General features: G+C 36.0%; 4 protein-coding genes, 1 non-coding gene and 2 pseudogenes across 5 annotated transcripts; 3 read left to right on the forward strand and 4 right to left on the reverse strand.

The window, feature by feature from the left end:
• The first annotated feature begins 4,501 nt into the window (after nucleotides 1–4,501).
• On the forward strand, nucleotides 4,502–5,504 carry LOC150032205 (uncharacterized; annotated as a pseudogene).
• Nucleotides 5,090–5,193, reverse strand: LOC150032206 (small nucleolar RNA R71). Its single transcript, XR_016525638.1, has one exon. It is a non-coding gene; the product is annotated as a small nucleolar RNA R71 (small nucleolar RNA).
• Nucleotides 5,505–27,333: 21,829 nt separating the features above from the next.
• On the forward strand, nucleotides 27,334–27,911 carry LOC120092608 (uncharacterized). The gene is made up of 2 exons (XM_039050749.2): nucleotides 27,334–27,617; nucleotides 27,829–27,911. Exons 1-2 carry the CDS (start codon nucleotides 27,395–27,397, stop codon nucleotides 27,852–27,854), a joined length of 249 nt encoding a protein of 82 aa, XP_038906677.1. The 5' UTR covers nucleotides 27,334–27,394; the 3' UTR covers nucleotides 27,855–27,911.
• Nucleotides 27,912–34,697: 6,786 nt separating this feature from the next.
• LOC150032207 (uncharacterized) lies at nucleotides 34,698–35,153 on the reverse strand. Its single transcript, XM_090308443.1, has one exon. The coding sequence runs from the start codon at nucleotides 35,151–35,153 to the stop codon at nucleotides 34,698–34,700; it is 456 nt and encodes a 151-aa protein (XP_090164569.1).
• Nucleotides 35,154–35,912: 759 nt separating this feature from the next.
• LOC150032208 (uncharacterized) lies at nucleotides 35,913–36,353 on the reverse strand. The gene has a single exon (XM_090308444.1). It carries the CDS (start codon nucleotides 36,351–36,353, stop codon nucleotides 35,913–35,915), a length of 441 nt encoding a protein of 146 aa, XP_090164570.1.
• Nucleotides 36,354–36,407: 54 nt separating this feature from the next.
• LOC150032209 (uncharacterized) lies at nucleotides 36,408–38,979 on the reverse strand (annotated as a pseudogene).
• A 19,084-nt stretch (nucleotides 38,980–58,063) lies between these two features.
• Nucleotides 58,064–58,720, forward strand: LOC120092488 (uncharacterized). Its single transcript, XM_039050584.2, has 2 exons — nucleotides 58,064–58,345; nucleotides 58,543–58,720. Exons 1-2 carry the CDS (start codon nucleotides 58,123–58,125, stop codon nucleotides 58,566–58,568), a joined length of 249 nt encoding a protein of 82 aa, XP_038906512.1. The 5' UTR covers nucleotides 58,064–58,122; the 3' UTR covers nucleotides 58,569–58,720.
• The last annotated feature ends 2,228 nt before the right edge of the window (nucleotides 58,721–60,948 follow it).

Here is a 60,948-nt window from a genome sequence, read left to right on the forward strand (position 1 = left end):
ACTTAAAATAAAAATAATAAAATAATATTGAAATCACTTGTCATAAAAATAAGAAAAATAATATTAACACTAATAATGATTATCGCAAAGACATGTTGTTGCATTATATGTCTTGTGTAGGTCGAATTCAATCAAGATCAATCCTCAGTTGGTGAAGAAAAGGCTAAGGAAAGCTCTACTTCTTCACTGAAGTTCTCTCTGTTTTTCTCTCTTATTCGATAAGCACTATTATTTCCTCGATGAGTATGTACTCGTTATTCAATGAGTTGCTACTAGTTACTCGATGGTTTTTTTCTTCTTTCCTCGATGAGTTTCTGTTCTTTCCTCGATGGAACTAAATGAGTATTAATCTTTACTCGTTGCAACTCGATACTCTGAAAACATTGTGATTTGATTATAAAATCGTGTTTTCGTTGATTTGCAAAGAAATAGATGAAGATCGAAGAAGAAGATAAAGAGAAGAAGAAGGAACACATAGAGTTACGTGGTTCGACCAATAAGCCTACGTCCACGGGAAGATTCTTTTTCTTTCTCACTTGAAGATTGCTTATAGCAGTTGTAGTTTATAGAAAAATAGAAAGTACGATGAATTCTATATTGTTTTGTTCTGATCAGTGGTATTTATAACACATACCATCTGATCGTTATAAGATATAAAGTTTGTTGTGTAAACTAAACTAACTAAAAAGTATTTGAGTCATTGTTTTTACAATTTTTCTACCTTGACTCTAATGCCTGCAATCTTCTGATCTTCCTGATTCTGACCATTCTATTTACCCTATGTCTGGAATTTCGAAACCAATTTGTTCTAGACATTTGATCAATTTAAGTTTTGATACTGGTTTTGTCAACATGTCTGTTGCGTTCTCTAATGTGTGAACTTTTAAGATTTATATTTCCTCAATCTTAACTTTGTCTCTAATGAAATGATACTTTATATCAATATGCTTTGTTCTAGTGTGGTATTGTGGATTTCAGGATAAATGTATAGCACTTTGGTTGTCACAGTAGAGTCTTACCACTGTTTAACTTAATCCAAATTCTTTCAACAATCCCTTAAGCCACAATGCCTCTTTACTTGCTTTAGTTAATTCCATATACTCAGCTTCTATTGTAGATAAAGCCACTATAGGTTGCAATGTGGCTTTCCAGCTGATTAGATTAGGACCATAAATGATAGATAGCCTGTAAGGGACCTCCTTTTATTTAAATCACCAGCATAGTCAGCATCCACATATCCATATAGCTCTAAGTTTGGTTCAGCTGATTTTTGGTAGACTAATCTTGAGTTTTTAGACCAAACTAAGTATCTTAGGATCCATTTAGTGGCCTCCCAGTGTCTCTTACCTGGGTTAGACATATACCTACTAATAAGACTAGCTGAGTATGAGAGATCAGGTATAGTAGAAATCATTAAATACATTAGGCTTCCAACTGTCTAACTATAGGGTATAATAGACATCTGTTTTTTATGTTCTAAGTCAGAATCTATAGGAGAGTTGGCTAAGGATAACTTGAAGTGCTGAGCAATAGGCAAGCTTACAAGTTTAGCATCACTTAGTTTGAACCTTTTTAGGATCTTCTCACAATAGTTAAATTGGTTTATGCTTATGATAGACTTTTCCCTGTTCCTTAGGATCTCAATCCCTAAAACTTTGCTTGCGTCTCCCAAGTGTTTCATGTCAAACTCTCTTTTTAGGAGGTTTTTAACATGAGTTAAGTCTTCCTTGGACCTACCTGTCAGTAACATGTCATCGGCATATATGAATAAGTAAACCTTGTCATTGTAGAAAGTTATATTTACATAAACACATATGTCATAGGAACTTCTTTTGAATCCAATGCTAGATATATAGTCATTGAACCTTCTATACTAGCATCTAGGTGATTGTTTCAGCCTATAGATTGACTTTTGAGTAATCAATAGAGATTCTCTTTCCTTTTAACTTCAAATCCCTTAGGCTGCATCTATTGGGGGATGATGCCCTAAACTCTCATATCCTATAGTTTGTAAACGCAGTTTTGAACAAACACTTGTGATATATAATATCTGATATTTTCTTCATTTATTGTCTATGAGCATTAGATGTTTTATTTGCTTTACCACAAACCAATAAACTAAAATCCCTGTTTTTTGTTTGTAACTTAAGCATGTATGTGGAGACATACAAGTAGATCATGTCTTAAGTGATAACCAAAATGTTCTGTAGTATATGGATATAGGAGGGAAACTTTATCATGGTAATGTTATGGATGCAACCCACTTTGTAGAATAGTTACAAATGTTGTGACTTACTACAGATGGTCTAATCCTGATAATTCATGTGAGGACATGCGAGCGGGGGCATTCTATACAAAGAGTTTGTATAAGACTTGACCACAAAGTGTTAACGTCTCGTTATATAACACCGTTCATAACAGAGACTTCACTACACTAGGATGACCATAGGTAACATGACCTCAATACTGAGTGAGTTGAGAACTTCTGCCTTTGAGGGTGGTCCTTTGATTTGTATGGGTGTGAGTGGCCAGATCGCCGACTCAAACCTACCACTTCGGAGATTCGTTTGATTTGGGAGTTAGGAACTCAGCTACACAAGATGGAATTCAATTCTTCCCCAAAGCAGAAGTAAGTAGATAGATTTCCCCCTTAAAGGCTGATCTCAGGGCTTGAACGATGTGGTGCCACACACCTTCTCACTGCCCGAGAGGTGTCCATACATAGTAGGACTATGTTGTATTGTTTATTAGAGGGATCAGTGGTACTTAAGAAGTTAGATGTAACTACAGGGGAAAATGGTAAATTAGCCTAATGGTACTTACGAGTGATAACTTGTAGAAATATAAGTTATTGTGGCTCTTAAGTTGGAATAATTAAGGTTTTTAATGATAAAATCTCTTCATTTTTAGAAGGAACACATGGAATTACTCAAACATTAGCAAACTCATGCAAAAGAATGTTTATTACTAAAATACTGCGACACTAATGCATTATATTGCAGGATTTCAACAAAAGGACACATGATTAAGAAGTGTCGCAGGCAAAGTTCTAATGCATGGGCCATGCATCGGAGGGATTCAAGGCAAGGAAGATTCATTGATTCAAACTGTTTGTGTTAAATCACCACTTGCAAGCATGGGCACCTACAGCAAGCAGCATCTGAAAAGTTTCTGAGTGTCAAGCGGCTGACCAGGGCATGGACTTTAATGCTGCCCATCATCAAGCTGGAGATGACCAATGCCTATAGATAGAAGAAATCCCTCCAGAGTTTGAAGTTCAGAAAATTTCAAGTTCCCACTCTCAGTATTAGCTTAGTCGTAGTTTTAGATCTTTAGAGCTATGTTGTGGTACCAAGAATAGCAGAAGGGAAGAGAACCATCATCACTGCCGATCAAGGAGCAGAGGAAGCTGAGCTTGAGAGAGACACTTCGTCCAATTCTTATACAAGTGATTGTACACAACTAGAATTGAGCCAAAGAGATATAAGAGATTGTACTCTGCGGCTTGACTTAGTTCTTTTCATCTCATTTATTGCTTTCATTATTTCATCTGATTAAGTATTCCTTTTGTAAAGACAATTTGCTTCTTTATAAATTCATATATTTGATCTATCACACTTTGCCATTGTTTATTTCTTGTTTATGTTGGATGCATCTATACTTCATGCAAAATTTCATTTCAAACGCTTAAGCCAACTTGATCAATTGGTAAAAGCATCTTTAGCTTAGACTATTCGAGAGAATAAATAAGCCACCATCAAGTAGAACACCTAGTACATCTAGAGATAGACTTACTGGTGTTATATTGCATTATGTGTTTGATGCATACATCCTAGAGATAGGTTTTGTATGTTATTCACATTGAGAAGTGTCGAATAGAGTCTAACGCATAAAGAAGATAAAAAAAATCATCACATTCATCACATTCTAGTCCGTGTACATTCATCTTAGATCGACGCATACCACTTGCACTAAAATCCATTTCCATACGACCCATCATTCTCTACTCAACTCTTTTGTATCTTCTTGCACACACACATCACCTTAGTGTAAATAACACATTTCTTCATACTTTTAGGAAATCCCTACAACATCTACAATGCAAGGTCTGCGTTAGCTTAATCTGAATCCCCGAGTTCGACCCTGGACTTACCTGGAACCTAAATTGAATTTATACTTGGGTCTGATTTAGGAAAACTTGAACGTCAAATAGAGGAGTGTCATGCGTTCTATTGCACATCTCTAACGCATCAAAGTGTTACGAATACATCAACGCATCAAGACATCAATGCATCAATGCATCATTCATACTTAGAACTTATTTTTCCAAATTATTTTATACAATACACTCTCAGCTCAAATCACGATAGCAACGAACAAGTTTTTGGCACCGTTGCCGGGGATTCAGCAACAAAACTAACAAGAAATTTTGCTTGTATCTTTTGTAGGAACACTTCGTTCGAAGGAGTATTACAAGCTAAGCCTAAACTTGTGAACGTTTATGAGCAGGGAGAGCACTTCTGAACTTATATACGACCCCAAAGTTGAAAGGACCTTTCGACGAAGAAATCGATCTAATCGTCATCGAAGGTTAAGCCAACAACTTCTCAGACAACAAAACAGGCAACAAGAAATGGCGGATGAACAGGCAAATCAGAACTTAGCTCAACAACTGGCTCACGCTGCGCAAAATCCGATCTTAATGGCGAACAGTAGTACGCGTCCCATGAGGGAGTATGCGTCTTCTGTATTGTATGATTTCTCCTCAGGAATCATATACCCTACGCCAGATGAGACAAGATTCGAAATGAAATCTGTGATGCTTCAAATGCTCCAAACTGCTGGAAAATTTGGGGGTGATCGTGGAGAAGATCCTCACGCCCACATGAAACATTTCCTGGAAACATGTAACTCATTTATGATTCCTGGAATCACCCCAGAAGGGATCAGGCTATCTTTGTTCCCCTATTCTTTGCATGATGACGCAAAGCAATGGGTAAATTCACTAGAGCCTGGTAAGATCACAACTTGGGAGAAGTTGGTGGAGAAATTCATGCAAAAATAATTCCCACCTACCACCAACGCAAGGAGGCATCGAGAGATCATGAACTTTGAGCAAGAAGAAACTAAAACCTTAAGTGCCGCGTGGGAGCGTTTTAAGGGATTGGTCAAAAATTGCCCGAACCATGGATTACCACTAACCATTCAGATGGAGACTTTTTTATGGTCGATTGAATAGAGCATTGCAGATGGCAGCCGACGCAGCTGCAGCTGGTGGAAGTATGGATAAATCTTATACTGAAGTTAAGGAGATATTAGACCGCATTGCTAAGCACAACATGGAATGGGTGGACGATACGTATGACGCAAAAGCTGACAGGAAGAGGAGATCTCAGAATGTTAATTCTATCGATTCCAATGCAATAGCCACACTCTCTGCACAAGTGGCTACTATGACCAACCTTTTACAGAATATATCGCTAGGGAACGCATCAAATCAGTAGAAGGTGAATCAAGTAGAAACGTTCATGCAGCCCATGGTTAGCTGTGTGGGCTGTGGAGATCCCCATTCCTACGCTTATTGCCCACAAAATCCACAATCAGTATGCTTCATTAAAAACAACCCATTTTCAAATATATATAATCCCGGATGGAGGAACTATCCAAATTTTTCTTGGACAGGAAATCAACAAGAGCACCACCCAGGGGCGAACCAGCAGCAAAGACAAGGACCGTTGCCTGCATTCCAACCAACGCATCAGCCACACCAACAGTCCTTAGTAGAGGAGATCGGGCGTTGAGCTCAGCATCTTCGCTTGAAAACGTATTAAAGGAGTATATCGCCCAGAATGGCGCGTTGCTAAAAAGCCAGGTGTCGTCTATCAGAAACCTAGAGATACAGGTGGGGCAGATAGCGAGTGAGTTGAAGAATAGGCAGCTTGCAGTTTTGCCTAGCAACACTGAAACTCCTAGGAATAACAATGGAAAGGAGCAATGTCACACGGTGACGTTGGGAAGTGGCAAAGCTTTTGAAGAAAGAACCAGGAATCCAAGAAACAACAATCCTTCAAAAGAACGCAACACACGTTCAATGTCATTGAAGATCAAGAAGAAAAAACGCCTGAAACCACAAGCCATTCAGAGCCAAGCACGTCTAACGCGGGAAAACCTGCGGTGCCGCTAAACACACCATTCCCTAGACGCTTAATGAAGAAGAATGATGAACAACAATTTAAGCGTTTTCTTGAACTCTTGAGGCAATTGCACATCAATATTCCACTTGTAGAGGCCTTGGAGCAAATGCCAAAATATGTCAAATTTTTTAAGGACATTTTGACAAAGAAAAGAAGAGTCAGCGAGACGGAGGTAATTGCGCTAACGCATGAGTGCAATGCCTTAGTAAGCAGCAGTCTACCCAAGAAACAGAAGGACCTTTAGAGCTTCACAGTCCCGTGCTCGATAGAAGGGTTGGATGTGGGACATGCATTATGCGATTTGGGAGCAAGCATTAATCTCATGCCACTCTCAATCTTCAAGAAATTGGGAATTGGTGAAGCATAACCCACTTCTGTTACTCTTCAACTTGCTGACAGAACGATCAAGTATCCTGAAGGAAAGATTGAAGATGTTCTATAAAAGTTAACAACTTCATATTCCCAGCAAATTTTATCATCTTAGACTATGAAGCAGACATGGATGTACCAATTATTCTTGGACGACCCTTTCTAGCCACTGGGAAAGTTTTAATAGACGTGCATAAAGGAGAATTGACTATATGCATAGACAATCAAGAAGTGAAGTTTAATGTGTTAAACGCATTAAAGTTCCCGGGCAGTGAAGAATGTCAACTGAACAGAATAGAGTTGCCTGAAGAAGAAGTGACCCAAGTGTGTGAGGTCCTCGCGTTGGAGGAAAACATGAAAGAACCTGAGCCACCAAGTCTTAGTGAGCGGCGGACGAAACCAACGCGTCCATGAGGATCCGCCAGAACTTGAGTTGAAGCCATTACCTAGTCACCTTAAATATGCCTTCCTTGGAATAAATAAAACTTTACCTGTAATTATTTCTGTGAATCTTACCGATCCTAACGAACATTCTCTTTTGCAGATGCTGCAAAAGCACATGCGTGCAATAGGTTGGACGCTAGCGGACATCCGTGGCATCAGCCCATCTTATTGCATGCATAAAATCAGGCTGGAACAAGGGAAATCGGGATCAATCGAGCCTCAACGAAGGCTGAACCCCATAATGAAGGAAGTGGTCAAGAAAGAAATCTTAAAATGGTTGGACGTAGAAGTGATCTATCCTATATTTGATAGCAGCTGGGTAAGCCCAGTCCAATGCGTTCCTAAGAAAGGGGGAACAACAGTGATAGTCAATAGCAATAATGAGCTCATACCTTTGAGGACTGTCATGGGCTGGCGCATCTGCATGGACTATAGGAAGCTCAATACAGCAACTAAGAAAGACCACTTCCCCTTTCCCTTCATTGACCAAATGCTTGACAGACTGGTTGGAAAAGAATTTTATTGTTTCCTTAATGGATACTCTGGTTATAACCAGATTTTGATTGACCCAAAAGATCAGGAAAAGACAACATTCACCTGTTCCTTTGGAACGTTCACGTTCAGACACATGCCCTTTAGGCTATGCAATGCATCTGGAACATTACAATGGTGTATGATGACAATTTTCTCTGACTTCTTGGAAAAGACCATTGAAGTTTTCATAGGCGATCTCTCAGTCTTTGGAGACTCATTCCAATCATGTTTAAATAACTTGGAGACCGTCCTCGCTCGATGTGAGGAAACAAACCTTGTGCTGAATTGGGAAAATGTCACTTTAGGGTGACTGAAGGAATTGTCTTAGGCCACAAATTATCTAAAGCTAGGTTGGAAGTTGATGAAGCCAAGATAGATGTCATAGTTAAACTTCCACCACCATCAAATGTAAAAGCTCTATGAAGTTTTTTAGGACATGTTGGTTTCTATCGAAGGTTCGTTAGAAGATTCTCTCCAATGGCGAGATCTCTAAGCGCATTATTAGAAGCAAATCGTCCCTACGATTTCAATGACGACTGCTGCGATGTGTTTGAAACATTGAAATATGCGTTGACTACAGCTCCGGTACTAATAGCATCGGATTGGATGCAACGTTTTATTCTCATGTGTGATGCGAGTGATGTTGCAGTAGGTACCATGTTGGGGCAGAAGAAAGGAAATTTGATAGACCCCATCTCTTATGCGTCCAAGACACTGAACGACTCTCAGGAACACTACACCACCACAGAAAAAGAAATGTTGGTCGTAGTGTTTGTCATTGAGAAGTTTAGATCTTATTTAGTTGGTGCATCAGCGACTATCGACACAGATCACTCAGCCATAAAGTTCCTGATGAGTAAAAAGGACGTGAAACCAAAATTAATAAGATGGGTGCTGCTATTACAGGAATTTGACATTGATATTCAGGACAGAAAGGGAACTGAGAATCAAGTGGCTGACAATTTGTCCAGATTAGAAAATCAGGAAATACAAGGCCAAGAAAATGAAAACAAAGATTCATTTCCTGATGAAAGCTTGTTCAGAGTTGAAGGCAGAGAACCTTGGTACGCAGACATAGTTAATTACTTAACTACCAAGCAATTCCTTGAGAACTTCAACTTTCAACAAAAGAAATTGTTAGTACATGATAGCAAATTTTATTTTTGGGATGAACCGTTTCTCTATAAACAAGGCCCCGACTTCATCATGCATCAATTTGTTCTAGAGGAAGAGACACAACGCATCCTGGTTAAGTGTCATGACTTTCCTTACGGAGGGAATTTTGAAGGGCAAAGAACCACTGCGAAGATTCTTCAAAGCGGATACTTCTAGCCCACCCTCTTCAAAGACGCAAGGGAGTATGTTCGTAAGTGTGACCCTTGCCAATGCACTGGGAATATCTCATCAAGGGACGCAATGCCCTTGAACAATATTCTTGAAGTTGAATTATTTGATGTATGGGTCATTGATTTTATGGGACCTTTTCCTCTATCCTGTGGACAACAATATATCCTGCTTGCAGTAGATTACATATCAAAGTGGCTAGAAGCAATAGCTTGTGCTATAAATGATACGTTAACTGTTTCTAAGTTTCTTATCAAGAACATTTTCACATGCTTTAGAACGCCAAAAGCCCTGATAAGTGACGAAGGTACGCTTTTCATTAATCGCATCATTTCTAAATTACTTGCCAAATATAATGTTACGCACAAGATCGCTACCGCATACCACCCATAAATGAACTGTCAAGCTGAGGTATCAAATCGGGAAATAAAATCTATACTGGAGAAAGTTGTCAACGCATCGTGGAAAGATTGGGCACAGAGGCTGGATGAAGCACTCTGGCCTATAGGACTGCCTACAAGACCCCCATAGGTATGTCTTCATACTCTCTAGTATTTGGAAAAGCTTGTCACTTACCTCTAGAGCTAGAGCACAAAGCTTTTTGGGAAATAAAGAAGCTAAATTTAAACTTGGACACCGCGGGCGATCAACGCAAACTTCAGCTCAATGAGCTTGAGGAGTGGAGGTTGAACCCATACGAGAACAACATGCTCTACAAGGAAAAGACCAAACGTTGGCACGACCAATGCATTAGTAAGAAAGAGTTTGTTGTTGGCCAACAATTTTTATTATTCAATTCACGATTGCGTTTGTTCCTAGGAAAGTTAAAGTCAAGGTGGTTAGGACCAGTCATTATCAAAACAATCTTTCCCCACAGAGTAGTAGAATTACCGCGGGAGGATGACACAAACGCGTTCAAAGTAAATGGCCAAAGAGTGAAGTCATACTTTGAAGATGGCATAGAACGTCAAAAGTCATCTCTCGTACTATGCGAAGCCAACTGAGGCGCGTGGAAGCATCCCTGCGTTCGCATCGACACATATTCCAGGGACGCTTCCTCTTTTCTTATTCTTTTTGCATTATGTATTTTATCAATGCGTTCGAGTTTACTTTGTTTGTTTGTCTTTGCGTTTTAAGATTGATTGTTGAATGTTATTGCCTTCGTAATTAGAGATTTATTTGTTTTAAATTAAAAAAAAAAAAAGTTGTGTATAATCGGGATGGGAATAAACGGACGCGTTAGACTTAAGTCTAACGCATGGCTCAAGTCTAAAGGATGCGTCTCGAAAATGCAAAGCACTCGAGTGCTTGGAAACCCAAGACACGTCCCTTCGACTTCGCATTAAATACGGACGTCAAGCGCTGCTTGACGTCACCTCTCTCTCTCCCCCAAACCTATATAACTCGAGAAACCCTTCATTTTTTCTTCTTCCATTGCCTTCAAGCTTTCTGCGAAAGAAAAGAAAAACCCTAGCACTCATCGTTTCCTTTACCGTCGTTCGCCCAAACATTTCTTCGGTGACTCTTCAACAACGATGTCTTTAGCGTCCGATATCCAGAATCAATCAATGAGCTTTGGAGACATGTCGTCGATAAGCTCTTTCTTTTCCTCGTCTGTTTCAACATCGCCTCCCCCAAGCCCTAAAAAACCACCATTTCTACTAAACACTTGCACGATGGGCCATCTTCCACCTCCTAGTGATCGTCTCGGTCGAAACCCACAAAAGCCACCACAAACCCCTCTTCTAAGACCACCCAATAGCCCAAAACCACCCCAAAACCAAAACCTAAAACCCCTTAAAAAATAAGGCAGCATCCTCTGTCATCCACGGCTAGCAAGAAACCGTATACCAAGGCCACCCCACCACCACTCATTCCAAATATCACCCCGATAGGTGCGACGCATGACTCTATCCCAACCTACCTCCATAACGTACCATCACCAGCCGTGCGTCCACCTCCTCCACTGTCTATACAACCCTTGGCCACCATCTACCCAGTTGAAGCAAACGTGTCCAGCCAACCACCGCGTTCACCCATCATCATCTCATCCCCTGGGTCGCCGCATACCCCATCCGGCACCCCACCATTCACTCCACCAAGACCAGCTCTGACAGTTCTACATCAGAGCGAAACCTCGAATAACTAGTAGAATTGGCTCGAAGGGACGAGCGAGAAGTGTTTGGAGCAATCTTAGCAAGTCTGAATCAAGGCCAAGAAGAAGAACAAGTGATGCGTTCTAACCCACCTAACGCATCACTTGAAATGGATGAAGCGGAGCGTTATGCAATGATGCTCGAAGCGGAGTTAGAAGAAGAAGATGAAGAAAGGGAAGTTGGCCCAGACGCATCGCAATCTGGCCAAACTAACACGAATGAAGGGCCTTTAAAAGCAAAAAGAGTGATCAGAAAGAGAAAATTAATTTTGGAGGAAGAAGAAGAAGAGCAGTCCGCATCCGGTCCTGAGGATGCAACGCATGGGAGCTACTCAAGGCACAATGCGTTAGAGAAGGAATTGGAATATTATCAGCCCAAAGGCAGGGGCGAAGAAAGTCAGCTCTCCGAAGGGAATTGTAAATCAAATTAAGGGAGCTGGCACAAGAAGCCAAGGCACATGAGGCAGGCAAGCGCAAGGTAACCGACGCATTACCTAAAAAGACCACAGGAAGGAAGCCTCAGTTCAGTAATATTCTTGCAGAGAAGGGCTTCCTTCCCAAATGCAACCCATTGCCAGCATACATAACTGAAACCATAGAAGCAATGGGTTGAGGTCAGCTATGCATTAGGCATACAAGAATATGGCCTAAACCTGTCCGCCAGTTTTACAGCAGTGAGTTCGACAGGGAGAAAAGTACAACATTTATTGATGGGGTATTGGTGCGCTTCTCAGCCGATAAGATCAATCAAATGTTCAATATCACGAGTAATCCGGAAGCAGAAGGAAATCACATCTTGGAACAACCAACTCCGAGCCAAGTTGAAGATGTGTTAAGAGTGGTAGCTAAGCCTGGAAGCAAATGGCAAATGTCAAGAAATGGAGCAAAGATGCTAGCTTCTAGGAACTTGAAGCCAGATGCGAATCTATGGTATTATCTGATTAAGAGAAGCATCATGCCTAAAACGCATGATGAGACATTGTCAAAAGAACGCGTCTTGGCTACGTACTGTATCATGCAGTACATCCCTCTAGATGTAAGGAGAATAATAAGGGATCAGATCAAAGCCATCAAAACCAAACCACGAGGCAACTTTATTTTCCATGGCTGATCTGCGCAATATGTGAATGCAGGGGCATCCCTCTAGGGGATGATTATGAGGAGATCGAGGGTCTAATGGACATCAAGTTAATTAGGAATTTTCTTCACGGTTCGTCGCATTAGCCTACCCTACCTCGTAAAGAACTAGCAGCCAGACCTCGATCATCCAAACGCACCCCCAAAAGAAGACGCGTTCGGATAATTGAACACAACGATGAAGCTTCAGAGAATGAAGAGTACGAAACAAAGCTTGCACTTACAGATGAAGAAGCGTGGGCAAACCTAAACCTCACTCTCCAAAACTCACCAATGGCTTAGCGAGAAGGGAGTCTTGATCCAACGCACCAAGAGCCTACTGATGTAGATCAAGACATCCCTTGTCCCCTTCTTTCGCCCTCACCAATTCCAATTCCTACTTTTGTGCCTCCTCCAACCATTTTTGAACCAACTGGGTTAGGGTCAAGTAACATAGGAAATTTTGAAGACCCATTTGAAAGAAGTGAAGAGCCAGCACCACCTTAACACAACACAGACATTGAAGAGTCGAAAACTTTCATCAGTGATCAACTCTGACCATTGGTTTCGTCCATTGAAGATCTTCAACAACAAAATAGGGTTCTAAGGGATTACTTAAGGCAGCAAACAAGAAGAATGCAAGACCAATTTTTTTATACAATGCAGTACATTAATCAGGTCTTGGTCGGAATGTTTGCCCTGCCTCCGCTACCTGTTCATCTTAGAAACCCTTTGCGCTTTATGGATGAAGAGTTTAACTGTCCAGCGCAATAAAGTTTTGAGGTGTTGGTTATTTTGTACTTTGATTTATTTGTTTATCTTTTGTATTTGTTTGCCTTGTTTGTTTATTCCATGTTATCTAATGAAAATGAATGAAAAATTTCTATCATTCTTTTCCTTGTGTTTGACCTTAACATACTTTTTTTTGTTCTTTAGATATTTTCTGGTCTTGTGTTTTGCCTTACCTTAATGATATCAACAATATGAAATCTATAAGTATAGAGTAGGCGTTAGGAAATTCAACAAAGCCTGAACTTCTCTAAAAAGACTACATGTTTTCTTTCTAATGCATGCAAGTTTTAATTCAAAACTCTTTTCGGAACTCTCAAAGCCTTTTCGAAATTTTGTTTCTCTTTTAGCAATGAGGATTTAGCACATCTCCAAATTTGAGAAAGAGGGAAATCCGAGTTAAGACACATTAATCGAGTACATCAAAAAGAAAGGGAACAAAATAGAAAAATGTTAAACACAACTCCTTTGTCATTACTATAAAAGAAAAACCTCAAAGTGGCATGAGTTAAAACGTTGGAAGAGGCACTTAGCCGTAGTTGGATGCTCGCATGACACCCGTGGGGGCAAGCCAAAACAAAATTAAGTCTCCTATACCAATGCGTCCCAAAAACACCTCTATCTAGTTTAAAAAAGTTGTATCTTGAAACGCATGAATATTAGATATGAGTTTAGTTGTGAAGGGCTCTCACCCGTAGTTGGATGCTCGCATGACACCCGTGGGGGCAAGCCAAAACGAAAGTGATACACCTGGAACAACACATGAGTAATTGAAAATTTATATTTTTTCTTTTTAACCGGCATCTATTTTAAAAAAGCATCTAACGCATTGTTGGTTTAGAAAAATACGGGAATGTTTTGAGAAATGAAAGGTGTTGTTGATGAAAGGCTTGTTGTACCTGAAACTAAACATTATTCCTTTCAGAAAAGAGCCAATCTGTGTTACATTTTCCTTACTCTTGTCTCAAGCTTATAATTGAATATGATGAGAGGCGAACTCTGCACACTAAAGACAAAGGAGATAACAAAGAATTATTTATGGAATGCTTGAGGACACGCATTGTTCAAATTTGGGGGTGGTGATAACTTGTAGAAATACAAGTTATTGTGGCTCTTAAGTTGGAACAATTAAGGTTTTTAATGATAAAATATCTTCATTTTTAGAAGAAATGCATGGAATTACTCAAACATTAGCAAACTCATGCAAAAGAATTTTTATTACTAAAATACTGCGGCACTAATGCATTATATTGCAGGATTTCAACAAGAGGCTAATGCATGATTAAGAAGTATCGCAGGCAAAGTTCTAACGCATGGGCCATACATCGGAGGGATTCAACGCAAGGAAGAATCATTGATTCAGGCTATTTATGTCAAATCACCACTTGCAAGCATGGGCACCTGTAGCAGGCGGCGTCTGAAAAGCTTCTAAGTGTCAAGCGATTGACCAGGGCATGGACTTTAATGCTACCCATCATCAAGTTGGAGATGACCAATGCCTATAAATAGAAGAAATCCCTTCAGAGTTTGAAGTTCAGAAAATTTCAAGTTCTCACTCTCAGTATTAGCTTAGTCGTAGGTTTAGATCTTTAGAGCTGTGCTATGGTGCCAAGAAGAGCAGAAGGGAAAAGAACCACCATCACTGCCGATCAAGGAATGGAGGAAGTCGAGCTTGAGAGAGACACTTCGTCCAATTCTTATACAAGTGATTGTACACAACTAGAATTGAGCAAGAGAGATACAAGAGATTGTACTCTACAGCTTGACTTAGTTCTTTTCATCTCATTTATCGCTTTCATCATTTCATCTGATTATGTATTGCTTTTGTAAATACAATCTGCTTCTTTATAAATTCATATATTTGATCCATCACACTTTGCCATTGTTTATTTCTTGTTTATGTTGGATGCATCTATACTTCATGCAAAATTTTATTTCAAGTGTTTAAGCCAACTTGATCAATTGGTAAAAGCATCTTTAGCTTAGACTATTCGAGAGAATAAATAAGCTAACATCAAGTAGAACGCCTAGTACATCTAGAGATAGACTTACTGGTATTATATCGCATTCTGTGTTTGACGCATACATCCTAGAGATAGGTTTTGTATGTTATTCGCATTGAGAAGTGTCATATAGAGTCTAACGCATAAACGAAAATAAACAAATCATCTCATTCATCACATTCTAGTTCGTGTACATTCATCTTAGATCGACGCATACCACTTGCGCTAAAATCAATTTCCACACGACCCATCATTCTCTACTCAACTCTTTTGTATCTTCTTGCAGACACATACAGCACCTTAGTGTAAATAACACATTTCTTCATACTTTTAGGAAATCCCTACAATAGCTACAACGCAAGGTCTGCGTTAGCTTAATCTGAATCCCTGAGTTCGACCATGGACTTACCAGGAACCTAAATTGGATTTATACTTGGGTCTGATTTAGGAAAACTTGAACGTCAAATAGAGGAGTGTCATGCGTTCTGTTGCACATCTCTAACACTCAACGTATCAAAGCATCAACGCATCATTCATACTTAGAACTTATTTTCCCAAATTATTTTATACAATATACTCCTAGCTCAAATCACGATAGAAATGAACAACGAGCATCTGTGAAAGGTTATCGTACTATTGATTGGTTATATCTGATGGACATAGAAATATATCTGTGATAAGAAGAGTTCAGCTGTCAGTCTTTAGTGGAATGTCTGGCAATTAACGAATGGTGGATCTTGTGGCTAAAGAGTTTAGTCAGTTATTCACGTATCGTTGGAGCTTTGAGCCATAGGTCCATAAGGTCCCCTTGGTAGCTCAATGTATTCAAGTTGAGAATAAGTTTTTGGGTCAGTTTGAAATGTTCAAATTGACAAGAGGAAGTTTGATTATATATGATATGATTGAACTAGTTAATTATATATGATATGATTGACTTTATATATGAGATACATTATTTGGAGGAAAATGGATATAAATATGATTTATATCTAGTGGAGGAGAAAACACTATGGTTTATATGTGATATTAAACTATAGGTTAATGAATATAATATTATTATATTTATTAATTTTTAATTGGACAATTATAGGATAATTGTGCCAGCGATTTCTCCGTAACCGTATGATAGTGGGAGGTTTCATTCAGTTTTCACAACTGAAGAATAAAATGAAAATTGTTTTCATTTTGTAAGAGATCACAGAATTCACTCACGCATAGTGTATACAGCCTATCGCATAGCAAACCGAGAGACTACACGATAGCTCAAAGTTTCTACACGATCGTATACACGTGCGCCTCTTTTCAAACGATCGCATAGGAATTGCTAAACGATCGTCTAACTCTTTCCTAAATGATCGCGCGCTCGAGCGATTACTAAACGATCGTCTATACGATCACAGCCTACGATAGTGTACCTTCTTCTAAACGATTAAGCATTGTCTATACGATATACCCGATATTCTCCCACTTGCTTGGTCGTAGTATACGATCCTCTCTTCCTCCTTCCCACTACCAAATCCAACAAAGCCCACACCTCTTGAATTCTCACACCAAGAATACCAAAGGTTCTAAGTGGTGGTGTCATCCCCATTCTTGTGTTCGTGTGGAGGCCATTCGTGGGTAGACGACTGGTGATTTGGTGAACAATTGCTTGGACGTTCCAGCAAGAACGAGAGAAGCAATCCTTGTTCGAGAGCGAGATTTCGGGGAAGAAAGGTTCTTCAACTGGTACGTATCTCTTCTCTTTGTTATTTAGTTCTAAAAGCATGCTGGTAATTTGTTATATATTGTATATCTATTCTGTTAGAATGTAAATGTGGTAATTCTGTCACAATGAGTTTGGAACGATTCGCTTCCGCTCAAAGGTACTCTTGTATAAGAGTTCCTTCAGCATCATGTAGATTGTCTCTTCTAAACGTCCATGAAAGAAGACAGTTTTCACATCTAATTGATACAATTCTAAGTTATTTTGAGCAACCAAGGATAAGAGAAGCCTTATAGAAGTTTGTTTGACAATTGAAGAGAAAATCTTTGAGTAGCCTATTCCTTCCCTTTGTGTAAACCCCTTTGGAACCAACCTTGCCTTATGCCTAGGTTTCTGGTTACAGGATGCACCTTCTTTGAGTTTGAAAACCCATTTAGAAGCTACTGGTTTATAACCCTTAGGAAAAGGAGCTAAAGACCAAGTATCATTCACATTTAGTGAATGCATGTCCTTATTCATGGCTTTTATCCATTTCCTTTCATTAGAACAACTTGTTGCTTCTTCAAAAGTTGTTGGTTCTTGGTTAGTAGGAGCCACAACAACATTTAGAACTAAATTCATATAGTTCATTTCAGTATACCTTACTAGAAGGGTAATGATTCTTCTTTGTCTATCCTTAGCTAAGGCATACTGACTCAAGTCTGGTTGCTGATTAACAGTCTCCTTTTGTTTCCCTACTTCTTCCTCAACTTCTTCTGTGTCACTAGGTAAGTTAGGTTTTTTTGGTTTCTCAGTAGTTAACATCACCTCAATTCTTGTGGTAGATGTCTCAGCTTCATCCTCAAGCCTCTTCTCCTTTTGTATAAACATCTCATTTTCTCTAAAGGTGATGTCTCTGATGATTATGAACTTCCTCTCTACTGGATGCCACATTTTAAATCCTTTTGACTCCCTTTGTAAACCTACAAATATGCACTTAGCATCTTTGACCTTCATCTTTCTCTTATTTTGATGAACAAACCCTACACACCCAAAAACCTTAAGGTTTTCTAGATTAGGAGGATAATTAGTCCACTTCTCCTCAGGAGTAAACAACTCTAGAGATGTGTGAGGGCACCTATTCAAGGTGTAAACAGTATAGGCTGTAGCTTCTACCCAAAATTTTTCACTTAAGATAGCATCGGAAAGCAAACATCTTACCCTTTCCATTATAGTTCTATTTAACCTCTTAACAACCCCATTTTGTTGAGGTGTGTACCTCACAGTCATATGCCTAGTTATATCATTCTCACTATAGTATTTGTCAAAGTCCTTATTACAAAATTCAAGCCCATTGTCAGTTCTAAAGTATTTTAACTTTTTAGATGTTTGTGTTTCTATCATAGCTTTCCATTTTTTAAACTTCCCAAAGACTTTGTCCTTAGTTTTAAGGAATTATATCCAACTTTTCCTAGAAAAATCGTGTATTTAGGTTAGAAAATACCTTGAGCCACTAAAGCTTGGTGTAGGTGATGGGATTGATGTCTTAATTCTCCCGGAATCGCGTAGTTTATAATTTATACACATTGTTATGAATAAAATAAGAGTTATTTTATCTAGCATTTACTTATATCCAATAAACAAAGCTCCATGGTTATTGTATGTAAACTTAAGCATGTATATGAGATATACAAGTGGATCATGCCTTAAGTGATAACCTAAATAGGTCTGTGGTATAAGGATTAAGGACGGATACCTAATCCTTGTGACACTACGAATATGACCCACTTTGTAGAGGTTTGCAAGTGTTGTGAACTACTATAGATGGTAGATCATGACCATTCATGTGGAGACATGCGAGCGGGGGTGTTCTATACAAAGAGTTTGTATAAGACTGGACCACGAGATGACTAGTCTCAGTATATAATGTTGTTGATACTGGAGACTTACATCTCATCAAAACGACCATAGGTGACATGACCTCGATCCTGAGTGTTTTGAGAACTCTTGCCTTTGATGGCGGTCCTTTGATTAGTATGGGTGAGAGTGGCCATATTACCAACTTAACATGCCTACCTTTTGGAGGGCTTGTCTGATTTGGGAGTTAGGAATTCAGTTACACAAGATGGAATTCACTCATTCCCCGAAGTAGGGGTAAGTAGATAGATTGCTTCTTTAAGGGCTGATTCTGGGGCTTGAAGATAGTGGCCACAACTTCTCTTTTGAAGAGAAGACTCAATAATAGTAGGACTGTGACTTATGTTCATTAGAGGGATCAGTGGTACTTAAGGAGTTAGATGTAACTACAGGGACATAACGATTATTGGCCCAACTGTACTTACGAGTGATCTGTGAAGGGTTATCGCGCTGTTGATTGGATGATATGGACACATAATATATCTGTAGTAAGGAGAGTTTAACTGTCGATCTTTAGTGCAGTGCCTGGCAGTTAACGGATGGTGGATCCCGTGACTAAAGAGCTTAGTCAGTTATTCACGTACTGTTGGAGCTTCGAGCTACAAATCCATAAGATCCCCTTAGTAGCTCAATGGATTCAAGTTGAGAATCAGTTCTAGGTGTTGATTTGAAATGTCCAAATTGACAAGAAGTAATTCAATTATATATGATATGATCAGTGTGATGTATGAGATACATCAAGTGGAGGATTAATGTAAATGAGATTTACATTAAGTACCATGAAATAGAAAAAGAGTTATGGTTTATATGTTTCATGTAGATGAAATATTAAAACTATAGGTTATAAATATACTATGGTAAGTTGGTTATCATATATATTTATAATAATATTAGTTATTGGATAATTATCTCTTTTTCTCTAATAACCAATTGAGTGGTTTCATGGTAACCATGAGATAAAAGGAAAAATGTTTTCCTAAATTTGGTAGTTGATGATTTTGAGATTTTCCCTTCTCGAAATTACTCATGGTGGCTGTCAAGTGGATTAGAGTCACTAAACGATAGTTGAAGAGAGACTAGACAATCGTGGAGTGACACTACACTATAGTCACTCAGCTAGCCGATAGCTAAATGATCGCGGAGCTTTTCTAAACGATTGGGCATCGTCTATACAATAGACCTTATCATCTCCCACTTGCTCAATCATTTACACGATTATTCTTCCGCCAGTCTCATCCTCTAACCAAGTTCACACAGAGCCCACACTTCTGGATTCTCACACCGAGAATAGCAAGGTAGCCATTGTGGTGGTGTCGTACTCAACTCAACATAGTCGAGGTTTTTGGAGGCCGTTCGTTGAGTTCGTTGTGTTTTTTATCTTGGAGATCGCCGTATTCGTGGTTGTTGTGATCATGCCGTGTTGCGGTCGTAGTGTTCGAATGTTCGTGATTACAGCCTTGGAGATCGTTCGAGCATTTGTGATCGAGGGTATTTGAAGATGAGTCTTCAAAGGTATGTAAAATTCTTCCCTTGATCTTTGTAAAGCATGTTGTAATTTCGTATGTTGCATGACCGATTAGTTTCCATTTCTTGATTGTAAATATGTATGTTCAAATATGAACATAATTTGGAACGATCATTCCACTACTCATGGAAATCTTCATGTCCAATTTCCTTCAGTAGGAGATGGTCTCTATAGGTCAGAATGAACATAGTCCAGTATTCCTTTGGTGGTATGTGGTGATAAAAATTTGGAAGCATATATGATGCATGTCTTAAGCTATGCGTATGTTCTCATGCGTCGGTGGTCATGCATTGGAGTGGAAAGTATGTGTTAATCTCATATGCAATGACCATGCGTTCCTATCACAAGTTTTCTTGCGCTCTCGCTAAGTATAACAAGATCGCAAGTTTCTCGGGTGATTTGAGGTCGAACTCAGGGACTTATAGCTAAAATGTAATGAAAGTAATGTGTTTGCAGCAAAGAATAAAAGAATTTGAAGGTTATTGGCTATGCGTTGCTCCTACTCCTAACTAACAGATTAAGCAGTGGAAGTATGACTACGAGAGATAGAGACACAACAACTGTTAATGTGTAATAAAATGCATGGAAAAAATAGATAAAATTGCGGGGATGACTTCACTACAACACTAACCTTGATCGCAAGGGTAACCCCAGCCAGCGCAAGCTATGCGATCATGCTACACACACTTGACGAAGACTTATGCGATGCGTATGCGATACTGTCGAGAGGCCTTATTTCTAAGTCCCTATTCCTGCTCACTTGCTCTCACACATAAACAAGATGACTGCATACCACCTTATCCTACTTAAAGGGTGCATACGCTGTGTAATAGCAAACAAATCTTATTCCTAAGTCCTCATTCTTGCTTATGTGATCAATCTGCTCTCCCGAGTCTAGAATTGGTTTTTAGACTACTCTCCCAAGTATGCCTAAATGATGAATGATGCGCTCATAAGACAAGGTAATCACATAAAATATGGCTGACATAAGAATATTCCTATCCCTAGGAATACTTGCTTACTTTGCTTAATGCGTTCAACTACTTACCCTCCCAGGTAATTGGTCGCTGCTGATTCTACTCATAGACAAGTATTGTGTCCACTTATAGACAAGCGTTGTACAGCTTCACACTAAGCAAATAGGATTTTCTCACAATACTCACGCAACACACACCTCTCTGTGGTTTGCTACATGCTTCATATCCCTATGTCGCATGATTAAGTATGCGATACTCTAGTAGTCTCACTTAGTCGTGCAATGAAAGTAAAGGATGATAGAGAGAAGTAAATGAAGATAAAGTTGAAGGAAAATATAGAAATGCATTGATCACAAAATGTATTAATATCTTAAGCCACAATGTAATACAATACAAAGAAAGAAGAGATATGGAGGGCCAGATGGAAGCAATGCTTTGCTTCCATCAGATGTGTGTCAAGGCTGTCGGTGGTGCCATGGATGGGAGGTGGAGTAGTCTCTCTCGAGATCTAACTCCGGTAGAGCTCCGGTCGTCACTCGGAACGGATGGAGAGATGAAGAACTCTCAAGCCTATCTTCGCACGCTTTCATCTGGATCACAAGAATCTGCCCTATGGCAGAAAACCTTGGATACCTTCAGGCAGGGAATGCCTTCAGGTAAGGTTCCTTGGATTATTTGAAGTTATGCTCTAAAGCTTCTATTTATAGAGCTCGAGCGCCAACTGCATTAATGGTCATTCTCTGAAATTCTGCAACTAACGACGTGATGGACTGCTCTGAATCTCTGCTGCTAAAGGCGTGGTAGGTGAAATGTCAACATCACTGACACTCCCGAGGTATGCGCTCATGCTTGGTTTCCGAAGTGTCAATGCATTCCACCACCCTTGCGTTCATCCCTCTATTATGGTTATTACTCTGTAGCCGCAATCTCTCTACGATGACCGCATTTGTTCAATAGCCGCAACACCCATACGACTGACGTATGCGATCACCTTATGTGATCGTCTTCGCGATAGCCTGGCTTCCGCACATGCAATTGATTCCTGCGTTAGCTACAAAAATAGACAATTGAACGCATAATAACGCATAAAAGTGGATTAGCCGAGATTCTTAATGTCGATCGACACAAGCTCATTTTCTCATGAATTCTAAGTATAATCACCGCATATTCTACTTAACAGCCCTCAAAACAAAGGCTTCATTCTCATCACCAATCTTTTTGTCAATGCTCTTGAACTCAGAAATTGTCTTTTTAAACTCATCCAGATTGTCTGATAGTGTTTTCGCAGAATCCATATTAAATGTGAAGAACTTTTCCCTTGAAAACATCTTGTTAGGTAGATACTTAGTTGCATAAAGATCTTCCAGCTTGACCCACATTTTGTAAGTCATGTCTTGATCGATCACCTATCTCAAAATGCTATCACTAAGATTAAGAACTAAAGTTCCATATCTTCCCTTTCTTGAGTTGTTAACATAGATGGTGAAGGAACTCTTTGGGGAAGACAACCTTGAACGGAAACGAATCAACCAAATTCTATTTTCATTGAATATAAAGTTTACAGTAAACAATAAACAAGATATGCATTTAATATAAATTTCAGCATGCAAAATAATTAAAGGGTTTCAAGAAACCTCACATTTGAAGACCTTTCTTCACATTTTCCCTCGAACAAATCATGAACTCCTTGAAGACTTTCTTTAAGAATAACCTCGAACAAAATTGAACACTATCATAAATGTTTCCTTAGTATTCTCAGGGTGAGTACCCAAGAGTGGTGGTATCTGACTATTTTGGTTTTGAGGGAAAACTTAATGGTTATGAGGAAAGATCGACAACTCTCTCAAAAACTCAAACACACAGAATTCTTCTGTTGTTTTCTCTTTTCTATCAAAAAATTGATTATCAGCCCCTTAATGAGAAGAAGAAACTTTTTCCTTTCTACTTGCCAAAAATAACCACCACCCACTTACGTGGGTGGAGAGAAAATAAGGGGAAGGGAGTCGTAACTCCCTTCCTTATTATTGAAATAATAATAATATAAATATAAATATGATAACTAACTTATCATATTTATATATATATATATGTTAAATTTTATGTTATATCAAATATAACATATAACCTATAGTTTTAATATTGTATCACATACAATATAAGCTATAGTTTCTTTTCTCTTTTATGTGGCATTTAATATAAATCATATTTATATTAAATTTAACAACTATAAATCCAATTCATAGAAAAGATATTTGAATCTCATTCAAATATTTATTTCCTCCCACTAAGCTATAATGTATTAAATACATTATACCAATTATATCACATATAATTGAATCAACTTAATTATATCATATATAATTAAATCTCTTTATAAATTTGAATAATTTAAATTAATCCAAAAATTGACTCTCAATTAATCCTATTGAGCTACCAAGGGGACCTCATGGACCTGTAGCTTGAAGCTCCAACGGTACATGAATAATTAATTAAATTCTTTAATTAGAATATTCACCATCCGTTAACTTTCGGGCACTCACTAAAGACGAACAGTTGCACTCTTTGCACTATAGATGTATTTCTGTGTCCATTTGATATAATCAATCAATAGTAAGATGACCCTTCACAAATTGTTCGTAAGTACAACTGGGCCAAATTACCATTTTCCCCTATAGTTACATCTAACTTCTTAAGTACCACTGATCCCTCTAATAAACAATAGATCATAGTCCAACTATGACTAAACCCCTCTCGGATCAGGAGAGGGTGTGGCACCACATTGTTCAAGACCCGGAATTAGCCCTTAAGGGAGCAACTTATCTACTTACCCCTGCCTCGGGGAATGAGTGAATTTCATCTTGTGTAGCTGAGTTCCCAACTCCCCATCAGACATATCTCCAAAATGGTAGACTTGTTGAGTTGGGTATCTGGCCACTCTCACCCATATAAATCAAAGGACTGCCCTTATAGGCAGGAGTTCACAACTCACTCAAGATTAAGGTCATGTTACCTATGGTCATCTTAGTGAAATGTAAGTCTCTATTATGAACGACATTATATAATGAGACTAAATATTTCGTGGTCCAATCTTATACAAACTCCTTTGTATAGAATATCCTCGCTCGCATGTCTATACATGAATGATCAGAATCATATCATTTGTAGTACTTTACAACAATTATAACACCTACAAAGCAGGTCATACTCGTAATGTCACTAAGATAAGGTACCCAGCCTTATCCATATACTATAGACCATTTAGGTTATCACTTAAATATGATCTACCTATATATCTCTACATACATGTTTAAGTTACAAAGATAATCTTGTATGTTAGTTTATTGGTTTGTGGTTAATGCAACTAAAATATCATATATTTTATAGACAATGAATAAAATATCATATATTTTATTAAATACAAAACGAGTTTGTTCAATAATGTTTACAAACTATAGGACCCTTTGAGACTTAGGGCGTAAACTCCAACAGGTGACAGAGTAGATGGGTCTAAAAGGGCTCTATGGGCTTTCTGTTGTCCAATAATAGCCTTGATTTTGGCCTTCCACAGACTAAAATCACCCTTTCCATCAAACTTTTCTATCTCAAATTTAGCAACAACCATCACTAACCTGAAAAGAATGCCATTAACGATTTTTTTTAGTATCTTGATGCTTGAAGAACATTGATTTTGATGATCTTCAAACACTCTGATACCAATTTTGTTGGATTATACTGTCTTGTGTAGGCCCAATTCAATCAAGATCAATTCTAAGTTGGTGAAGAAAAGGCTGAGGAAAGCTTTGTTTCTTCACTGAAGTTCTCTCTGTTTTTCTCTTTTATTCGATAAGCATTATTATTTCCTCGATGAGTATCTACTTGTTACTTGATGAATTTTTACTTGTTACTCGATGGTTTCTTTCTTCTTTCCCCGATGAGTTTTTGTTCTTTCCTCGATGGAACTAGTTGAGTATTTATCTTTACTCGACGCTACTCGATGAGTATTAATCGTTACTCGATGCTACTCGATGAGAGAAGTTCTTGACTCGATGCTACTTGATGAGAGAATTTCTTTACTCGTTGGAACTCGATACTCTGAAAATGTTGTGATTTGATTATAAAATCGTATTTTCATTGATTTGCAGAGAAACAGATGAAGATTGAAGAAGAAGATAAAGAGAAGAAGAAGGAACAAGTAGAGTTACGTGGTTTGACCAACAAGCCTACATCCACGGGAAGACTCTTTTTCTTTCTCACTTGAATATTGCTTACAGCAGTTGTAGTTTACAGAAAAATAAAAAGTACGATGAATTCTATATTGTTTTGTTCTAATTAGCTGTATTTATAACACATACCATTTGACCGTTACAAGATATGAAGTTTGTTATGTAAAATAAACTAGTTGAAAAGTATTTGAGTCACTGTTTTTACACATGCCATAATAAAAAAAATTAATAATAATAATAAATTTTTTAAACTTTTTTATTTGTCAAAAAAAAATCAACATTTCTAAAAACTCTCTTTTTCACCCTCAAACTTATGACTTTATTTCTCAACATCTTCAACCCATCTTCACTAATTTGTTTTTGGAAAAATATCTTTTTGGTCCCTAGGTTTTTTATTTTGTTTCTATTTAGTCCCTAGGTTTCAAAATGTTACCCATTTCTTGAATTTTGAGTTTGGTTTCATTTTAGTCCCTAGGTTACATAATGTTACAATTTTATTCTTGACATTTGAGTTTTGCTTCAGTTTGATCCCTATGTTTCAAGATTTACACTTTTAACCTCGATTTTTCACTAAATAATCATTTTACGTCTTTGGGTTAATTTATGTTAATAAATTAAAACTTATTAGAAGAATTAAAATTAATTAGATTTCACTATTTGTATCACTTTTCAAATTAAATTTATAATATTACTTCATAATAATTTTCAATTAATGAATAAAAATTGACGTCAATGATTGAAAGTGAGTATTTAATGAAAAATTGTGGTTAAAAATGAGGATTTTCAAAAATAGAAAAAATAAGGGAAACTATTTACACAAAATAACAAAATTTAATCTTCTTTGATAGAGGCTTATAGAAGTCTATCAGTGATAGAAACTGATAGAAGTCTATCATTATACTATATGATAGATGCTAATAAAAGTCCATCAGTGTCTATTAGTATTTTTTTTTTTTTTTTTTGCTATTTCTGTAAATAGTTTGACATTTTTTCTATCTGTGAAAAAATTCAACTAAAATGTAAAATCTTGATACGTAGGGATCGAGTTGAAACAAAATTCAAGCATAGGGTAAAATTATAACATTTTGAAACTTAGGTCTACGTTGAAACAAAACTCAAAACTTAAAAACCAAATGTATAACATTTGAGAACTTAAGGACCAAATAGAAACTAGACCCAAAACCTAGGGACCAAAAATGTATTTTTTTTTTCCTTTTTCTTTCCATTCTTTACTGATTTTCTTCTTTAAGCACAGATGAGAGCTCTCATCTTCCCCCCAATATATGCTTCTCTCCATATATATTTTTTTTACCTCATCTCTCTCTTCTTTTTTTTTTCACTACACATTTTTAGTTTCTTTTTTCTTTTTTAAAAATAAAACAATATTAAAGAAAGACCATGGAAAAGGAAGAAGAAAAACAAAAGGGGAAAAATGAAAATAAAATAATAAACAGTGGGACTTGAACAAAATCAAGCATTTTCTAAACCACAGGACTTGATTATTCAATCTTGAAACATAGAAACTAATTTGACACAGACCTCAAATCTCAATGACTAAAAGTGTAATTTACCATTTTTATATGCTAGGGAAGTTAATTGAAAAAAAGATACGTGCCATGGAAAGTATACTTAATTGAAGTAACTTAAATACTAGGAACCCTTTTTACTTCAATTTTTTCCCTCTTTTAAATTTCAACACAACAATTGAGTTAAGTTATGTTATTTAGATTAGATAGACACTACATATAAAGCATTGTGTATAGTCAATGCAAAGCATAATTTAATGAAAATATTTCATTTCCTTAAAAAATTCATTAGTAGCACTCAATAAAAGAAAATTTTGTTTTGCTCAATATGTTTTTCTATTGCTAGCTAGTTCAATGTTTGTTATGAATGTATGGCATACAATTCTTGTTCAATATTAACACAACATTTTTTAGGCCAAGAAATCCATTTTTAGGTCATCTTGCTATTGATCTAAATTTAGCTTTACTAAATCTCTAGCTATAAAAAGTGCTTCTCATATTCCCAAAACTTCATCCACTCACAAAAGCAAGACTTGAATCATCACCAAAAGAAAACACACCAAAGGAAGAACAAAACAAAACACCAAAAGGAAAATGGCCAAGAAGATTATTGCAGTGTTTTTCATGTGCATTGTTGTGATGGCTGCTTTTCAATTTGCCACTGCCAATGAAGAGGTGGAAAAATATGAGGCCAAATTTGAGGCCAAATACAAGTCTTGCTATGAAACTTGTGAGAAGGAATGCCTTGAAGGAGGCAATGGCCAAAGCTTTTGTGAAGTTAAATGTGATGAGGATTGTGATGAAAAAGAAACCGCTGGTACGACTCTTTCTTCTTTCTATCTCTCTACTAACATCCATGATATTACCTTATTTTTTCGTCAATTTTATTGACATTTTATACATTTATGAGTTCTACATCATTATAAAGATCGACAATATATAACAAAAATATTTTTATGTCTTTTTTTTGTCAATTTAAAAATTATTATTTTTATATTAATTTAAGTTGTTGTATATTTGTTTTACAGATAAGCTACACATCGAATTGCATTGAATAATGATCGAGGAACAAAAGAAAAGAAGATTGCTTGAGAAGGATATCATCAAGTAGTAATATTGTATCAAAATCAAGCTTGTAATGTAATTTAATATTAAAATTAATAAAGTTCTTGGTCTTTGGTGTTATTGATATGTGAATGGATCATTGCCATGGTGGGTGTTATTTTTATTTAAAAACAAAATATATTTATAATTTCCTATAAATAGTTTATCAACTCTTATACCCATTTGCATTTTGTTTAATCCTTATTCTCATAGATATGATCACAAAATTCAATTGATTTGAGGGGCTTATCATATAGAAAAATGAGTTTTGCAAGAGCTTTAGTTAATATATAACAAGTTGATAATAAGAACCGGCAAGTAAGAGCTTAATTCATTAGCTACTTTATCACCAACAAAGTGACAATCAAATCCAATGTATTTTGTCTTTTCATGAAAAATTGGATTTTTTGCCCAATGAATAGTAGCCTAATCATCACAAAATAAAAGAGATGGTTCTGTAATGAAAATGCTCAATTCTTTAAGTAAAGAAGACATGGTTCTGTAATGAAAATGCTCAATTCTTTAAGTAAAGAAGACAGCCAAACAAGTTCATAAGTGGCAAAAGCTAAAACCCTATATTTGACTTCTGCAAATGACCAAGATATCACACTTTACTCCTTTGATTTTCATGATACAAGAGTATTTCCTAGGAAAGTACAAAGACTAATAGTGGATTTGGGAGTATCAGGACATGAAGCTCAGTCAAAATCAACAAAACCACACAACTAAAAGGACTGTGAAGGAGAATTAATGATACCTTGCCCTGAAGAAAGACTTCAAATATCTCAATAAATGGTGAGCAATTGCTATTGCTTACAAGGACATGCTACATATTCACTAAGTTTGTCAATAGAAAATACAATGCGAGACCTAAAAATGGTTAGATAAAGAAGGCTACCAATCAGCCTTCTATAGACAATAGTATGATCAATCAATAGATCAGTCTCTGAAAGGTGAAATTTTATCTAGCACCAAGAAGTCACATATCTTCTAACAATTGTTGTGTATAATGGCAATGAGAAATAGATGTTCCTTGAGAGGAATGTGCTAACTCAAGGCCCAAGAAGTATCTCAAAAGACGATATGAATCCTTTAATTTGAATCGGTCATCTAGAAGATGTTTCAATTAGTCAATATTTTGATGATTGGAACTAGTAATGACAATATCATCAACATAAACCAAAAAAAGAAGAAAATTATCGCTAGAACCTTTAATAAACAGTGAATAGTCTACTCTAGACTGTTGGAAGCCAAAGAGCAAACAAACTATTTAAAAAGTCTGGAAAATTATTATCAAGAAGCTTGCTTTAATCCATATATCAACTTTTTTTAGCTTACAAACAAGCTTGACTCTTGTGAGGAAAACACCTTAAGAGTTATACTCATGAGGCAAATTTATGTAAACATCATTAAATAACTCTCATAAAGAAAAAAAAGTTTCAATGAAGTCAAGACCTTCCTCTTGAACACAATCCTTTAGGGTATCCTATAGATTTAATAGCTTAAACTCCTAAAGATGGTTCAGCGAGGGTCGGATAGGTGTTGAATCTGAAGGGATTGAATCTTAAGCAGAAACGTGTGATCACCTTGTAATTTTGTTTTCAATTTTACATAAACAAAGTACGGTATAAAAATAATAACGTAATGGATAAACAATCGAGATTAGCATGCATTTAAGAGAAGAAAAGAGGGAAGAGCTAAACCTTACCTTCATAGATTCCCAAATTCTTCGCAATTCCCTCTGCGTCTTCTCCAAAACGTCTTTTCAATGATCAAGAGATACCACTATAAGTGAAACCTTGTTATTCTCTAGGATTCCAATAATTGAATGTGCGGTCTCCAAGACTTAGAAAAGGGAGAAGAAGTAGTAGAGAAAAGAAAAAGAGATGTAGTAAGATATTAGGATTCAGAATTCTCAATTCAAATATCACAAACGTGGGCCATGAAGACCTATTTATAGAGAGGAGGGGTGAACCCCTTCTTCTAGTCTTTCCTATTCCTATGCTAGTTCTAATTTAATTAAATAATTTTTATTTAATTAATTACTCCAGTAATTAAATAACATATATATTAAATCCAATTTAATATATATAATTAATTGATGAATAAATAAACATCACATGTTTATTTATCTCTACTTCTTAAAAGTTAATTAATCATTAGTTAATCAATTAAACGACTATATTAAATCATATTTAATATATAATTAATCAGCATATAATTATTACACATATATATGTGTACATCTCTTTAATATTTGAATCTTATTCAAATATTTTTATTTCTTAATTATAGATCACATCTATAATTAACCATTTTATATTAATCTCACTAATATGTAATTGATTTGAACAATTCAAACCATTCCTCTTATATATTCTTTAAAGAGCTAACAAGGGGACTTTATGGACCTACAGATTAGAAGCCTCAATGATATAAGATTAATTAATTAAACTCTTTAATTAAATTAATCAATTTTCATTAACTACCGGTCACTCCACTAAATACTGATAGTTGCACTCTTCACACTGTAGATTTATTTTTGTGTCCACTAATATAACAAATCAATAGTGAGTTGACCCTTCACAAATTGCTCATAACTATAACTAGGTCAAAATACCATTTTACCCTTGTAGTTACATCTAACTTCTTAAATACCACTAATCTCTCTAATAAACAAATAATTTATAGTCTAACTATAAACTAATACCCCTTGGCCAATGAGAGGTTGAGGCCTCAATGTTTAATATCTAGAATCGGCTATTAAGGGAGCAATTTATCTACTTTCCAAGGAGTGAATTTCATCTTATGTAGTTGTGTTTCCAACTTCCTACTTGGACAAGTCCCCCAAATGGTAGACCTATTGAGTCAGCAACAAGACCACTCCCCATACAAATCAAAGGATTGTACTCATAGACAGAAGTTCACAACTCACTCAGGATTAAGGTCAAGTCACTTATAGTCATCCTAGTGAAATGTAAATCTCTTCTAGAAACGATGTTATATAGAGAGACTATTCATTTCGTGGCCCGGTCTTATACAAACTCTTTGTATAGAATACCCCTACTTGCATGATCCACATGAACGATCAGGATCAGATCATTTGTAGCACTTTACAACAATTGTAACATCTACAAAGCAGGTTATATTTGTAATGTCACCAGGATAAGGTACCCAGCCTTATCCATCTACTACAGACCATTTAGGTTATTACTTAAACATGATCCACCTATATGTCTCTGAAAGAACCTGTGAAGGCCCTGAGTGGAAACGTGGAGATCGTCCCGATTTTATTTTCATAGAATCACATAATTTTACGGTAAATAGAATATGCATAATCACTAATTTACAACATGTATTAATAAGTAAGGAAAATGAAGAATAGGGTTTGAGAAACCCTTATCTTTGAACATCTGGTCTTTTTCGAATTTCCTTTTCTCCAAAATTGGTCACATACCACCACGAACTCGACACCCTCGATCCAAGATGGCCACCACCAATTGGAGCCTTCGTATTCTCTGCGATGAGAATCCAAGGAGTTGTGGGCTATTGGAATTTTGGGAGAAAGGGAGATTAATTTTTTAGAGGGAAAAAGCCTGGGAGAAATTACAAAGAGCTTTACTTGGTTCAGTCTTTTGTGAAGAAGATGAAGACGTGAAAAAAAAAAAAAAAAAAAAAAAAAAAAAAAAAAAACTAAAACTCCTCATGTTCTTCCATCAAAAAATTAATTTAATAAAAAATTTCAACTAATTATTTTAATAAATTTATATATATATATATATATATATATATATATATATTATATATATATAATATATATATATATAACCACCTTATCATATATTAAACTATATATTGTATCAAATATAACATATAACCTATAATTTAATATTGTATCAAATACAATATAATCTATATTTTTCATTCTCTCATTAATGGTATTTAATATAAATCCCATTTATATTAAATTCAATTATATGAATCCAATTCACATAATTATATTTGAATCATATTCAAATATTTATTTCCTCTCAGCTAAACTTTATATTATAGTGTATCAAATATATTATAGTAATTATAATTCCCTCATTTAATTTGAACAATTCAAATTATCCAAAATTGATTTTCATTAAATCTTTGTTGAGCTACAGAGGGGACCTCATAGACCTATAGCTTGAAACTCCAATGGTACTTGAATAGTTAATTAAACTCTGTTTAATTAAATTATTCAATATCCATTAACTGTGGGGCACCCCACTAAAGACTGACAGCTATACTCTTTACACTACAGATATATTTTTGTGTCATTGGATATAACCAGTCAATAGTGCGATGACCTTTCACAAATTTCTTGTAAGTACAGCTGGGCCAAAATTATCATTTTGCCCCTGTTGTTACATCTAATTCCTTAAGTATCATTGATCCATCTAATAAACAATAAGTCATAGTCCAACTATGACCAAACCCCTCTTGGGCCAGGAGAGGGTGTGCACCACATTGTTCAAGCCCAAGAATCAGCCCTTAACATAGCAACTTATCTACTTACCCCGACGTCGGGGAAGAAGTAAATTTTGTCTTGTGTAGCTGTGTTGTAACAACCCCACTTTCTAGGACTAAGAAAGGGAATTGCTACTGCATGCATGCATAAATATTCTCATTGAAGAAAATAAAGTAAATTAAAGAAAATAATCATAATCTTAAACTGCATTAAGTATATAAAAAAAATGTTCTAACATATCTCAAAATCTTAAATTGTTCAACCCGGGCATCCCTTTTAACAAGAAACAATTTATAAAAAAAAAATGAATAAATAAATAGTTAAATTAATTAATTAAATTATGATAAATCCATGAATGGATAAAAACAAAACATGCAAAAATATAAACAGTCAAATGCGGAAGCGAATTCTGGTTCTTAGGCACTGTCACAGATTCCTCTTGTCAGTCCCCCGAGTGTCCTTGCCCTTACCTGAAAAAAAAATAAGGATAAAGGTTGAGTATAAAATACTTAGTAAGTGATCCCATTATCGGAATCAGACTATGCATCCATGAGCAAATAAAGAAAAAAAAATTAGCCCGTGGCTCATACAGTTACATCGGTTTTTTATGATGAAAGGAAAACCAAAAGATGTACTATCTTGCCTTGAAACGCATGTCTAGCGGCCCGTAGGCACACCGTCAAACATGATAATAACATGAACGTGAACCCGTGACCCATGCATGTCTAGCGGCCCGTAGGCATACCGTCAAACATGATAATAACATGAACGTTAACCTATCAGTTCACGCATGTCTAACGGCCCGTAGGCACACTGTCAAAACATGAAACATGAAAATAAAAGTAACATGAATGTAAACCTGTCGGCTCACGCATGTCTAGCGGCCCATAGGCACACCGTCAAACATGATAATAACATGAACGTTAACCTGTCGATTCACGCATGTCTAGCGGCCCGTAGGCACACCGTCAAACATAATAATAACATGCGTCAAGGCAAGACAATAAACCGCTCTACTGGTCTATTCATGCATCACATACATAATATCAGTACTGATTATAATTTTAACATGCTCATAATACTTGTAACCACCATGCAACTAGCAAAACATAATATCAAACAAAATCACGCTCCAGAGTCAACCAAGTAACTTTATAGGTCTAATCTAGATCGCCTGGCATGAAGGCACCAGTAATAGTATCACTTATCTCAACTTGGTCACAAAAGTCCACGCAAATAATTCCTTAAAACCTTTGGAAAACTTGAATCAACCCAAAGTTATGGCTTGATTCAAGACAAATTCCAAAACTTGATTCAAGTAGCCAATTTGATCAAGAATTAATTCCAAAATCAATAACTTATTTTTTTTCTCACTATTACTCTCAATCCAAAGAATGACCAACCAGTTTACACAAAACTTACCAAAACTGAAACTATTCGAAGAAGAGAATGGTTCTTTCTTTGTTAGCAACGCCTCGAAATCCAAATCCTGAAAGTCGACACAATGGGTAACACTAAAATTGTTTCCAACACCAAGAGGCATTTTAAAAAAAGACTCAACACCAAACCTTGCCCAAAACAATCCAATCTTACCCAATCTCAAAAAGGCAGTGGCGGGCGAATGGTGGCAGAAGCAAAACTGAACGGCAGGGCTGACGTCGGCGAGGAGAGCGGCAGTTGACTGGCGCAACGGCGAGATAGCGATGCTTGCGGCGGCGACGAAACGACGAGGCTGACGCCGCTGCTCGCGGTGTCGACGGAACGGCAAGGTGAAGGCTGGAAGGCGGATGGCAGACGGTGTTAGCGGCTAGGGTAGGAAGGAAAAGAAGAAGAAGAAGGGAAGGAAAAAACATGCGTGCGGGTTGAGGAGAGAGAGAGAAAAGTAAATTTAATTTACTTTTTTTTTCTTCTTTTTTTTTTCATTCCTTTAACCCTTTCCACAAATATATATATAACCAAATTAAACTCTTCCTTTTCCCTTAAAAAAACAAATTCCTTAATTATCTCCCAAAATATATATACTTATATATATATTTTCCTTTCCCAAAAAAAAGAATCTAATATACACATTTAATTATCTCCATAGATAACCAAATCTCCCAAAATACAAGCCAAATAAAACTCAATTAATTCCAAACAATTAAATCATATTTTAGCTTGGCCAAAAAAAAAAACATAAATCTCATATAATTTATCCAAGTAGCCAATAAAAAAAAAAAAAAAAAACTTAATTACAAAATAAAAATCAGGATGTTACATTCTACCCCCCTTAAGAAACTTTCGTCCTCGAAAATTCTAATCCTGAAAAAGCTCAAGATAATGCATCCTCATGTCGTCCTCGCGCTCCCACGTTGCTTCCTCAAACTGGTGATTTCGCCAAAGAACCTTCACCAAAGCTATCTTCTTGCTGCGCAAAACTTTCACTTCCCTGGCCATGATTCGAATAGGCTCTTCTTCGTAGCTCAGGTTCTCATTTAAATGCAAAGGTTCATAATCCACAACATGAGATGAGTCTGCTACGTACTTCCTCAACATGGAAACATGAAAAACATTGTGAACTGCAAAAAGAGATAGGGGCAAGGCCAGTCGGTATGCTACGGGGCCAACTCGTTCCAAGATCTTAAATGGCCTGATGAAATGAGGGTTCAACTTACCCCTTTTGACAAATCTCAACACTCCCTTCATAGGTGCCACTTTCAGAAACACCTTTCCACCTCTCAAACTCCAGGTCCTTACGCCTAACGTCGGCATAACTCTTCTGCCTGCTTGGAGCCGTCAACATTCGGGCCCTAATCTTCTGTATTGCCTCGTTCGTGGTTTGTACTAACTCAGGTCCTAGTAATTTTCGCTCACCAACCTATCCCAGCATACGGGTGACCTACAACACTTCCCATAAAGGGCCTCAAATGGTGACATACCAATGGTTACCTAATAACTATTATTATAGGCAAACTCTATCAAATGCAGGTGAGAGTCCCAACTCCCTGCAAACTCTAGTGCACAAGCACGTAACATATCCTCCAAGATCTGGTTTAAACGCTCAGTTTGACTGTCAGTTTGTAGGTGAAAAGCATATTGAAATCCAAATGTGTACCCAATGCTGCCTGAAGGCTCTTCCAAAAGTTGGAGGTAAAACGAGGGTCCCTATCAGATACGATGGACACTAGTACCCTGTGCAATCTTACCACTTCTTTCATATACAACTGGGCCCACCTACTCACTGGATATGTAGACTTCCCTGGAATAAAATGTGCCAGCTTGGTAAGTCTATCCACTATAACCCAAATTACTGTAAAACCCTTCACCGTTCGCGGCAAACTTACAATGAAGTCCATCGAGACATGCACCCACTTCCATTCCGGTATCCTCAAAGGTTGAAACAAACCTGCTGGCTTTTGTCTTGGGGCCTTTACCTGCTGACACACCAAGCACTTACTGAAAAACTCTGCTATCTCCACTTTCATGTTATTCCACCAGTGGCAATGTTTTAGGTCTTGGTACATTTTGGTACTACCAAGATATATTGAAAAATGGGGAGTTATGAGCTTCCCATAACAGATCATTCTTAAGGTCATTATCTGCTGAAACACATAAACGTCTTCGAAAAGTAAGACCATTATCTACTGACAAGGAGAACTCACCACCCTGTCCCGTCTTCACCTGCTGCGCTACTTCAACTAAGTAAGGATCACTGCGTTGAGCAATAATGATCCTCTGCCTTAAACTTGGTTGTACTGATAATTGTGCTAACTTCGCAGATACTTCCCCTACCACCATTGCTATCTCAGCCCGCTCAAGGTCCTTACATAAACGACTCTGTTTGGTGATAAGGGCTGTTGAATGGGCTACCTTCCTACTTAGAGCATCCGCCACTACATTTGCCTTTCCTAGATGGTACAGAATCTCGCAATCATAATCCTTCACTAGCTCCAACCATCTACGCTGCCTCATGTTTAACTCCTTCTGAGTGAAGAAGTATTTTAAACTCTTGTGGTCGGTGAAAATCTATATCTTCTCGCCATACAAGTAGTGCCTCCAGATTTTTAAAGCAAAAACAACAGCTGCCAACTCTAAATCATGTGTGGGATAATTCAGTTCATGGTTCTTTAATTGGCGAGAGGCATAAGCAACTACCTTACCTTGCTGCATCAACACGCACCCCAAACCTCTCTTGGAGGCGTCACTGTAAATAACAAAACCACCTGTTCAATCTGGTACGGTGAGAATTGAGGCCGTAACCAATCTTTACTTGATATCTTGGAAACTATCCTCACAAGCCTTACTCCAAATAAAGGAAGTTCCTTTTCTGGTCAACCGGTCAGAGGGGTGGCTATACAGGAAAAGTCCTTCACAAAATGACGATAATAGCCCGCAACCCCAAGAAACTACGTACCTCTCCAACTGTGGTAGGACGAGACCAACTCGTGACTGCCTCGATCTTTGCAAAATCAAATGATACACCTTCCTTGGACACCACATGCCCTAGAAAGGACACATGCTTTAAACAGAACTCGCACTTGGAAAACTTATCATATAACTGTTGCGCCCTCAAGGTCTCTAGAACCTTTCGCAAATGTTCCTCGCTCCGCCTCTGTCTTGGAGTAAACCAAAATGTCATCTATGAAGACTATCACGAAGGTGTCAAGAAATTCCTTAAACACCCTGTTCATTAGGTCCATGAATACTGTAGGAGCGTTCGTCAATCCAAATGACATTACGACGAACTCATAATGCCCATACCTCGAACGAAAAGTTGTCTTGGGAATATCACTTATCCTCAACTGATGATACCCTGACCGAAGATCAATCTTAGAAAACACTGTAGCTCCCTGCAACTGGTCAAACAAATCATCAATTCTGGGAAGCGGATACTTGTTTTTTATAGTCACCTTGTTTAGTTCCCTGTAGTCAATGCAGAGCCGTAATGACCCATCTTTCTTTTTCACAAACAGTACCGGCGCACCCCAAGGGGACACACTAGGGCATATGAAACCCTTATCCAAAAACTCTTGCAACTGAATTTTGAGTTCCTTCAGTTCTGTCGGGGCCATTCTGTTTGGAGCTTTCGAGATAGGAGTTGTGTCTGACTTCAACTCGATAGCAAAGTCTATCTCCCGATGCGGTGGCAGACCTGGGAGTTCTTCTGGAAAGACATCCGAGTAGTCACGTATTACTGGCTCTGAAGTCAAGGAGACTTCAGGCTCTCTAGTGTCAACGACACTAGCTAAAATACTCCAGGTACCCTGGTTAAGTAACCTCTGGGCTTTCATGGCAGAAATCACTTTGGGCAGGACCACGGTCCCTGCCCCTTTAAATTTAAAGTTGGCTCTCGTGGGAGGGTTAAAGATCACCTCCTTGCGAGAGCAGTCTATACTGGCATGGTTAGCAGCTAGCCAATCCATGCCCAAAATCACATCAAAATCCCGCATGTCCAAGACTACTAAAGTCACATCCAGTGTATGACTCGCTACTTCAATCTGACATGCTTTTATCTTCTCCTTTGCTAACATAATTTCTCCAGACGGAATGAAAACCGACAACACAAATAGCGATGATATAAACGAATGGGACAAACCCGAATCAAACAATACTAGCGCAAGATGCCCCAAGATTGGGAGCGTACCTGTCACAACAGTGCCTGTTTTCTCGGCCTCTTGCCGAGTGGTAGAGTAAACACGACCTTGTTGATGTTGGGGCCTACCCGAACTCCTCTAATCACGGCCTACAAACTGGTTCCCAAGACCGAACATGCCTCTAGAAGGACATCTATCTACCGAGTGCCCCTCCTGCTTGCAATGAAAAAAACTCTAGTGCCTGCCAAACATCGACCCCAGTGACGTCGTCCACACGAGCTACACACCGGTCGCATCCTCTCCACTGTACCCGTCTCGGTAGCCTGCTGCCTAAAATGATGAAGCAATCTGTCTGAACCTTGAACCTTTTGATGGGGGTGAGGCTTGAAAGCCTTCTGATCTGCCTTCCTCTTTTGACCTGAGGAAGGTCCCGCCCCGAATACTCGTGAAAACTCATCTTCTAACTGTGGGTCCACCTCAGCTGCTAAACGAAGTGCCTCAGCATGAGTGGTTGGTTTGAATGCTCGCACGATACCTCGTATACTGTCTTTTAGGCCTTGAATGAACCTTTCTGCCCTCATGGCTTCCGTGGCAACCAACTCCGGGGCAAAACGGGATAAGGTGTCAAACTCCTGGTCATACTCCTCCACTGACCTGTGTCCCTGCCTCAACTCCAAGAACTCCCTCTGCTTATTGTACCTCTGGTTGGCAGAGAAGTACTTTGCATAAAAGCACTCCTTAAACTGCTCCCAAGTCACTGGATCCCCTCCTACACCCAACATCATTTCTGTCGACTGCCACCAGATCTAAGCCTTGCCGGTAAGCATAAAAACGACACACTGCACCTTCTCGTCTTCTGGGCATTTCATATAATGAAAAATCGTTTCAATCGAGGATATCCATAATTCTGCGTTGGTAGGGTCCTTTAGCGACCCATTGAAGGTGCTGAGGTTATACTTCCTGAAATCTCGCAAATGCTTGGCCTCCACCAAAAGGCCTGACATGCTTTAGTTCTGGATCATGTTCTGAGTCTGGACTTGCGGCACCTGATCCTGTGGTGGTGGTGTCTGATGGAACTGGGCAAACTGAGCCAGTCGTTTGTCCAGCATGTCCTTTACCTTGTCCAACACAGCTGATGTAACTGTTTCCCCAATAGTGGCTGCCCAATCGATAACCTCTGCTGGAGTGACGGGGGTGGGCTTCGTCTGTGGCGGCATGGCCGTGTGCTGAGCTCTACTTTGTGTCCGGGTTCACGGCCACCCTGACCCTGAGGGGTCCCTAGGCGGCAAGAAATCCTTTAGTACTGGAGGGTCCTGAACTTGTGCATCTTAAACTTGTGGATCCTCATCATGAGGATCTTGATCCTGAACTGAAGAATTCTGCTCTACGGGAACACGCCCCCTTCCAGTAACCCTATGACTGCCTCTTCCCCTAACACGAACCATTTTCCTGACAGTTATTCGTAACCACCACTAAGTTACTTTCCTTACTAGCACAAAACACATCAATTGCAATTATAAATGCTATTAACTCGGGTGCATACTATTCTAAATACTTTTCATAAAGGACGTACCTGGCGATGACGAAGAATCCATTTTGCCAAAGGAACAATCTGGACTTACATAATAAGTCAGTCTACAGAACCCCGCTTTCTAGGACTACTAAAAAGGGAATCGCTACTACATGCATGCATAAATATTCTCATTGAAGAAAATAAAGTAAATTAAAGAAAATAATCATAATCTTAAACTGCATTAAGTATATAAAAAAAATGTTCTAACATATCTCAAAATCTTAAATTGTTCAACCCGGGCATCCCTTTTAACAAAAAACAATTTATATAAAATGAATAAATAAATAGTTTAATTAATTAATTAAATTATGATAAATCCATGAATGGATAAAAACAAAATATGCGAAAATATAAACAGTCAAATGCGAAAGCGAATTCTGGTTCCTTTGACACTATCACAGATTCCTCTTGTCAGTCGCCCGAGTGTTCTTGCCCTTACTTGAAAAAAAAAATAAGGATAAAGGTTGAGTATAAAATACTTAGTAAGTGATCCCATTACCGGGATCAGACTATGCATCCATGAGCAAATAAAGAAAAAAAAAATTAGCCCGTGGCTCATACATTTACATCGGTTCTTGATGACGAAAGGAAAACCAAAAGATGTACTATTTTGCCTTAAAACGCATGTCTAGCGGCCCGTAGGCACACCATCAAACATGATAATAACATGAACGTTAACCTGTTAGTTCACGCATGTCTAGCGGCCCATAGGCACACTGTCAAAACATGAAACGTGAAAATAAAAGTAACATGAACGTAAACCTGTCGACTCACGCATGTCTAGCGGCCCATAGGCACACCGTCAAACATGATAATAACATGAACGTTAACCTATCGGTTCACGCATGTCTAGCGGCCCGTAGGCACACCGTCAAACATAGTAATAACACGCGTCAAGGCAAAACAATAAACCGCTCTACTGGTCTATTCATGCATCACATACATAATATCAGTACTGATTATAATTTTAACATGCTCATAATACTTGTAACCACCATGCAACTAGCAAAACATAATATCAAACAAAATCACGCTCCAGAGTCAACCAAGTAACTTCATAGGTCTAATCTAGATCGCCTGGTATGAAGGCACCAGTAATAGTATCACTTATCTCAACTTGGTCACAAAAGTCCATGCAAATAATTCCTTAAAACCTTTGGAAAACTTGAATCAACCCAAAGTTGTGGCTTGATTCAAGACAAATTCCAAAACTTGATTCAAGTAGTCAATCTGATCAAGAATTAATTCCAAAATCAATAACTTATTTTTTTTCCACTATTACTCTCAATCCAAAGAATGACCAACCAGTTTACACAAAACATACCAAAACTGAAACTCTTCGATGAAGAGAATGGTTCTTTTTTTGTTAGCAATGCCTCGAAATCCAAATCCTGAAAGTCGACACAATGGGTAACACTAAAATCGTTTCCAACACCAAGAGGCACCTTAAAAAAAAGACTCAACACCAAACCTTGCCTAAAACAATCCAATCTTACCGAATCTCAAAAAGGCAGTGGCGGGCGAACAGTGGCAGAAGCAAAACTGGACGGCGAGGAGAACGGCGGTCGACTGGCGCAGCAGTGAGACAGTGGTGCTTGCGCTGGCGATGGAATGGCGAGGCTGACGGCGCTGCTCGCGGCGTCGATGGAACGGCAAGGTGAGGCTGGTGGCGCTGCTCGCGGCGTCGACGGAACGGCAAGGTGAGGCTAGTGGCGCTGCTCGCAGCGTCAACAGAACGGCAAGGTGAAGGCTGGAAGGCAGACGATGGACGGTGTTGGCGGCTAGGGCAGGAAGGAAAAGAAGAAGAAGAAGGGAAGGAAAAAACGTGCGTGCGGATTGAGAAGAGAGAGAGAAAAGTAAATTTAATTTACTTTTTTTTTCTTTTTTTTTTCATTCCTTTAACCCTTTCCACAAATATATATATAACCAAATTAAACTCTTCCTTTTCCCTTAAAAAAACAAATTTCTTAATTATCTCCCAAAATATATATATACTTATATATATTTTTTCCTTTCCCAAGAAAAGGAATCTAATATACACATTTAATTATCTCCATAGATAACCAAATCTCCCAAAATACAAGCCAAAATAAAACTCAATTAATTCCAAAATTTAATCATATTTTAGCTTGTCCAAAAAAACATAAATCTCATATAATTTATCCAAGTAGCCAATAAAAAAAAAAAAAAAAAAAAAAAAAAACTTAATTACAAAATAAAAATCAGGATGTTACATATGTTCTCAACTCCCCAATTAGACAAATCTCTAAAATTGTAGGCTTATTGAGTCGACGATCTGGCCACTCTCATTCATTCAAATCAAAGAACCACCTTTATAGGCAAGAGTTCACAACTCACTCAAGATTCAGGTCATGTCATCTATGGTCATCCTAGTGAAATGTAAGTCTCAATTATGAACGGTGTTATATAATGAGACTAGTCATTTTGTGGTTCAGTCTTATACAAACTCTTTTATATAGAATACCCCCGTTCACATGTCTCCACATGAATGATTAGGATTATATCATTTATAGCACTTTACAACAATTGTAACATCTACAAATTGGATTGTATTTGTAATGTCACCAGGCTAAGGTTCCAACCTTATCCACCTACTACAGACCATTTAGGTTATCACTTAAACATGATCCACCTGTATGTCTCTACATACATGTTTAAGCTACCGATGATAACCTTAGATGTTAGTTTATTGGTTTGTGGGTTTAATGCTACTAAATGTCAAATAAAATATCTCATATTTTATTAAATAATAAAATGTTTATACAATAAAATTACAAACTATAGGATCCTACAAGATTTAGGGCATCAACCCCAACAATCTCCCACTTGACCTAATGCTAGTGGGGTGTACAATATAAAAGTCATACTAATATACAGATACACAAAGCAATAGACTAGGGCATAACATGTGCCCAGTACAAAATCTCCCACTTGCCCTAGACTAAATATGGTCTGTCCTATAGACCTATACTCTGTAGGTGATCTTCAAACACCTTAGCGTGAGGGCCTTTGTAAATGGATCAGCAATGTTGTGCTCCAAATCTATCTGCGTAATGATCACGTCCCCTTGATGCATAATCTCTCGAATTAGATGATACTTCCGTTCAATGTGCTTACCGTGCTTGTGACTCTGAGGCTCTCGGGAATTAGCCACAGCACCACTATTATCACAATAAAGAGTGATGGGCTTTGACATGTCTGGAACTACTTCCAGATATGTCAAGAATTTCCTAAGCCACCCAACTTTCTTAGCAACTTCACAAGCTACTACATACTCAGCCTCCATGGTAAAGTAAAAAATGTACCCCTGCTTGGTGCTTCTTCAAACTACTACTCTTCCGTTAAGAGTGAACACTGATCATGATGTGAATTTCCTAGAATCCTTATCAATTTGGACATCAGAGTCCATGTATTCTGTAAGGATCAAATCCTTAGAACCATACACGAGCATGTAGTCCCTCGTTCTCCAAAGATACTTAAGGATGTTCTTAACGACAGTCTAGTGATCAAATCCTAGATTAGACTGATATCTACTACTATTCTCACCACATAACAAATGTCAGATCTAATACATAACATCGTATATATCAAGCTGCCAACAACCGATGCATAGAGAACCTGTCTCATTTCTTCAACCTCTTGAGGTGTCTTAAGGCACTGTTGCTTAGATAATATAACTCTATGTCTGAAAGGGAGTAAACCCCTCGTAGAGTTCTGCATGAAATTTTTACAAGAATCTTGTCAATGTATGATGCCTGAGACAGGTTAGCAATTTATTCTTTCGATCTCTAGAGATCTGAATGCCCAGAAAAAACTGCATATCTCCTAAATCTTTCATTTTGAATTAGGTCACTAACTAAATCTTAATTTCAGTCAGTAGACCTACATCATTCTCAATGAGTAAGATATCGTCTACATGCAACACTATAAAAGCCACTAAACTATTTCTTGTAAACACGAGGCTCATCAACATAAAAATCAAAGTTATAGGATTTGATCGTAGTATCAAGTCTATTCCAAGATCGAGAAGCTTGCTTCAGTCCATAAATGGACTGATTAAGCTTGCAAATTTTTTGCTCTTGACCCTGGGTTATGAATCCCTCAGGCTGCTCCATATAAATGGTCTCCTCAAGATTGCCATTTAGAAAAGCAATCTTGATGTCCATTTGCCAAATCTCATAGTCATAATATGAGGCAATGGACAGAAGAATCCATATAGACTTCAACATGGTAACAGGTGAGAAAGTCTCCTCATAGTTAACTCCCTCAACTTGAGTATAATCCTTTTCCACAAGTCTAGCCTTGAAGGTGTGCACTTTCCCATCAATACCCCATTTTCTTTTGTAGATCCTGCAACCTATAGGTTTAACACCATCAGGTTGATCTACAAGATCCCAAACAGAACTTAAATACATAGACTCCATTTCGAGATCCATAGCTTTGATCCATTCATCTTTGTCAACATCCTCCATTGCTTTCTTGTTAAACAATGGATCCTCAACATCTTCGTCAGCTACCATAGCTAGGATTTTTATTAAACCTATATGATGAACAGGTGGGTTTGCAACCCTCTCACTATGTCGAGGTTCCTTCAACACTTGAAGTGGATTTGACTTGCTAGATGAACCAACTTCAACAACTTTTGTTGAGATGTTGTGTTCTTCAACAACTCTTGTTGAAGATTCAGTAGTTTCCTTGGAAAGTTCATTTAATACAATTTTATTACAGGGTTTATGCTCCCTTATGTGGTCATTTTCTAAAAATGTAGCGTTTATCGACATAAACACTTTATTTTCTTTAGGATTATAAAAGTAATCACCTCTCTTTCCTTTAGGGTAACCTACAAATAGGCACAATTTTGAACGAGGTTCCAGTTTTTTAGGATTTGCCTCAAGCACATGTGCTAGGCAATCCCATATCCAGAAATGGCATAAACTAGCTTTATGACCATTCCATAATTCCAAAAGTATTCTCGTAACACTCTTGAATGGAACACGGTTTAAAATATAAGTTGCAATCTGTACTGCATAACTAAAAAACGAGTCAGGTAAGGAAGCATAACTCATCATAGACCAAATCATGTCTACAGGGTTCGATTTCTCCTTTCTGATACACCATTCTGCTGAAGTGTACCAAATGTCGAGAGTTGGGATACAATTACATGTTCTATCAAATAGTTCTGAAATGTAAGATCTAAAAACTTTCCACCTCGATCACATGGAAATGTCTTAATTGTTTAATTTAATGCATTTTCAACTTCAACCTTAAACTCTTTGAACTTTACAAAAGTTTCAAACTTCTGTTTCATTAAATAAACATATCCATATCTTGAATAATCATTAGTAAAAGTGATGAAATATTCAAGCCTTCCTCTTGCTTTAACATTCATCAGACCACAGAGGTCTGAATGTACAAGTTCCAAAGGTTCTTTGGCCCTATGACCTTTTCCAGTAAAATATCTTTTACTCATTTTACTTCCAAGGCATGATTCACACACAGGTAATGAATTTTCTTCTAACTCACTTAGAAATTTATTCTTAACCAATCTCCTAATTCTATTGAGATTGATATGTCATAACCTTATGTGCCAAAGACGGGTATTTTCTTTAGGAGAAATTTTAAATCTTTTATTTTGAGTTACCACAATTTTAAACATTTCTATGTTCATGAGGGTTTTAGTTGCTAACGGTCTTAGCACATAAAGATTATCTTCAAGATTTGCAGAACAAATATATACACCATTTTTGTAAATAGACACTTTATTTACTTCAAATGAAATAGAGTATTTTTGTTCTAATAAGCACTTTACAGAAATAAGGTTCCTTTTCAAGTTTGGAACCATATATACATTATCTAATATAATATATGATTTCTATAAACAAAGTCGAAGTCCTCCCATTGCCACAGTCAAGATGACGTGCCCAATTCCAACACGCATCGTCATCTCCCCAGTTTTCTATTGCCTCTAGGAACTAATTCCTTGAAATGAAGAATAGACATGGTTAGTGACACCTGAATCAATTATCAGGTTGAATCATCATTCTCCATGAAACAAGTTTTCAATACAAGTAAATCACATTTACCTTGCTTGGCCTTCTTCTTTTTTGCCAAGTATTTGGGACAATTTCCTCTTCCAATGTCCCTCGTGGTTGCAATGGAAACAAATTCCCTTTGCAGCTTTGGCCTTCTTGCTCTTCTGGGCAACAGTTAGTTGGTTAGCTTTCCCCTTTCCGCTTTTCTTCTTCTTCAACTTTTTTGTGTTGGAAGAATAAGACACAGACTTAGTTCCAGAGGATGATTTTCTGTAGAAGTTCTTAGAGGACGATGCAACATTTATCTCTCATTTTTGTTCATTTTTTTTCATCAAGGACCGGAAAGTCTGTAGCTCATTGAGCAAAGTGGTTAGGTTGTAGTCAATCATGTTCATAACAGCATTGTTACAGAACTGTAGGAACCTTTCAGGCAAAAATTCGAAGATGAAGCTAATCTGATTGGCCTATTGATGATAGACTCATTCATCTCTGACACGTTGAAATGGACCATCATGTTGAGAACGTATTCTCTAACAGATGCCTCCTCTTGCATACGAGCATTGAAGATGTGTTTTAGAACATCATGCCTGAGTTGTACAGATGGAAGTCCAAACATCTCCTACAGGGAGTCCATGATCTCACGAGTAGTGATCATGGACTCATACTTCTTGGCCAAGACTTCATATAGGCTTGCCAAGATATACGCTCGAGCCTTTTCATTTGCCCTTATCCGGTGCTTGTATGTCTCTCGAACATTTCAAGTGGAATTTTTAACAGGAATAGGAGCACATTCCTCCATAATGACAAAACGAAGGTCATTGATGATTAGTATTGTGTTGATTGTGTTTTTCAATGTTGTATAGTTTCCACCGATAAGTTTTTCAGTATCGAGTAAATTCAATGTAGCAGAAGTCATAATGAAACTTGCTGAAACCATACAATTTATTTATGTTAGTACTCAATGTATTAATCCATTTGCAAAAACCAATCAAATTTAGCAAAATAATCTAATGCACCCTATGTGACATCTATTTTGCAATAATGTTTTAGTGAGATAGGACAAAAGCCATCGTAGGGTGATAAGGTGCCCCTTCACTGAAATGAGACTATCTCAACCAATAGATAAAACAACTCTTTGTTACTATAACTATCAATCACCATTGTCCGATCCATAAATTATTAAACTCGCTTAACATTTTCTTGTAAGTGTAACCCCTCATTTTAGATTCTAGAGTTTTTAGAATTTCTCCAAAATTGGCCACGTACTGCCACGAACTCAAAACCCTCGATCCAAGATGGCCACCACCAATTGGAGCCTTTTGTATTCCCTGGGATGAGAATCTAAGAAGTTGTGGGCTCTTGAAATTTTGGGAGAGAGGGAGATTAATTTTTTAGAGGGAAAAAGTCTGGGGAAAATTACAAAGAGCTCAATTTGGTCCAGTCTTCTGTGAAGAAGATGAAGACGTGAAAAAAACTAAAACTCTTCATGTTCTTCCATCAGAGAGAAAAAGGGGGAGGGAGCTCCTATAAATTAATTTAATAAAATAATTCAACTAATTATTTTAATAAATTAACTAATATATATATATGATAACCACCTTATCATATATTAAACTATATGTTATATCAAATATAATGTATAACCTATAGTTTAATATTGTATCAAATACAATATAACCTATAGTTTTCAGTCTCTCATTAATGGTATTTAATATAAACCTCATTTATATTAAATTCAATTATATGAATCCAATTCACATAATTAATATTTGAATCATATTTAAATATTTATTTCCTCTCAACTAAATTTTATTTCTGACGTATCAAATATATTATAATAATTATATCATATATAATTAAATTAAATTAATTATATCACATATAATTAATTCCCTCATTTAATTTGAACATTTCAAATTAATCCAAAATTGATTCTCATTAAATCCCTATTGAGCTACATAGGAGACCTCATGGACCTATAGCTTGAAGCTCCAATAGTACTTGAATAATTAATTAAATTCATTATTCAACATCCATTAACTATCGAGCACTTCACTAAAGACCGACAACTGCAGTTGCACTATAGATATATTCCTGTGCCTATTGGATATAACTAGTCAATAGTACGATGATCCTTCACAAATTGCTCATAAGTACAGATAGGCCAAAATTATCGTTTTGTCCTTGTAGTTACATTTAACTCTTTAAGTACCACTGATCCCTCTAATAAACAATAAATCATAGTCCAATTATGACCAAACCCTTCTCGGGTAGGGAGAGGGTATGGCGCCATATTGTTCAAGCCTCGAAATTAGCCCTTCAGGGAGTAATTTATCTACTTATCCTGATGTCAAGGAAGGAATGAATTCCATTTTGTGTAGCTGTATTCCCAACTCCCCAATCAGACGAATCTCCAAAATGGTAGGCTTATTGACTCGTGATTTGGTCACTCTCACTCATACAAATCAAAGAACCATCTTCATAGGCAAGAGTTTAAAACTCACTCAAGATTCAGGTCATGTCACTTATGGTCATTCTAGTGAAACGTAAGTCTAAATTATGAACGACGTTATGTAATGAGACTAGTCATTTCGTGGTACAGTCTTATACAAACTCTTTTGTATAGAATACCCCCCCTCACATGTCTCCACATGACTGATCAGGATCAGTTCATTTGTAGCACTTTACAAAAATTGTAATATCTATAAAACGGACCATATTCTTAGTGTCACCAGGATAAGGTATCCAACCTTATCTATCTACTACAGACCATTTAGGTTATCACTTAAACATGATCCACCTGTATGTCTCTACATATATGTTTAAACTAAAGATGATAACCTTGGATGTTAGTTTATTGGTTTGTATGTTTAATGTTACTAAATGTCAAATAAACATCTCATATTTTATTAAATAAATAAATGTTTGTACAATACAATTACAAACTACAGGACCTTACAAGATTTAGGCATAAACCCCAACAGTCTCTACATACATGTTTAAGTTTCATAAAATAACCTTGGATCTTAGTTTATTAAATTGAACTAATGCAATCTAAATATTAATATAGTACCTCTTGTTTTATTATATATATAATTTGTATTTACAAACTACAAGATACACTCAATTTAAGACATTAACTTCAATAGAATCTGATTCACCATATGTATTAAATTTGATCTAAGATTTATAATTGCATGTTAGGCTACAAATCCTTGTAATTAGGCAGAATCATGTTTGAATCCCTCTTTATTCATACTTGAACTTTTGTTTATTTCCTTTCCTTACTAATTTATGCGATTCAAAATTTATCAATTTTTCTTAGAAGTCATTTATTACTAGGTTGTCATAGTTGCAACCTTAAGAAAGTTCTTGTTTTGATTTTGAAATTTTGTTGAAAAATTGTTCTTTTGGGAGACCGACTTGGAATTCTTTCCAATCTTTTCACTACTTGTAGATTGTACACACTTTGCACTAGATTGAAGACTTTTCTTTCAAAAGATTTTCAATTTAGTCACGTGTTGTCAATGGATCAACTCTTTTGAAAAAACCTATATTTATTTTTAACTTCATTCAATTTTCACATCATTCTACTTCAAAGTTGAATTGATGTGAATTTTATTTCTTTCACCATCCACAACTTTTATTTTCACATCCTTTATATTCCTACACTTTATATTATTTTGTAATTTTTTTCCATTTCTTTCCTAAATTTATGCATTTATAATATACATATAAAAGTTGTCTTACTATATAAAAACGGTGATGAATATGGTCAAAGTCTAATTGAGCCACAATCAAAATCTTATTAACTAACTATAACGATTTAATTTCTATCAATTTCTATAAAGTTTTTCAAAATTTAATTTGACGTTGATATTTCCATACAATCGAGATCTCAATATTTCTATCGACATCGATATTGTGAACCGCTACGAATAGCTTTTGTTACATTTCCCATCTTCGAATAGTTTATCCTCATTTTCATAATTACTATATACTAAAAAAAACTTGTAACTAAGACCCCGTTTGGTAACGATTTGTTTTTCGAGTTTTTGTTTTGAAAACTAGGCACTACTTCTACCTCTAAATGTCTTCCTTTTTTATCTGCTTTTTAACCAATGGTTTAAAAAACCAAATCAAATTTTGAAAACTAAAAAAAAAAATAGCTTTTAAAAACTTGTTTTTGTTTTTGAAATTTGACTAAGAATTTAAGCATTGTACATTAGAAAGATGCAAATCGTGATAAGAAATGGGGAAAAAATAGCCTTAATTTTCAAAAATCAAAAACAAAAAACAAAAGAAAAATAGAAAAAATAAGGGAAATTATTTACACAAAATAGCAAAATTTAATCTTATTTGATAGATACTGATAGAAGTTTGTCAGTGTCTATCAGTGATGAAACTGTTAGAAAGTCTATCACTGATACTATGTGAAAGTCTATCAATTTTTTTTTTTTTTGTTATATTTTTTTAAATAGTTTGACATTTTACTATATTTGAAAATTTTATAAAATATAATGGTTACTAAATGAAGGCTTTAAGAGTTTCAACTTTTCCACCGAGTCTTACATGAAGTTTACAATTTTAGTCCTTTAGATTTGGAATTTGGCCATTTAAATTTATAAAATAATCAACATATTGACCAATGTGGCTGGATTTAATTTCTATTTTTTCAGTCTATAAGATTTTGGTTTAGTTTCTATTGGATTCTAAGATTCAAAATATTACACACTTAATTTATATGTTTCAATTTAGTACTTATGTTTCAAAATATTACAATTTTATCATTAAAATTTGAGTTTTGTCTTAATTTGATCCTTAAGTTTCAAAATTTACATTTGTAACCTTAGTTTTTCAATAGAAAATCACTTTTCATTGACTTTGATGTTAATATCTATCAATTAATTCAAAAAAATTATAAAGTGAAATTTTAAATTTAATTTTAACAATAACAGTAGTGAAACATAATCTTAATCAATAGACATTAACACTAAAGATGGAAAGCGATCAATTGGTGAACAACCAAAGATACAAAGTGTAAATCTCGAAACTTAAGCACCAAAATGAAATAAAACTCATATTTCAATGGTAAATTTATAAAATCATGAAACCTCTAAGAACTAAATTAAAAACTTAAAAACTAAAAGCATAACATTTTAAAGTCTAGAAATCAAGTGGAAATTAGACCCAAAAAGTAATTTTCCCAAATTTCTATAATGGTACTCATGATTTCAAAATCATTAGATGCATACCCTTAATCATAATCAATAGCACTTAACAAAATCAGACAAAGAAATTTAGTTTGATGACTAGCCTACCATGTATAATGTTTGTTATAAATGAATGGCAAATAATTATTTTTCAATTATTGTAACCTATTGTTGTCCTAAAATTTCTAAGAGAGAACCTCTATTATTAGGTCATCTTGTTGTTCAATCTAAATATAGCTTTAATATTAGAGCCTATAAAAGAGTTTCCCATATTTTTCAAAGCAAACCATCCACACAAAAGGAAACACTATAAAAATCAAGAAAAAAAAGAGGAAAAAAAAAAGAAAGCAAAAGAAAATGGCCAAGAAGATTATTGCAATGTTTCTAATGTGTATTGTGGTGATGGGTGCTTTGCAATTTGGCACTGCCAATGAAGAGGTGGACAAATATGAGGCCAAATTTGAGGCCAAATATAAGTCTTGTTATGAAACTTGTGAGAAGGAATGTCTTCAAAATAGCAATGGCCAAAGTTTTTGTGAAGTTAAATGTGATGAAGATTGTGATGAAAAGGAAGTTGCTGGTACTCATCTCTCTCTTCTCTCTCTTTTTCTAATGATATATTATTTATTTCATACGAATTCATTTGTTCAAAAATTTTCTTTGAATGGATCGGTACGATTAGAAATCTAGAATTAGATTTTTTTTTTTAATTTTAAAATTCAGAATTGTTTTAAAAAATGATCAAAACTAGTATCATAGGTTATAAACTCGATTATTTTTAAAAGTTGAAATATGTATTGTGTAATTTGTTATAAATTATATAATGTTAAAAAAACTAAAATATTCATAAATTAATAAATATTATACTATAGTCCAACAACTACGATTGGTTAAAACATGTTTAATATTGAATATATTTTCTCATATTAATTTAAATTTGTTGTATTTATTTTACAGATAAGTTACACATCGGATTGCGTTGAATAATGAAAAACAAGGAGAGAAAACTTTGAGGATGATTAAGAAAGGAGCTTTGAGGAGGATTTAATTAGTAATTGTATTAAAATCAAGTTTATGAGAGGAGTTAATGAGCCTCCTTTCTCCTCCTTAAATTTTATATTGTAATTTTTTATTTTTCAAATTTCCTTTTTGGTGTCATTTTCAATTTATAATTTAAGGAGATTTAGTTCAGACAATATATATTATCCAAAATTTTAAAAAAAAAATGTGGGTTCTAGTTTTTTTCTTTTCGTTATTAATGCAGGTTCAATCAAAATAGTTGGAGAGAAAATAAAAACAAAAATTAAAAACGTTAAAAGATCAGGAGCAAAATATAAATTTTCATTTAAAAAGATGACAAAAAAAATTTGAAATTGGATAAATGACAAAAGTTTTTTCGAATTATTATTTGAGAATCATCAATTGTTCATTACCATTCAAAATAAAAAATAAAACATATCAAACTTAGTTTGAAAATTCCAAATCATCCCAATTAAGATTTCAAAGTTTTTTTTTTTTTTTCAATATACGTATTTTATACTCTTATATCATAGGGAGTTACTCCACGCATTTTCAATTGGTTATGTAAACACAAATATTCGATCATTAACTCTTAACAAGAATCTTCTACTATATACCTTGTATTCGCAACTAGTTGAAAATTTAGGTAACCTAATAAAATATTTTATATGTATGGATGATGGTCGATAAGTTAAGGGTGGTATTTGAATAAAGTATTTAGGTTTGAAATTTCAAAATATTTAAGGGTGGTATTTGAATAAAATATATAATATTTGCAAAGTAAATTTAAAAAAAAAGAAATAAAATACTTTAAAAAAAGGAAAAATGTGATGAAAAAAGATATAAAGGTCTTATTTGAATATGTGGTTACACCGTAGAGGTGTGAGCTATCATATATATATATATGTGCTTTTTTTTTTGCTATTCTTCGAAAACAAAAATAATAAAATTTGTCATATGTACGATTAAAATTTCATATTTGTTAACAGGAACAACTTTGGTTAACATTAGTGGCTATGCCCCTAATGTTGCTACAATTTGGTGTGCAGTTGTTGTGGTCGCCTCTAGCCGACCATTAAGGGGCATTTGACCCACTGAATAAAGTTAATAAGTTTGGAGTTAATATATTGGAGTTAGTAAGTCTTTGTTTGGGACGTAAAATTGTAGGATTTCAGATCTTCGATAATTGTAAAAAGTAGATTAAAAATGTAAAATGAAGTTCTTTGGTAAATGTGAAAATATATATAAAAAAATAATTAAATTATGTGATAAATGTGTAAGTTCAATAGTGTTTACTATCGAAATTGAGTTGTTTACACCAATTTAAGAAGGGTGTTCGAGGAGAGACAATAACAACCATAACATTGGAAAAAAAGGAAAAGGAAAAAGGGAAATCATGAAAAAATGAAGTCCAAGTAAAAAAAACGTTAAGAAAAAGTAACGTCGAGAAAGATATTATCCTTGGTGCCTCCACATCATGACAATTTATCTTAATACTTTTAAACTTTTAAAAGAAAAACAAGGTAAAAAAAATATTCGTACCGGGCCAAAAACATTTTATTACCTCATTTCTTAATACTGACTTGGGAATTCTGATTTAATACTTCATTTGTATTTTTTCGAACTATTAGTTTTGCAATTTTTTGGGTAAACTATACCTTATGATAGTTTTCAATTAGTCCCTAGTTTTTAGATTTTTTTTTTTTTATCAGTGAGATTTGAAGTTATTTTTTATTAATTGGTCTTTAAGGTTTGTAAATTGATGTAATTAGTCGCGAGATAATATTAAAAAGTGAAAGCAAAACACATACTTATGTTAAAGCAAGAATCAAACTCTAGATAGGGGCACCATCCATTTTCTCCACCCAAAAAACCAATCGAGCAATTTTTATGTACAATAAAGATTGAATAAACATATAATTATAATTAATTTGAATCAGTTGATGTGCTCTCAAAGTATAATTCAATATATAAGGCACTTTTATTATATAGTTTGAATATTTCATCCCCATATTTATTAACCTAAAAAACACTAGTGAGAGCTTCATCTTTTTTTTAGAAAGTTTACATCAAAACTACATTATTCATTCTATTTTTAGCAAAATTGTTAGAGAAAACCACCAAGTCAGCAGTCCAGTAAGCAGTCCACGTATACAGAGAGGACCTACAAGTCAACACCAACATTTGCCCAATCACTCATTTTCTAGAAGCCAAATCGGTTAGAAGGAATATTCTGCCAATCAATAATGTGTATACACTTGTATTATAATTATTTATATTCTCTCAAATTCTTTCTCCCCAATCTAGGGACAACGCCTATATATTGTACCATTTTCATAACAAAATATATGAAGGAATATAACAGAAATTTCCACAACAGCATTTCTCTCCTTATTTCATTTGTCTTTCTTGGTATCAGAGCCCGACAATGGCCAATGCCTTTTCCGCTAGACTTTCCTCCTCCACCACCTTCAGCAATCCTCCTTTGAACCAACTGCTGAATCAAATCACAACCATTAAGCTCGACCGAAGCAACTAACTGCTATGGAAAACCCTAGCCCTACCGATCCTAAAGAGCTACAAGCTAGAAGGCCATCTCATAGGTGAAAAATCTATCCCTCGAAATTTGTCACTACAACAGTCGAAGAATTAGGTACACTTCAAGGTGGAGACATGTGCTGATGAAGCATCGTCAAGCTCCGCTCGATCAAGAACGATCAATCCCCTATTCGAACAATAAGTCACGACAAATCTACTACTCCTCGGGTGGCTATACAACTCGATGACACCTGAAGTAGCCCTGTAGCTTATGGGTTTTAACTAGGGTTGGCAATGGGGCCGGGCCGGGACAGGGGGCGTCCCCCGTCCTCAGCACCGTGGGGAAAATTCTCCCCTATCCCCGCCCCCATCCTTGCCATTTGAAGGTGGGGACAGGGGCGGGGATTCCCTGTCAGGGAAATGAGGTCCCTGCGGGGCCCCATTCTTTGTTTCTCTGCGGGGATTTCCCTACCAATTCCCCGCAAGGATTTTCCATTTTTTTAATTAAAATTTTATTTAAAATTTGATTAAAATTTGGGCTTGACTTTTGGGCTTAGATTTAGAATTTAGATATTTAATATTGGGCTCCACAACACAATAAGTCTATACATTATAAACAAACATATAAATAAGTTATTTTATGTATTATAAATATATATTTATAAAATATTAAAAATATAAATATATCAAGTCGGGGTAAGAGATTAATCAGGGTTGGGGGCGGGGTGGGGATACCGTCCCCGTCTCCGGACGGGGCCCCAAAAAATTTCTCCAGTTTGACCTCATCCCCGGTCAAACCAAGGATTCCCCACCTCAAGGGGAATTTTGCCAACTCTAGTTTTAACAACGCCAAGGATCTATGGGAAGCTATACAAGATCTCTTCGGTGTTCAGTCAAGGGCAGAGGAGGACTTCCTTCATCACATTTTCCAGACAACGAAGAAAGGTAACTCAAAAATGGATGATTACTTACGAGTAATGGAAACTAGCGCTGATAATTTGGGTCAGGCCGGTAGTCCTGTACCTAGATGTTCATTGATTTCTCAGGTCCTTCTCGGGTTAGAAGAAGTCTACAACCCTGTGATTGCGGTAATACAAGGTAAACCTGACATTTCATGGCTTGATATGCAATCTGTGCTCCTCATATTTTCAAAACTCATAAAGAAACCTAGGAAATATTGTTCCTATTGTGAACAAGGCCCAGAGTCGTAGTCCTAATGACTCAAAACAAAGAAACAACCATCACCAGCAAAATTTTCGAACTCAGTTTAATCAGCAACGAGGAGGGGGAAATGGTAATGTTAACTCTGGTCGAGGACGAGGCCGTGGACGTGGAAACAAACCTACATGCCAAGTCTGTGGTAAATATGGACATTCAACATTCATCTGCTACAACAGATTCAACAAAGAATTTGTTGGAAACTTTGGGCAAAACAAAGGAGGACAGATCTCAAACAATGGAGGTAATAATGGATCGAATCCTTCTGCTTTTGTTGCAGCTCAAAACTCCAACCCCTTTGTTAGACCTGAAACCGTTATGGATCCAAATTGGTACGTGGACAGCGAAGCTACAAATCACGTAACCACCGATTATACAAATCTGTCTAATCCAGGTGAATATTCAGGTAATGAAAATGTTATTGTTGGAAATGGAAACAAAGTACGAATCTTGTACATTGGTAATACCTCTCTGTCTGATGGAAACAACACCTTACTGCTTGAAAATGTATTGTGTGTACCTGACATTACAAAAAAATTGGTAAGTGTATCAAAATTAGCTCAAGATAATAACATTTACTTCGAGTTTCATGATGCTCATTGCTTTGTTAAAGACAAGAGTACGGGTCGAACTCTTTGGAAATGAAATCTTAAGGATGGGTTGTATCACTTGGATCGAGTAGCTATCAAGACGAATGGGGAGTTGAAGCACAGTTGCCCTATACACCAACAGCTTATGGATATAAATAACAACATCTCTGCATTGGTATTATCTGAAAAAACAGCAAATGTCAATGTAGCAGTATCAAAAACCCTCTGGCATAGACGTTTAGGACATTCTTCACTCAAAATTTTGAACTCTATTATTAGAAAATGTAATCTGCGTATCAAACGTAATGAAGAATTTCTGTTTTGTGACTCATGTGCAATGGGCAAAGCTCATAATTTACCTTTCCCTACATCTGAAAGCCACGCAACAGAACCCTTCGAATTGATCCATTCTGATTTATGCGGACCAGCCCCGGTTGTATCTTCAGAAGGTCACCGCTATTAGATTTTGTTTATTGACGATTCTAGCAGATATACTTAGATATATCCCTTAAAACAAAAGAGTGTTGCCATTGAAGCCTTTCAACATTTCCTTACCTATACTCAGACTCAATTTAATAAAACAATCAAAATGCTTCAAACTGATAACGGAGGAGAGTATGTCAAGATCCATTGCCTCTACAATTCAATGGGTATTATGTCCAGATTATCATGCCCCTACACCTCTGCTCAAAACAGTCGAGCTGAATGAAAACACCGACATGTAGTGGAAACCGGCCTCACATTATTAGCCCAAGCTAGATTGTCGTTGAGCTTCTGGTGGGATGCTTTCCTCACAGCCACAATGCTCATAAATAGGTTGCCCACAACAGTACTAAAAGGTAAAACCCCTATCTTTGTTCTCTTCAACAAGGAACTAAAATTTTCAGAGCTAAAAGCCTTCGAATGCACGTGTTTTCCATATCTATGCCCCTTCCAGCCCAACAAATTCAACTTCCACTCAGAAAAATGTGTATATCTGGGTCCTAGCCCATTACATAAAGGGTTCAAGTGCCTAACCAAAGTTGGTCGAGTTATCATCTCTCGACATGTCTCCTTCAATGAGAATGAGTTTCCTTTCATTCAACTTTCTCAAGATAGTCCTAAACACCAGCAAATGCCCACACCCGACCCGAACCTACCTATACTTCCACCTTAGATCACCTCAAATAATCAACTCATTGTACACAAGACCACATTATACCCGACCGACCCAATCCCAACACTTCTGAATCCGAGCATCCCGATCGTTTACCTCACTCCTATCACTTACCTATCTCATCCCCACCTGATTGTTTACCTCAATCCTATCGCTTATCTAACTCATCCCCACCCGATCGTTTACCTCAATCCCATCACTTTCCTAACTCATCCCCACCGATCATTTACCTCAATCCCATCGTTTACCTACACCCAATCGCTTACCTCTTTCCTATCGTTTACCTACCTCATCCTCATCCGATTGTTTACCTCACTTCTATCGATTACCTATCTCATCCCAAACCGATCGTTTACCTTAATCTCATCACTTACCTACCTCATCCCCACCCAATCGTTTACCTCACTCCTATCGTTTACCTACCTCATCTCCATCCGATCATATACCTCACTCTCATCATTTACCTATTTGGTTTCCACTCACCCCATACTCAATAAATTCTCTCAGTCCTATAAATTCAAATGAAAGCTCTTCCCCTTCCTTGCCGTCACTCTCATGTTTGTTATAAAATGAGTGGCATATAATTTTTCTTTGGTTAGTTAACCTATTAGGTCGGCCATAATTTCTAAGTAAACAATCTATTTTTAACTTTACAAGAAATCTATAAAAGAGTTTCTCATCATCTCAAATATTCATCCACTCGTAAAAGGAGCACTTAAAAGACGCTAAATCCAAAGAGATTATAAAGCGTCATCAAAGACAAGAAAAAAGTGACATAAAAAGAAAATGGCCAAGAAGATGATTGCAGTGTTTTTTATGTGCATTGTGGTGATGGCTGCTTTGCAATTTGCCACTGCCAATGAAGAGGTGGACAAATATGAGGCTAAATTTGATGCCAAATACAAGTCTTGCTATGAAACTTGTGAGAAGGAATGTCTTGAAAATGGCAGTGGTCAAACCTTTTGTGAAGTTAAATGTGATGAAGATTGTGATGAAAAAGAAAAAGCTGGTACAACTTTCTGATCTCTATCTTTCTTCTAACATCCACAATGTCAAATTATTTAAGGCAAATTACAAAATCTATTCTTGAAATATGGTGTTTTTTGCGAATTTAAACACTTACATATTTTTGAAAATCTTGTTTCTAATAGAGTATAATTTTATTTTCTCATATTAATTTAAATTGTTGTGTATTTATGTTTACAGATAAGCTACACATCGAATTACATTGAATAATGAGAAACTAAAGGAAAGAAGAAGCTCTTGAGGAGGATCAAGTAGTAATATGTATTACTTTATTAAAATCAAGCTTGTGAAAGGGAGTTTGATAAGCCTCCTTTCAATATAAATTTTATTATATGATTTGAAAATTTCAGTTCATGAAGTTCCTCTATTGGTGTCATTCGTGAATTTTTTAAAGTAATGTAATTTTAGAAAAAAAAACATACACAAAAATAGGGTCATTTTTCCCAACTATTTCTAACAATAATTCTAAAAATAGGGTGTGTAAATAATCTACATAGCATCATACGAAAAAAGAAAAAAATATTTAATCCATAAATAAAAAAGTAATTACACACCGAATAAAAAAAAAGAAAAATTAGAAATTATTTTAAATGATAAAATTGCTGACCTAGACTACTATCGTGAACTATTATACTTTATCGCAGATGAACAATAAAATTTTGCTTGTTCATTTTTTTTTAAAAAAATATTATTTTTAAGTATATTATCATCTCAATAATCAGGTTGGTAATCATTGTAATCAACTATAAATACATTGATGTTGGACTTGAAATAATTGAACTTTGAATATAATACTAATACTAACTTTTCATTATCACTTTAATTTCAAACTTTTCATTATCACTTCTCAACCCTAATTCTCTTTTAACTTTTTTTAATAAAGAAAAATCCATTCTCAAATATAACAAAATGAACCACAATAGCAAAATATCACACCTTGTTAGGTTAAAAACTACATTATTTATTATTATTATTATTATTATTATTATTTTGCTAACAAGAGCTTAGCTCAATTGACATTTATATATATTAGGTTCAAATCTCTTGCCCCTAATTTATACTAAAAAAAAAATATGTTTTTTGCTTCAAAATTATTTTTTTGAAGTGTATACAAATTGATGATAAAAATTAGAGTTTGATCATTTTTGTAGTGATCATATAAAGAAAATTTCGGTAGATAGCTAAAATTTCACAACTTATCTTTATTTGTTAGAAAAAGTTAAGAGAATAAGTGACTTTTTTGTTGTGTTTAATATTGTATTTTGAATTTGAGTTTTACTTAGATTATGCTATTTTTTTTGTAAAATTTTAAGAATTTATATTGTTTTTTTAGTAATTTAAATGTCTCTAAAATAAAATTAATATATTAGTTTGCATTGCTTAAATAAAGCAACCGTTTATGAATTATAAAGAAATGTATACTATATTTGTAATTATTTTAAGAAATGTTATACTAGTAATTTATTTGGATAACACATACAAATAACCATTTTTTTTTACTTTTCTTAAATTTAAATATATTAATAAAATTTGAAAGTTGGATAGTAGTTTTTCTAATGTACTAGTGCTTTCAACCAAAATTTAACTTGTATTTTTTAACTTTTTTTTTTCAAGTTTAAGAATATTAATAATTTTCTTTGAAAGTATAGGGATTTTGAAACGAAGTACAAAATTTAAGAGTATTTTTTAAATTTTAATCAAAAATTAATTAGTTACTAAATACTACTTAGGTTATTGTACTTTTTGTTTAGTTTTTTTTATTTAAAAAAATATTTATTTTAGCCTTTTTACTTTGAATAAAAGAAAAAATCTAAAAATATATTACATCTTTAAAATATTTACAAATATAGATGAGTTGACTAGTCAATTTTTTATTTTTTTTTAAATTTCCAATTTTGCCCTCCTTCTCTTATCTTGTTGTACACCTTTTTTTTAGTCTTTTTATTTTCTTTCTTTCTTCGATTTTTGCTTTCTTCCTCACTTTTTTCATTTTCTTCATTTTATTTTCTTTCTCAGTTTTTGCTTCTTTTTTTTTTTTTTTTTTTTTGTTCTTTCTTTTATCTGATTTTTGCTTCTTTCCTTTATTTTTTTATTTTCATCTATTTCTTTTTTTTTCCCTTTTTTTTCTTTCCTTTCCATACGCATGACTTGAAAGTACTCAATTCATAAGTGACTTAACACCAACAAGCCAATCATCAAGTTTGATTATTATAACAAACAATAAATATAAATAGCAAATGAAAGTTTGAATGAGAAATTTTGGACCGATCGCAAATTGCCACGTCATTTACTAAATTAAGGACGAAATTCCAAATAATTGAATTCGAGACTAATTAGAAGTTGACATTTGTCCTAAATTGAAGTTGAAGACATAAATTGGCGAAGTCCAATTATGCCACATGTTTCCTTCGTAACCGTTGGATTGAATAAAATTACTTCGGTCCAATTTGATATTATTATTTGGGCTAAAAATCCAATTTAGCCCATAAATAGGCTTAATTTGACCAAAATGTCAAAAAAGGCCCAAATCCAATTAGTCAGGCCCATGGACCGACCAAGCCCAAGCCCATGAATTCCAGTAGAGAA

The sequence above is a fragment of the Benincasa hispida genome, chromosome 12, assembly GCF_027475165.1.
Source record: "Benincasa hispida cultivar pf3 chromosome 12, pf3_genome.v1.1, whole genome shotgun sequence".
Classification (NCBI taxonomy): domain Eukaryota; kingdom Viridiplantae; phylum Streptophyta; class Magnoliopsida; order Cucurbitales; family Cucurbitaceae; genus Benincasa; species Benincasa hispida.

What these genes read in the sequence shown, in the direction of transcription:
- LOC150032207 (XM_090308443.1), bottom strand. Translation starts at nt 35,153, where the DNA reads ATGCCGACGTTAGGCGTAAGGACCTGGAGTTTGAGAGGTGGAAAGGTG.
- LOC120092608 (XM_039050749.2), top strand. Translation starts at nt 27,395, where the DNA reads ATGGCCAAGAAGATTATTGCAGTGTTTTTCATGTGCATTGTTGTGATG. An exon ending in TGATGAAAAAGAAACCGCTG is followed by an intron (nt 27,618 to 27,828) that starts GTACGACTCTTT and finishes TTTGTTTTACAG; the next exon opens with ATAAGCTACACATCGAATTG.
- LOC120092488 (XM_039050584.2), top strand. Translation starts at nt 58,123, where the DNA reads ATGGCCAAGAAGATGATTGCAGTGTTTTTTATGTGCATTGTGGTGATG. An exon ending in TGATGAAAAAGAAAAAGCTG is followed by an intron (nt 58,346 to 58,542) that starts GTACAACTTTCT and finishes TTATGTTTACAG; the next exon opens with ATAAGCTACACATCGAATTA.
- LOC150032208 (XM_090308444.1), bottom strand. Translation starts at nt 36,353, where the DNA reads ATGAGGCAGCGTAGATGGTTGGAGCTAGTGAAGGATTATGATTGCGAG.